Source organism: Solea solea, chromosome 14 (genome assembly GCF_958295425.1).
Source record: "Solea solea chromosome 14, fSolSol10.1, whole genome shotgun sequence".
Lineage (NCBI taxonomy): Eukaryota > Metazoa > Chordata > Actinopteri > Pleuronectiformes > Soleidae > Solea > Solea solea.
The window spans coordinates 4,398,008-4,470,096 of record NC_081147.1 but is presented as its reverse complement, the minus strand read 5'-3'; the positions used below and the strand labels follow the sequence as shown (position 1 = coordinate 4,470,096).

General features: G+C 41.2%; 3 protein-coding genes and 2 long non-coding RNA genes across 6 annotated transcripts in view; 3 read left to right on the top strand and 2 right to left on the bottom strand.

The window, feature by feature from the left end:
• Nucleotides 1–3,239, bottom strand: part of LOC131472126 (aquaporin-1-like) — a 4,435-nt gene extending 1,196 nt beyond the window's left edge. Inside the window, exons 1-3 of the mRNA XM_058649000.1 lie at nucleotides 3,010–3,239; nucleotides 930–1,315; nucleotides 37–198 (exon numbers count right to left, since the gene is read on the bottom strand). Coding sequence (XP_058504983.1) covers nucleotides 37–198; nucleotides 930–1,292 — 525 coding nt within the window. The 5' untranslated portion in view covers nucleotides 1,293–1,315; nucleotides 3,010–3,239. The remainder of the gene's footprint in view (nucleotides 1–36; nucleotides 199–929; nucleotides 1,316–3,009) is intronic.
• LOC131472125 (phosphatidylinositol transfer protein beta isoform-like) lies at nucleotides 3,214–5,848 on the top strand. The gene is made up of 2 exons (XM_058648999.1): nucleotides 3,214–4,307; nucleotides 4,957–5,848. Exon 1 carries the CDS (start codon nucleotides 3,477–3,479, stop codon nucleotides 4,293–4,295), a length of 819 nt encoding a protein of 272 aa, XP_058504982.1. The 5' UTR covers nucleotides 3,214–3,476; the 3' UTR covers nucleotides 4,296–4,307; nucleotides 4,957–5,848.
• A 21,665-nt stretch (nucleotides 5,849–27,513) lies between these two features.
• Nucleotides 27,514–29,468, bottom strand: LOC131472914 (uncharacterized). The gene is made up of 3 exons (XR_009242156.1): nucleotides 29,403–29,468; nucleotides 27,943–27,988; nucleotides 27,514–27,837 (listed from the first exon to the last, which is right to left on the bottom strand). It is a non-coding gene; the product is annotated as an uncharacterized LOC131472914 (long non-coding RNA).
• slitrk4 (SLIT and NTRK-like family, member 4) lies at nucleotides 28,597–35,045 on the top strand. The gene is made up of 2 exons (XM_058650403.1): nucleotides 28,597–29,967; nucleotides 30,765–35,045. The coding sequence occupies exon 2, from the start codon at nucleotides 30,807–30,809 to the stop codon at nucleotides 33,387–33,389; it is 2,583 nt and encodes an 860-aa protein (XP_058506386.1). The 5' UTR covers nucleotides 28,597–29,967; nucleotides 30,765–30,806; the 3' UTR covers nucleotides 33,390–35,045.
• Nucleotides 35,046–43,187: 8,142 nt separating this feature from the next.
• Nucleotides 43,188–47,277, top strand: LOC131472787 (uncharacterized). Of its 2 annotated transcripts, XR_009242126.1 has the most exons (3): nucleotides 43,188–44,659; nucleotides 46,482–46,529; nucleotides 46,619–47,277. It is a non-coding gene; the product is annotated as an uncharacterized LOC131472787 (long non-coding RNA). The 2 variants fall into 2 exon arrangements; XR_009242125.1 differs by lacking the exon at nucleotides 43,188–44,659 and having other exon boundaries at nucleotides 44,924–46,529.
• Nucleotides 47,278–72,089: the final 24,812 nt, after the last annotated feature.

Sequence of the window (72,089 nt, the reverse complement as noted above, 5' to 3'; positions counted from 1 at the left end):
TTTTCTGCTCCTCAAATGTACTGAGGTGCAACTTACAATCGCCAAATGTCCAAGGCAGACTGAGAGACCAATGGCCAAGGGTGCCGAACCAGTGATATCACACCGCTTTTTATCAGTGACTGCAAGGATACACAGCACCAGCTGGAACGTTGTTAGGAGCTCAATGCCCAAGGCTTGGCTGAGAGTGACACCATTGATCTGTGAAAGGAATCCAAAAACAAGTGTATTACTCTTTGTCACTTAGATGGATGGCTTCTTCTCATGACCACTTCCCACTTAGCAGCCAATAGCATTGCCCTGGATGTCTGACACCAATGTGGCATTACAACAGTTTCACTACAGTCAGATGTAATTTTTTTTAAGCTTTAGAGTAGGACTAGAAGTAAGAATTTAATCCTAGTCCTGGGGACCAACTGCTCTTCATGTTTTAGACCAAGCCTGAGATTGGCTCGGGACCCGCGACAACCCTCATGTGGAGGTCAAAGTGGTAGAAAATGAATGAACTCCCCAGCAGCACTTTAGTCTGGGTTGGCAAAAATGGAGAAAATGTAATTACACAAATACTCGCATGACTTTTCACCAGTGCTGTTTTTCATTAGTAGCACTTAATGAAACTATAACCACTGCAGAAGAGAGAATCAGCTTCCTGTTTGCAGTGGCACACGATTGCTCAGTGCACCTCAACAATCAGGTTATGCCAGAAAGCAGATCATCGTTCTCTTGAAACACTGTTTGCACATAAAAACCTAGTATGGATGTATCCTTAGTCTGAGGTTGACTCAAGACTCAGTTGGAACTTAACGTACCGCTGCACGATATTGCAGTGGATCATGTTTCTTGGCAAAGTGGGATATCTTGGAGCAACCACTCTCAAAGCACATAATATCACATGTTCTATCAACAGCAACAATATGAAAGGTTTTACTTACAGTGTTGAGCCCCAGTGCTTCGGTGGTATTGGGACGTGCTACATACAGAGAAAGACAGGCCAGGGTTGAACCCAGCATCTGTGCAATTACATACATAATGGCTTTGAATATACTGATCTGGCAGCTGGCAAGCATCCCAACGGTAACTGCAGGATTCAGGTGGGCTCCACTGATGTGGCCCAAACTCTGGACGACTGTGGCGATGCCCAAACCGAAGGCCAGAGACACCTTTATCTCCTGATCTGGACTGCTGTTGTTTGTGTTCCCAATGGCTGCGGCAATGCCACCGAAAACGATAACAATCGTGCCAATCAGTTCAGCCAGAACGGCTCTCCAGAACCTTTTGCTCGTTATCTCTGTCATAATGGTGGTGGGCTTTTAAGAACCTGAAAGAGAGGCCCACATTGTATTAATGAGAAATCAAAAAGAGTGGTCCGCAATAGAATTAAAGGGATAGTACGGATTTTTGGGCATGAAGTTATATGACATAGACACCAGTAGTAGGGTAGATGCAACACTGTCAAATCATTTAACAAGTCTCCAGTTCAGAGATCTCTCCCCGGGTTGCGAGCGGAGAAAAGTAGTACCGCAAGAGAGCCAGGGTCACAAAACTAACACATTTTGCACCACAAACAAGCATGCTTATGTAAACATCTGTATGTCAGAGCAAGCTACCAATTTGGCACTATTTTCAGGCCCTGTTTCACTAACCCTGGAAGCCGCGCAAGTCACAGGTCGTAGTGTATCACCTGCTTTAATTAGAGTGTGTGAAGGAAATTTAACAAGCAGACATGTCTGACTATGAGACCGATTAAGATGAAGCGTTTAGAGGAGATCCAACGGGAAATCTTTAGTACACAGACAAGGCACTTCATCAGAGATACAGAGAGAGGGGGGCAATGCAAGGAGATGGGGCCAAAGCTGTAGAGAGGAGAGACAGAATGAATGAAATATGATGGTGTACTTGTCAGAAGTGTAACCTCCTCTAAGAGGATGCCAAAAGACCGGGTCAAGACCAAGACCAGTGCACTATAACTCTACAGGGCTGTCAAAATAATAATAAAAAAAAAATATAGTGATGATGCAAATTCCCTTTCAACATCACATTTTTTATGTGTCAATTAATGCAGACACATTTTTTGGTAATTATTTTCTCCTGATGATTAAAAACTAAAACAACCGTTTATCAACACCATGAAATGACAGGAATTGTGCTTGACTGTGAAGTTAGGATCAAGTAGGTTATTCCACTGACAGACTCTTTCAGATCCATCAGCTTTCTACTACCTTTAAACAAACTTGTGTCAGTGCTCCAGCCAAACCCCCAAGGGAAGGGTCCCAAGGAATGGAACGGTTGGGGCCCATTATTTTGATACTATTCCAGCTGCTCGATGCATTCAAGGAACCTCATAAATTATGCAAACACACATGTTGCTGCCACTTTGCTGTAATAGATGCAATGCTAATTAGTAATTAATTTGGTTACTGCATGTGCTATTAACATTTATTCAATAGCACATTTCAATGGGCTATTGATCAGCCTGTAAATTTGCAATCATCTTTTTTCCTTCTTCAAACTTGTTATTCCATCATCCACTATTGGTCAAACCTCTAGTACATGCAGACTGATTAACAAAGAGTGCTTTGAAAAAGAGGGGATGTTAACCTTCACGAGTTGGACAATAAAGTAAATTATGTTACTAGGTCAATAGGCCAATCTGTTGCTGGAGAATATTCTGGACCATATTAGTCATTGTTTTGTAAGACAGCAATAATAATAAAAAAGTTAGAATATTTAATAAAATATATTAATAAAAGTATTATAATCATAGAAATAGCCCTTTAAGGTTAGATATTGAACAAATGAAGAAGTTAACTATGGAGAATTTTGCAACCAATTGCAATAATATTTAAATATTAAAAAATATATTTTAATCGAGTGAGAGTCGAGGACATATCAGGAGACGTTTCGAACATGCTTGCTATTTGTTGCCGATCATTTGTTCTGTACATGGGTTGCCAGGGCAACAGCATTTACATTGCCTTTAATCTGTGCTCTCCATGAATGTTTTTTTTTTACCTGAAGAGATGAGAAGACGAGTGGATTCTGTTAAAACACTTCTTAAAACCCTTCTCTACTTTGCAGTTGTTGTGATTGGTATTTCGCGGCAGGTGGGTTGGTTGAGCTTCGTCTTTTGAGAATTTCTGGCAGTCTGTACGCTATTCAGCATAAAACATTTAGCAGTACTTATTATTGTAGAACACAATTTGGTATAATTCCCTGCATAAATTATTTAATTCATGATGTATTGCAAATGCTACGCTCAAACACTGCATCCTTAATGTTGCATTACTACTCTTTCCTGAAATTAGGTGATGTCATCCTTTCATCTTTCAACCTTACAGCCTTTTATCATCATTTTTCATGCTCTTGCAGTTGAACACCAACATCGCGTGAATGTCTGAATTTATAGATACGTGTGTAATGCGACACACTTTTTTTTTCTTTGTTGTGACGTAAACCCCTCAGTGCTGGAGCCTGGAGTGATGAAGATGGTTCTCATCAAAGAATACCGCATAGTGTTGCCAGTCTCCGTGCAAGAGTATCAGGTAGGACAGTTGTACTCTGTGGCTATGGCCAGCAAGCATGAGACGGGAGGAGGAGAAGGCATAGAGATACTGAAGAATGAACCCTATGAGGAGGATGGAGAGAAGGGACAATACACACATAAAGTATACTATCTAAAGAGTAAAGTCCCAAGCTATGTGAAGCTTATTGCACCAGAGGGAGGATTAGTCTTTCATGAAAGGGCTTGGAATGCCTACCCATACTGTCGCACAATTGTGACGAATGAGTACATGAAGGACAACTTTATGATAAAAATTGAGACATGGCACAAACCTGAGATGGGAACAGTAAACAATGTACACAATCTGGAAGAGAACCTGTGGGATACTGTGCAGGTGGTGCCCATAGATATAGCAAACAAAGGAGAAGTAGCTCCTGGAGACTACAAGCCGGATGAAGATCCTGCTCTCTTCCACTCAGTCAAGACGGACAGAGGACCTCTCGGCCCTCAGTGGAAGAATGATCTGGCAAAGAGAAACTGTCCTCACATATGCTCATACAAACTGGTCACTGTCAAGTTCAAATGGTGGGGTCTGCAGACCAAAGTGGAAAATCTGATCCATAGGCAAGCGAAGCGCTTTTTCACCAACTTCCACCGGCAGCTGTTCTGCTGTATTGACAAATGGGTGGATTTGACCATGGAGGACATCAGACGGATGGAAGAGGAGACTTGCAGAGAGCTCGGGGAGATGCTTCAGACGGGAGATGTGCGAGGCACCTATGCAACAGACGATTAGAGGCCAATCACTGTAGGTCAAACACCAGAAGCAGGCTGGCTGAAAACATGATTTTGTAAATATATGAAAATAAAATGAAATGAATTACATTACAATGTAATTGTTAAATGATAATGACAATGGATTTTGTTTTTATTTGTGTGTAAACCACAAGTCAAAGAGTCCAGCCTTTTAAATTAACTATAATGTTTGTAGGTCAACAGATTTCAACAATAATTGGTATGAGATGACGTTTTAGAAGGTATTGGGACATTTGTCGCCCCCTTTCCACCCTCCTTTGTACTAAAGGGACCAGCACTAGGAGTCTTGCCCCATTTAGAGTGTCCCATTAACTCAATAAATGGGGAGCAATGGGGATTGGGTACCCCATGGATTCAAATCTGTAACCCTCCGGTTACAAGTCACGTTCCCTTTCCACTAGGCCATGGGCTGCCCTTTTATATTCTTGACATGTGAAAAACACAACTCTACTTCTTCTTCCCTGTGTTTGATTGTCCTCTGGCTGTTGGTTGGTTAATTGTGATAGTTAATCACATTTTTGTCACATCACGTTCTATTTTTTGTGATTAGTCTACTTTGACCATGTAGGTCTCAGTGTTTCCTTCAGAAATGATAATGCAACAGCATTTGCCTCAGTTTAGATGCCTTCTGTTTCATACAGGCTGTTGAGGTGCAGTACTGTTGGCCGAAAAGAACAAACAACAAGATGGCATCAGCAAAAGTGAAAGCTGGGAGGAAGACCCACTTTTGGACTCACCAACAGATGCAATGTATGCTTCTAAAGGTGAAAGAATAAAATGCAAGACACAGGGTGAGGACAGCGAAGCAGGTTCGGCGTACGGTGGAAACATGTTATTTTTAAAAATTCTATTGTGGTGTTTTTTTGGCGAGCTCTAGCAACCCTTTTTCCAAAGTCAAAATCTTAAGCGACTACGTTTTCCCCTGGTTACTTTTGCAGGAACAACAACAATAAACCCCGTAAGGAGGCAATGTAGTGCACACAATGTGGACACACTTTTCCAGAGGCTGGAGGCAGCAGTTCAGGGAGAAGGAGATCAAATGTTCTTAGTGTGCTTCCATATGAACTGAAGTGTGGTTCTGTACATTGGACACTTTGCAGTATTTGTTCCTTTGTCTGTGCTTATAAACTATATACACATACTTACTGACATTTGTCTTACTGAGATTGCACCGTACCTGTAATTACATTCTGTCATTGCTGCAGTATTTGGTGTTATTGTACAACAAATATATGGTTTTATCATTATACCCTGAACCTTCCCCTTAAATTCTGGTTCCCAACAGTGAATGGAGAAAGAAACGTACACATTGATATATCAACTATCTAACAATGGCGTGGAAAACAACTGTTACAATCCCAATTACATGTACAAATCTGGGTGCTACAGAGAGCCATGCTGGATCGAATTTGTGATATTACGATTAGCATGTACATGATCCATCTCACATCCGTGTCGCCGTTCCTGTTTGTTTTTCTGTGATGTAAAGGTCAACAAGAAAGTGATTCACTACGCACTAATTTATAGAGAGATACAGCGCCACTGATGGAGCTGAAGTCAGACTAGGCAAATAGTGCGATTGCCTGTCTTAGTCAGACTACGGCCTTAGCTTGATTAAACTGTGCATGTAAACATACTGAGTGACGGCTGATGCTCCACTGTGATGATACACCCACCTCCCTGCCTCACATATCAAATATCAAATAGTTTTTCACTGTCTATTGATCTCCTCTGCTCTTTTTGTCAAACAGGCTGCAGCATTTTTTTTTTTCCCAATATCGTGCAGCCCTACCTTCCACAAGAATGCTGATTGTGAGAGGATGTTCAGTCTTGTTGGCAAAAACAGGTCCCAATACAGAGCCAGCGTGAGCACTGCTCTTGGAAGTGCTTTGGTAATACCGACAACTCTATGGGTTTAAATCAAACTTTAATTCAGCCTTGCCTCTCTTACTTTATTTCTCAACCTGAGGTGCTCCTTGAATATTTCCATTTCTAATCCCGTCCATCTACCTCCAAGCCATACATCATAGCAGGTCTCACTACCTGTCACCCCTTGACACTTACTTAAAACTTGGACACTTGTTGTTGTTGTTCCGTCTTTTTTGGACACTTAACACAGATAAACCAGGAACTGCAGGAACATTGACATTGACATATGCACCAGCATGACATGACACCATTGTGTCATTGTACATGAGGACAAGTGGGTTTACTCCAACTAGATTTGATCTACATTTGCCAAACTTCAATCATCTTTACATTTTCCCTTTTTCTTTCAATTGTCCAGCCTTTGCTGCCTCAGAAGGTCTTCAACTGCAACACATGAAGGGAAGCCCATTGCCAGTGTGACACTCAAATTAAATGGGATTTAGCTTGAGTAGAAGCTGCAGTGTTGGAAAAGTTCAGGTCACAAAACAGGTGAGTTATGTGGTTAAAGGGCTTGTAACATTCCCCTGTTCCACTATCAACATGGAGGCACTAGAAAAACACTTGTGTAACAAAGACTGATGAGGGGAGCAGAGAAAAGCCTGATAAAGTGCTGGTTAAATTTAAGATGGAGGATATCCCAAAACCTCTTTATGATGGTGTAATAAAATACCACATGAGATCATTTGTTTCAAAAACCACGGGTCTGTTTTACTTTCCAGGGGTTTGTGTACATAAAGCTAAGATGTGGCAAAGGAAACAAGAAAGTGTGGAAGAATGGAAAGCGTGACTCAGGTATAAAACCAAAGTGCTGTAATTGTAGGAGTGAACACATACAGGGGCTATGAAGCAGTGAAGCAAGAAATGGCTATACCAGTTCAGCAGATAAGAGCTTAAGTAAAAGTCTCTCATGCAGATGCAGTTAGGAGGATTGGACAGGGAAATCCAACTGATAAGCAGGGATATGGGAAATAGCAAATGGTGGCAAGGAGAATGCAAGAAGTTGAAGAGAAGGCAGTAATATAGGAACAAAGGAAATGGTCAGGATATGTTCATTTGAATTTATATACAGTAGAAACAATTCATAACATACATTATCACCTTAGTTTCAAGCCAGAAAAAGGCTTTGGCTGAAATCTGATTTTCCTTGTGTTCCTGCTGGCGACCATGTTTCAGGTTGGTTCTCGGCACAGGGGGGGCGCGCTCACAGCTCACGGAGTGCCGACTACATATTATTACCTCATAAACGACACTTAACTGACTTTAAGGTTGCATTATAAGAATGTATGCCTATATAGGCAGGCGCTTGACACAGACGTAGATGTTTTATCATGCACTTTCACTTTACTAAAAGACAGACTGGCTTTTAATAAGTAATGAGTGATGCTATTCTGACTGGTTTATTACATGGTAAACATTTTTTTTTAAATCAAACTTCAATGCACTTAATTTCATTAGCTTTTTTTTAGTTGTTTTTTTTCTTACCCACTCAGTCAGCATAGCCGTGCGGGCTTCCTTAATAAATGTTTTCGGTGCATTGTTGAATCCTTGCCACTTAGAATTCTGACTGCTCCGAAGGCTATTAAGGTTTCATTAAAGCATTTAAAATAAGCATTAAATTCATTGTGGTCATTAGTTTTATCCCAGAGCAGCTGGATCTTTATGATGCTATTATTTAGCTGTCCATTGTTTGTTAAAGCTTTGGCTCACACAACGTGCCATTTGGAATCTCATACACCATTATGCCAAGTATCCTTCTGTATACCGTGTGTCTCTTTGTTTTCTCAAAGCATGGTGAGTGTTGTTTGGCTGCAGATTGTTCCCAAACTTGGTAAAGCATCCGAGTCAGACACCTGTAATCTACTCCTGAATATAAAGTGTGTAAAATATGCACACCCACCTGCTATTCCAAACCCCAAATCAAATCATACCCAATGGAAGTCATCAGCCACTTTTATAATTATGTCACCAACACAATTAAATGGAAATGTAATCACTCTGAATGAAAACGCATGAATTTTCCAATTCCTTTTTTCTCTTTCTCTCATGTGTAAGTAGTGCCATCAGGGTGTTGTGGGTTCCTCCTTTCACACGCCTGGACCAATGCAAATTCAGTGCTTAGTCTTTTCATAGAGATCAATTGAAGCTGAGCTTCCATTGGTTTTAATGCATCTTGCTGCTACAGGGATGTATGAGAAGAAAAACATTTCTTGAAATGAAAGTGTTTAAGTTCCATAAGCACAGTTCCATAAAGCTGTGTTTATGGAACCTTTTTTCGTAACATAAAGATCAGGAAGTGCCCTGTTCCTTGCCCATACGTTGACCAATCGGCTCCAAAATTCATATATGGTACCAAGGGCCCGCCCTTAACACATCTGCAAGACATGACCTGCACAGAGGAAGTAGGTCGACTGAAAAAGGAAGTTCCCTTTAAATTTGCCAAACATTGACAAATCGGGTTGACGTGTGGATGAAGACATTTCTTGAAATGAAGCTGTGTTTATGGAACAGTTTTTAGTAACATAACGATCGTATTGGGAAAGTAGGTCGCCCAAAACAGGAAGTGCCCTGTTCCTTGCCCATATGTTGACCAATCGACTCTAAAATTCATATATGGTACCGTTAACACATCTGCAAGACATGACCTGCACACAGGAAGTAGGTCAACTGAAACAGGAAGTGCCCTTTAACTTTGCCAAACATTGACCAATCGGGTTGATGTGTGGATGAAGACATTTCTTGAAATTAAGCTGTGTTTCTGGAACAGTTTTTAGTAACATGAAGATTGTATTGGGAAAGTAGGTCTCCCAAAACAGGAAGTGCCCTGTTCCTTGCCCATACGTTGACCAATCAGCTCCAACATGCATATATGGTACCAAGGGCCCGCCCTTAACACATCTGCAAGATATGACCTGCACACAGGAAGTAGGTCGACTGAAACAGGAAGTGCCCTGTTCCTTGCTCATATGTTGACCAAACGGCTCTAAAATTCATATATGGTACCAAGGGCCAGCCCTTAACACATCTGCAAGACATGACCTGCACACAGGAAGTAGGTCGACTGAAACAGGAAGTGCCCTTTAACTTCGCCAAACATTGACCAATCGGGTTGATGTGTGGATGAAGACATTTCTTGAAATGAAGCTGTGTTTCTGGAACAGTTTTTAGTAACATAAAGATCGTGTTGGGAAAGTTTTTTTTTACGAGTGTGTTTGGTGGCAGCCATCTTGGAATCGCATGTCAGGATTGGTGAGGTTTCTCCAAGTTTCCAAATTGGAACTCACAGTTCAGGGGGGATTTTCTACAAATGGAACGCGCCATGAGGAAATCTTCAGGGGCTGCGACCAAAGTTACACACTGGAGCTTCAAAGTTTAGCAAACCCACTGCTTCTGGCTGACATCCTTTCCTAATTTTCTCTGTGCATGAGTCATCTTCGATCCTTTATAAAAAATCAGACCAGTCTTCAATGTATTACTTGAATGTCAATATCGTGATGTAATCAAAATGCCAAAGCTCAACCCGACCGCCCAGCTTATTGTGATCGGTGATTCATCACTGGCTCATCTCACCCTAATAAACCCAGACACTGATTACAAGCGCCTCCCACTTAAAGAGAAAACCCCAGCTTGTGCAACTCGATTTCCTCACTTACACGGTCAAATTGCAAACTGACCCTGATATTGTTTTCCACTGCTAAAGAAACTCCACGTTTTTTCATATTATAAGTAAAGTGTAAGTACAGTAAGTATTTCCTAAAGTGTTAAGAAAGACAACATTTGTGAACGATATCAATCTGATTCACACATAATATGAGCTGTCAAGAGGAGACATGTGTCAGTACACTTAAATAAGACAGCTAAAGCACTGGATTTTCTTTCCCCGCACTAATGTAAATTTGAATTTAATACAGCAGGACTAGATAAGGAACTGACAGGAGGGAGAGACAGATAATGTAATTAACAGTGTCAGACATACAGTACTTGACTCTGAAATGTGGGCATCAGCATTTTGTTGAGGTAGTCAGGACATTGTTGGATGTTATGAGCAAGGACGAGCCAAGGATACTTAACTCAGACATTCAGAGCAATTTATTTTCAGAGTACATTTTATTCCAAGACTGAGAGGCATGAAACTGCTTCCAAGCTCAGCTCATATACTGAAGACCTTCGCCCAGTGGGGAATTTACCATGCAGCAAATTAATGATGAACCAAATCAAAGCCATAATCCAGAATGTTTTTTTTTTTTTTGACAAATTTAATGTTATATGCAGTTAAATACTGTAAATGGCAACTGCAAAGTGCTGTGTGATGCATTTTTAAGATCCAGTGTGTAACATTAGGATGGTTTGTTGGTATAAAATGACTATACGTCCCAAAAGTGCATTGCAAATCTGATCTGTATTGTATATTGTTCACACTGATGTTACAGGGTTGCACATTGAGCTGCTGGTCTAGAGCAGTTTCAAGTGTTTCAGGGGACTTAACATTTGAGGAAATTGTCAATTTGATGGTTGGGAAACACAGATCGACATTTTTGAAAGATTATTTTTTGCAGTTTATGGACCACATGACTAATCGATTAATCAATAAAATAATCAGTGCAAAACAAAAACAGCATACTGAACCAAAACAACTTGAAAGTAATGGCTGTTTATATCTGCTGTTTTGCACTCATACCTTAGTTCAGTGGTTCCCAAAGACTAGGTTGGGACTCACAGGTGGGTCACAGGAGATTTATTTTGGGTCACCAAAAGCCCTTTGTTTCATTTGTATTAAATAATGTGTATATAATGAAGATGTAATTAATTTATCAAACATATCTCTTGGAAGTGGCTGGATTATATTACTTGAGTCATCTTTAAAAAGTGGGTCCCCATAGTTTGGAAAAGTTTGGGAAACACTGCTTTAGATTATTAAACTAACACGTTTTTTTCTGTGCTGTCTAGTACTCGAAAAACATCAGTGTTTTATTTTATTTTGCTGCAGCTCTGGTCAGCATGCCTAGCCCAAATCTGTAACTCTGTCCCACACCAGCAGCAGATCAACTTTTCAGAGCATCAACCCCAGCCAAAGCCTCAGATCAGATCTCACTTCCAAATGTCATGATAGAAAATGGCCTTCTAATCTTATAGTATGTCTCCAGCCTGAGAAAAAAATAGATGAGGCGGCCTGTGGGTCAGATGGATGATCCTGTTAAAGAAAGAACAGGGTTGCTTATGCCCTGCTAAAATATGTGCATGTATTTAAGATGAGTATGAGAAGAGAAAGCTGCCTGTGATGTAATAAAAAAAAAAAACTGTGCCTGAAATGAGTTTCAAAGACCAGCAACCACTACTGCTTCGATTGTCTCACCATATCAGACTTTGAACTGATTGTTGTGAAAAAACAACATTGATCTGTCACTTGAGTCGAGCAAGAGTCAACATGAGGACATTGTTTGGTACTAAAGAAGAACTTCACATAAACCGTAAAATGGCCTTGAAATGAAAAATCCTCAGCAGTACACATGAGTTTGAAGTTGATCAGACAGAAAGAAGTTCACAAACAGAGATGTCTGCTTTTTCACAGGAATATCTTTCACCAAATGACCAAACCATATGGCAGGAAAAAAAAAATCCCTGCGTGTATTAAAGTCTGAGGGAGGGAGTTTTACTGCTTTTGAATTAAACATTTCATTTGTGGTGGGAGAATGTGTTATTTCTCTTTTTTATTAGCCTTGCTTTAAATACCCTTCTGGAGTAACAAAATCAAACTAACATCAGATGAAAGACATCGCTTTTATTTCTGAGTTTATTCACTTCTCCATTTGTCATCGCTCTAAGTATTTTATTAGCGTATAATCTTTACTTTGTCTCCGTCTTTGTTTCCCTTTTAGTACCTCACCCATCAGTTCAGGTTTCACTCACTTCAGTACATCTGTTTTTTTAATGTGTTTTTTCCTCTCTTTACTTTTTTATTATTCCTGTTTATTGTCTTCTATGTACTGTAATTCCTTCTGAATTTTTAAATCCTCCCCTACCTCTGGTGTTTCCTCACTGAACATTTTATGAGACTTTTGATAGTGTTTCCCGAGTCCCTGACTTTATTGAACTCTTTATTTAGATCGTACTTAGTGCTTGGATGGGGGAGTGGTAAGTGTTATTCATAGAGAGAATGAGTTGGATGGATGGATGGTTGGTTGGTGGGATGTATGGATGGGGGGTGGATGGATTGATTGATTTTAGCCAGTTAGCTGGTATTTGGATGGACGGTTGGTTTGGGGAGTTAGTTACATTACATGTCATTTAGCAGACACTTTTATCCAAAGCGACTTACAATAAGTGCATTTAAACATTTGGGTACAAACAAGAGCTAGAAGTAAGTAAGAGCTTCAAGTAAGCCAAACTATAAACGTGCTAGTCATAAGTGCGATGTATAAGTAAGTGATTATTTTTATTTATTTTTTATTTTTTGTTGTCGTCTTAGTCGAGGTGGAGTCGGAAGAAATGTGTTTTTAATCGCCGGCGGAAGATGTGGTGGCTTTCTGCTGTCCGGATGTCGATGGGGAGCTCGTTCCACCATTTGGGAGCTAGGACAGTGAATCTGTGAATGCCTCTGCGATCCACTCAGTGAGGGGGCAGCAAGCCGGTTTGCCGATGCAGAGCGGAGTGGGCGGTGTAGTGTGGGAGACTTTTGGTAAGTTGAAGACCAGTCGAGCTGCTGCATTCTGGATGAGTTGCAGAGGTCGTATGGCACACGCAGGGAGACCAGCCAGGAGGGAGTTGCAGTAGTCCAAGCGTGAGATGACAAGAGCCTGGACCAGAACCTGTGCCGCCTTCTGGGTTAGAAGAGGCCGTATCCTCCTGATGTTGTGCAACATGTATCTGCAAGATGGAGCTGTTGCAGCAATGTTGGCAGTGAGGGAGAGATGGTCATCAAGTGTCACACCCAGGTTCCTTGCGGTATGAGAAGGAGCAACCACAGAGTTGTCAAGGGTGATGGTCAGGTCTGTGGTCGGAGAGCCCTTTCCTGGGAGAAAAAGAAACTCGGTCTTGTCGAGATTGAGTTTCAGGTGATGGTCAGACATCCACTGAGAGATGTCGGTCAGACAAGCGGAGATCCGTTCTGCTACATGTGTTTCAGAGCTGGGAAAAGAGAGAATGAGAGGTCGGTTGGTTGATTGGCTGGCTAATTGGTTTGGGTTGTCTGTTGACAGGTTAGTTGGCTTGCTGGTTGGAATGGGTGGTTTGCTGACAGGTCGATTGGTTAATTGGTTGGATGGATGGTTGAAAATGGAGGCTGTTGTTCAGTGTTGTGAGTCAAACAATCAATCAGTCAGTCAATCGAACAACAAGTCAATATCTTTAATAATGAGAAGTAGATACGATCGGGTGCTGGTCACCATACTGGTTAGGGCGAGTGTGAATTTGAACAAATTGATAGTATATTTATGTCTATGTGTTTTAATTAAAAAAACAAAAAAAACAAAACATCTGTTTTAGTTTGAAGCTGTTATGTGCTGCCAAAACATTAAACGACAACATTAGACGTTTGGACATTAGTTACTAGTTTCCTAAATTCATGGTCGTCACTTTGTGTGAGAACCTCTGACAAAAATAGAAAGTTGCAATCACGATGTGATATTATTTGTTTTTTTGTTCATTTAACAAGAATGGCCTGTCAATGTCATGTGCTAACCACACAAAATGAAATAAAGAGCATCAAGCACATAAATAGAAATATGTCTTCTGTTTGCATCACTTGGCTTCTGTTGTCTACTGTATAGAAAATAATCTGACCTTTTCTTTATAGTGTGAGCGCCCACACAATAGCCTCCTCTCTCTTTTCCCCCACTATTCTCATTCTGCTTCATTTTACTGTATCCTCCAGGGCATTAGCCGCACTGTATGCCTTGCTTTTGCTTCAGTGAAATTGTTTTGTTATGACTACACTTCATTGACACATGTGCACAACTGCTGCATTAGACAATGAATTCACTGCCCCATGGCTCATGAGTCACCAGTGTTTGTCTCATTTATGACACAGAAAGCTTGTTCCTTTTTCTCCTCACCTCAGTACTTGGTCAGGAAACTTAAACATGGGTTGCTTAAAGCATTTGAACCAATGAAAAATGTGTATGGCATGTGTGTTTCTTATGGGTCATTCTGTGAAGTGATGTCAGAAAGGTGCATGCTGGGACATTATCCTTTTAGCATCCGTCTCCAGTGATCTGATCGCATGTGGATAGTGCTGAAAATGACCTTTCATACCTGGCAATTGAATGCGTCCTTGATGGGTTCCCACAGGTCCTTGAAATCCTTCAAAGTTTGTGAATTTCCCAAGGACAATCACTTGAACAGATGCAGAGTGTGCTGCAAACCAATGAAGGTGGATGTCATGGGTGAAGGCCCTGGCACACATGGGGAATGGCAGGGTGAGCAAAGGAGTCCTCTATGTGTTGCACTCCGCAGTCTCATCAGGAGATGTCACCAATTCTTACACACTGGACATTGAAGAGTAGATCTAGACAAAAGGCTTCAGCTACCAGGCTTGTCCCAGGTCAAACAAGCTCTCTGTGGATTTGGGGTCTTCTTTTACTGAACACATACTCTGCAATTGATGTTGTTATTATATTCTTACACTCCTATTTCACAAATAGAGAGGAACAAAACATTCAGTTGTCCAATTAACCTAATCTAGATGTCTTTGGACTGGGTAAGGAAGCTGGAGTACACGGAAAGAACCCACGTGTCCACGGTTGAGAAGATGCAAACTCCACAAAGGCACTCAGCTGAACCAGGACCCAAACCAGTGACATTCTTAGTGTGTGGCCGCACATTGACTGATTTATTTTTTAACAAGAACTGCATCTAATGTGTTTTTCCTGCCCCACTGCAGTACCAGTGAATGGCTGGCCTGTGCACACTACAGTGCAGATTCAGAGAACTGGCTCCTCGCCTACAAGCCACGCTTTTTGCCTCTCAACTTCACCGCACAATGGTGCCTTTCTTTTCCTCTCACGCTTATATCATTACTGCTGTGTACTCTGTAAAGATAATGATACGCACAGCTATTCAACCTGGGTGACGTGCCTCGCAGGGAGCCACCGATCAGACAAATCCTTCCCTCTCTTTGCGTCGACTCTCTCTCCTTTTCCTTTCTATCCCTCTCTCTTCCTCAGCAGACGCGGGGCATTTGTTATTTGTACAAATGTACAAATAACAAATGATTTCTCTCAGAATGATTTATAAATAGGGTGCTTAGCTTAACATATCAAAGGACACTGAGGCAGGGAGAGATGGGGGTGTTTGTGTAATATATGGGGAGAACAGACAAAGAGAAAACAGAATGAGAGGTCGGGTGGCACAGAATAAAGTTTATTTAATTATAGCCCATATTTACTGTGTATTTAACCAGATCATATTATGCATAAACGTATGGTGGATAAAAGCCAACATTCTTACTTACCCACATCTGTACAATGTGTCATTGCTGCTGGACAAATACAACTGTTCAAACTGTTGTTTTTCTTGGCACATTTTTGGCAGGAAACTGATTCTCTTGTTTCTTAGTTTCAGAAATGACGGCCAACAAGAAACAACACTGATGAAAAGTAAAAGCAAGGATTTCTTTTACAGTATGAGACTGATCATAACATGATAGTGTAACCAAGGTCTTTTTTGTACATGACTGATTGTTTATTTGGGACCAAATAGAAGCAAATGCAGGCAACTGCACTACTATTTATTGTTTCTCTGTTTATGCCGATCCAAACGAAATGCAACCTGTCCTCCAACTGAAACGTACATATAGGTCGTTTTCTCAAAACGTGACTGTGGGTCGTTTTTTTTAACCCCTGAATGCGGCGTAAAGGTATGTTTTTACTAGTATTTTCCAACTCGAATATGCACAGATGTTACTGAGGGTAGATTTGGGCAAAAAAGACAGGGTTAGGTAGTAAAAATAAAAAAAAAAATTAAAGCTACTAGATACCGCGTCTAAGGCGGAAGTGGTTGCTGTTATGTATACAACCGCTAGGGGCGCTGGTTTTGAAAACATAAACATAGGTCGTAATTCCTGCATACGACCTATATGTACGTTTCATTGGAGGACAGTCTGACTAAAAAACAGCCTTATGGTTGTCAAAGAAAAACAGAACTCTACACCAAGGTAGTTGATGCATAAATGAAAATGGAGCAATGTGGATGTGGCCTTGGTTGCAGAACAGTTCTGATCCGCACACTTACGCCAATTTAAACTGCTCACGTCTCCTGCTCCCGTACACATTTTTCCCGTGGTACTTCTCGCACGGAAATACACTGTTGTAAAAACGACAACCCGAGCAGTATTTGTACTGACTTAGGAAACAGGAGCATGCTGGGCTAGCAAGGATTCTTTCTGTGATGTATCTAATGGCGCATTTCCACCGGCTCTACTCGCCTCGCCTCGCCAGGTACTAAAAATGGTACCTGGTACCAGGTACTAGGCTAGTGGAAACGCTACTTAAACCATGCCGTGGCGAGGCGAGGCGAGTAGAGTAGAGCCGGTGGAAATGCGCCATAAGTGACATCCTATGTGGTGTCAACAAAGGATATTTTAGTTTCCTACTTCCTCTCCCGCTTGTGCTGCAGAATCCGCCAGAAATGAAAATGCTGCACATCCACTCAGACCTTGAAGGCCTTCATATGGAAATTGGGGCTTGGACTGCGTCATGGTTGAGCAGCAGGCCGAGTGCACTGGGATGCCAAGGTTCATCTGAGCCCAATTAACCTCTGTCTATGTCTTTGTGGGTCTCAGTGGCTGCAGGTGATGAACCATAGGCCAAGCTGCAGCAGTGAGTACAAGGCCATAAAAAGACACCCACAGATGAATAGAAACATCTAAGAACCCATATGTCTTTTAGTGCCTTAGGCATGAACACGGGAAAGAGTGAGATTTATCTTCAGGTTATTAAAATACTCACAGCTCTCCGTGCTGAGGTCGTCTCATTGGATAAGCACAGACACTTTTATTTGCAACTTTTTGAGTTGATCGCTGGAGCAGCAGCACTGGAAATGACTTGTTTGGATTGTAGGTCAAGTGGAACGGCCAGTACAAGCACCTACTCGCCAGTAATAAACATTGTTTCATTGACATTCAGGGTGTGGTCTCCATTCACATTGACAATGTGGTTGCTCCCCACCTGTTTCTTAGCTTCTTCCATCTGTTAATTCTAGTTTTGTTTCCTGCCTCATTTTCCCTTCTGTTGTTATCGTCCGTCCCCCCCCATGCATGGCTGAGAGAGTAATGGGGCTGCATGCTCGCCTCAGAGGAGAGTGTCACTATCAGGGTTGAAGCTGTCCTGCAGGGCTGATAATGTGCTGTAATTCTGCCTGGATTGTTGCACTTAAAATAAGTGTCACACTTTATTTGGCTTGTTTCAAAACAGATCCTCCGATTATTGTCAACAGATGATAATGTCCCAGAAGGATGTGGAAAGCATTTCAAACCGATTTAGAGTTCCTTGTACAGGCTGATATTATTTTTAGGATTTGAGTGACTGAGCCTCTGCACTACATGCAGCAAATAGATTGGTGTTATAAGTCTAATTTTAGACACCTTATACCTGATTAGAAAAAAGGCAAATTAATGCATGATCAGACCATCATCGGCCACAAAAATGTATAATTTTATAGCTTACTGTGTATGTCTAGTGAACAACAATTAACAGCATGCTCATTTTTTTCTTCTGCCTTCTATGATCTTTCACACCAGTGACAAGGTGCTAAAGTGATGACCTAAACAAACAAAGCAGCAAAGTGAAAGAGGATTGATGAAATTACCTCAAGTACTCTTTGACTTGATTGACTGATGGTGCAACCTGTCCTCTTCTGGCAACCCAATACACCCAGTATCATACACACCACTTCAGGCACCATCATTTGTTTACACTTTTCTTTCTGGGTGTCATCTATTCCTGCCTACCTGGGGTTAACCATCCAAAGCAAGAGAGGTGAAGAAGAGTCCAGGTAGGGTGGAGTGGGTGAATACGAGTGTCGGGAGTGATGTGTGATAGAAGGATAGCAGCGTAAGTGAAAGGGAAGGTCTACAAGACTGTAGTGAGACCTATCTGCTATCATGTATGGCTTGGAGACAAAAGACGGAGATGGAGTTGAAGATGCAGAGATTTTCATTGGGAGTGATGTGAAGGAGGACGTGAGGACAGATGGTGTAACAGAAGAGAACATAAGGGATAGGGTAAGATTGAGGCAGATGATCTGCTATGGCGACCCCTAAACGGAGAAGCTGAATGAAGAAGACAACGATCTGGCCTTTCTCCTCATCATGTTGGTCATTTTTTCTTTTTTTTTTGTAACCATTATTTATACAGGTTGTCTCATGTCTCATTCTGTATTATGATGAATGGTCAGGTCAGGTCCCATTGTGTGGTCTCCCACATGCATCAGTGACAGCTTGTCTCGGCTTAACAGTCTCTAGTATGTCTAGTCTAACCCGACAAACCTAGCTCTACAGCCAAAATAGGGCATTCAATTTATGTGAAAACAAGAAAAGAACCCGAATATACGAATTAACCTGACATTTCACATTCCTAAAGCCCCAATTCTGAGATTGATCCATGTGAGTGAGACCAAACTCTCAGACCACTGGTATGCATAGAAAATAATCTCCTAAAAACATCCTGCGTAGTCGTTTCCTGTTTTATTTTGAAAAAAAAATACCTTTGCCTCTCATTTCAGTGTCTGCTTCCTGTAAGGTTTCCCTCCTCTGTGATTACCTGCCCCACCCTGATGTGTTTCACCTGTTTTTCATTATCCCTCCACCTGTGTCTGTTGCCAGTTCATCTTGTCTGTCAACCAGTAACCACCATTGCCCGTATTTAAGATCAGTTGCTAGTTGCCTTTTGACCTCTTTTGTATTGTTTGTATCTTTTCTTACCTTGTGCTTTTTGGAAACCTGTTCAAACTGAGACTGCTGTTGAGTCGTGCTTTTGAGTCTGCTTCCAGGGTTTGTTAAGTCCGATACATCCCTTAATTCAATGCTGCATATGAATGAGTTGCAAAGTGTTGAGCCAAAGCATGATCTTCCAAAAGTGGTTAAACTACTGAACAAAAAAATAGAAAGTCTTAGCAAAGAAAAGCACTCTTTCCTTAATCACTTATTGTTTATGGTCTTTGTGATTTCTTCATGTGAATTTTTTTTTGTGAAATTTGGTGATCATTTCATGGCAAATGTTCACTCACAGCATACACGTTTAAAGATAGGGGCCATCGAAAAATGTCAAGACCTTGTGAGGTCACCGCTGTTACTAAGAATGCAAAACCCATCTTGACATTATATTAAATTGTGCTAAAATATGGGATCTCCTTTAAATAAATGTTACAGTTCCTTTCTGGGTGATTATATCTTAATCCCCATTTTTCTTCCTCCCTATAGTTAATACTTCATCACTGGTGGTACAGTTGTAATGGAGGTCGTCAGTGGAGGGATTTGGCATATTTCTGATTTCCTGTCAATGAGCTACTGAAGATCCGTGGCCACATCTATGCTATATATGTGGGCTGCAGTAGGATTGTAGGAGGAGGAACATGAACTATGTTCCCTACATGTGTAGAAGAGAGGATAACCATGTCTGAGATTTGTACCATTTTTGATCTTGTGTAGCACTGACTCTCATTTGGATGGGCAGTCAGTGATTATTATCGTGTTCTAGTTCAGATCAGAACCCTGACCTGTTCAGACTTGAACACAGAACATGCGGTGAATGACAATCGATATTAAGTCAGCAGTGTCTAGTGCTGACCCCAGACTCTGCATATCTTCAGCACAGCTCCTCCATGCTCATGACTCACAGGCCTGCCGCTTGTCTTTTCCTCTTCACCAAATAAGGGGCTGATTTACATTTCCTGGTACATCTGCTAAATGACTGTTATGACCCAGCTTAGGAGCGAGTGGGTGGTTTACAAACTTCAGTTTAAAGCAAAAAAGGGTGAGACAACAGTGAGCATATCTGAAGTTAGATATCCTGCTTTGATATTAAGTCTCGGTTTTATATTCTGTTTTATAAGCTTCAGTTTTCCAGCTGTCAAACATGCATGGGCGCAATTTGGTTTGGATTTAGACCTAAGAGATCTAATCACAATTGGACAGTACGACTGCTCACACCAGAACTTAACAAGAGTATTAGATGTATATTCTTTGATGTCTTGTAATTGGATTTCTCCTTAAGTTGTATGCTGAAATGTGTTTTTACTGAGTTTGACTCTACAGTGTTTGTTGCTCAGTATTAATACTGTAGCGGTGGCTACAAACTAATCAACACCTGGGCCCTGAGAAGAGTAAAAATACCTTCAGTACATTCAGCACATTGGGACACAACGGGTCCAGAACTGAAGTAACTTAATTGGATCAATTTAATTGGATCAATTGGATTAGTCAAGGTCTGAACTCTGAACAGGTTCACTTAAAATGGCAAAATGGGAACAGGCACACGGACATGCTAGTGGACGTGACCACACAAAAGGTTCAACCGATGTACAGTTTGTCCACTTATTTATATTTATTTGTATATTAAGAATATATTTGCTGCTTTTTCTCACCGTTAGACAGGCTTTTTTTGACTGAGGGATGCAGAAGAGAAGAGGGGAAGGAAAACAGATAAAAGAAGAAGGCTGTAATATAACATTACGGATGCTAACTGCCAAAAACCAAAGAAAAGCCAAAATCACATCTCCTCTTTGAAGACCCTTTGCAGCGCTGCCCTAGTCTGTTCAGGCTTTTCAAGTCAAATTGATACAGGAGGTGGAGGCACTCGAATAACTAATGATGTAGCTTCATTACTCATTCACAGACTTTCGTGTTTAGCAGCAGTGCTGTGAATTCTGGCTCTTTATTAATGAGCTCAGCTCAGCGATAAGTGTGTTCTAGCCCCAACAACCCATTCTGGCTTTTATGATTCAGCCCAATATGCCTGCATGTATATCACTTAAATTATTCAACGCAATTATGTTTTTGTGAATTATGTCATTTTACATTATGATACGTAAAGAAAACATGACACACTGTTGAGGTGCAGAGCGGCAGCAGAGTCCTCCCAGTCAGTCTACATTTGCTGCACCTAAACATCCCTGAGGTAGAATTTTAATTCCTTTTCAGTGACATCTTTTATTAACTGTTCAGACTCAAGCCATGACTTGCCCTATGTCAAGGCAGAGCTGCCTCTGAACATAAGAAGTATGTGTTGACCTTGTTGTGCTAATTATGGCGTCAAGGCCTTGCAGAGATGCCAACATGGAATCTGCAAAATGCAGTTATTTTCAAGTGTTGGTAGCTCTACATGATGAGAACCAGAAAATACCAATGTGAAACTGTATCGAGTTTTCTTTATTACTCTACAAAACACGAAGATATCCAATGTACAGAGTGGAACACTAATTACTGAGAAAGATGTTGACACCAATGATCACTTTTGTCTTAGCACTTCCTTTCCAAGCGTGTGGGGGAACCTATAGCTGTCAGTTAGCATGGTTGAGGATTTTTTGGAGGGCTGTGGTGCCGGAAGTGATGTACTGAGGGCCGGATGCAAATGAAAACCCGGCGCCGGGAGCTATTCCCCAAGGTAGAAGTTCTGAAGAGCTCAGAAAAGTGGAAGAAGAGACTGCTTCTAAGTATATCACGCACAAGAAACAACTAAATTTCGGGGAAAAGTGCACCCCGGGGTTTAGGGTTCGGCATGGAGAAGAAGTGAGGTTAGGGTTAGGGCCAAGATGACCTGGTAAGGCCATATATCAAGTAAAACAATGTCACGGTTAAGGCTATGTTTCGTAGGCGTCGAGGGCCCTCAGTACTTCTGGCTCCACAACCCTCTAAAAAATCCTCAACCAGTTAGAATCAAAACTCGAAGGATGTTTTGTTTCTCCATTGTAAGCTACCGTAAGGTCCTGATATAAAAATAAGGACTCATTCTGAAGTAATGAAAAACAACAATTCTTAAAATCAGGTTACTGGTATGTCTAAGTAAGTAAAGTATAACAATTCTATAATAAGTCTTCTGCTAAATAAAACATACAGTAATTACACCTAATTTAGCAAACTAGCCTTCAGGATCATCCACAACTCATCCCAGTAAGAAATGACAGATTTGATGAGCTTACATATAGAATCTTTAAATATTGTTTTTTTTTTATTCTCTTTAAATGGCTTAAGTGGCTTTCTTCGAACCACAAAAGTCATGCTTGATCGAATTTGCATCATGATTAACATGAACAGCAGATACAAAACATACAGAACCACTGCCCATCTCGTCGTTTGCCATTTGTTTGTCTGTGATATAAAGGCCAACAGGAAATTGATTCTATACGCACTAGCTTGAGATACAGTGCCACCTGCAGAGGCGGAATCAGACGTACCAATAAATGGATTTTCTCCGCATGCAAGCTACGGCTACAGCTCGATTAAACTGTGCATGCAAACGTAATGAGTGATCTGTTTTTACTGAGTGGCCACACGACCGTGATGTATGCAGTATACGACTGCTATATAGTGTGAATGTAGGATCACAAGTGTCACAGCATCAGTAATGAAATTTATTAATTTAGATGTGTTCATCTTTTACAGGGTTTAGTAAGAACATTAAAAGGGTAGTTATGAGGAAACATTACTCTCAATCATCATAAATAATAAATAATGCAAACTTAAATGATCATTTTGGGTTTTTTTTCTGCCCTCAGGGGCCCCGATTTCAGCAATTGCTTGCCTTGCCTGTTCAACTGTAATGCATCAGCCTGTCCTAATTGTCTAAATTTACAGTATACTGATAAGAATGTTGACATGATTGTATTTGCTATAGAAAACTTTATTACTTATCTTTGACACTTGAGCACCCTATGGCACAGTTATCTGAGCGGTCATAGCTACAGCATTTGTACGTAGGATGACGACGATGACTCATCTTGAGTTCAGAGGAGTTCAAGCGCTGTGCCACCTCAACCCAGGGATGAGCCTGCATTTTGCCCTGTCTCTCCCAAGCAACACAAATAGGTTGAAACAGATATGGCCTCACTTCAGAAATGGCCTCATCATCATCCTCTTCCTCAGAAACATCACTCTGAACTTCCTCTTAGGTTATATCGGTGACGGTGGGAACAAGTTCTCCGCAGCAGAGAATAAACATGCTACGCCACTACTCAAGACGTTTAAATTCACCTCTTAAAAAACTCTGCCACCACATGGACTGAACATGACTTAAAGCGGCCATAGCATGGTCCTATCTCTCTTATATGTGAGATATGGAGGTGTACTTACAAACATGAAGTCGTTTTTATTGTACAAAACCTCCTAGTCGCTACAAACGTAGCGTCTAGCTTAGCGTGTAGCCGGCTATCGCTAATGCTAAACGACAAAACAAGCACACAAAGACAGTTATATACGTATTGTTGGCACTGCTCCTTCCTTTAGGTGAAGTTTGGTGCTGTGTCCTGCTTCATATTGCTACTTGCAACCGTAGAAGAAGAAGAAGAACTACTCTCGTACAATCCGTACGGAGCTTAGCAGCTACAACGACAGTAGTTCTTCTTCTTCTACGGTTGAAAGTACGTCACTGGATGTGCCCGGACTAGGAGGCGCTGTGGTTTAGAGAAGTGGTGAAATTTGCCAGTTACGTAACAAGTCAGTGGAAGTGCCCTTCCGCTTCATAGAGCTCAGGAAAACATGGCTGAACTGATTGTTATGGACTTTTAGGGCTTCATAAATGAGGTAATGACGCGGATACACACAAAAATGCAGCGTTAATTGGCACTTCCGGGCTATGGCCCCTATTTTTTTTCTCCTTTGATGTACAGTTGTACAGTTAAAACGATAAAGTGGAGTGCTCATCAAGACTAGAAAAGTGCTATAAATACAGACCATTTGCCAACAGGTGGAGGTTAAGGTTGTGATTGCCAGCACGTGTCAAGTAGGACTGACCCTCATTATGAATTGAGTCATAATCTTTCTGACCTCATAGAAGGCCTGAAACATCATCACTGTCAGATAATAAAAAATGCATGAATGTGAAGCAAGAGCGTGCAAGATATTTTCCCATTGTTAATCTTGTTTCTCAGTCGTCAGCACTTCAGCAGCAGCATCTATGTGCAATACTTTTTCACTCTCTGTTTAGCGATGTCGTCACGCTGTGTCGTCGCTGCAGCGGCGCTACTGGCAAATCTTAACTCCAAAGTGGCAACAAGACCCTCCTCCCTCCCTCACAGCATGTTTTTTTCATACGTAAATAAAGGGGAAGGCCTGCAGCACTGTCATGGGGTTTTTAAGGCTGTGCTCCATTAACATCAAAACTTGGAAACAGAACTGGGAGTGATAATTCCCAGCTAATCATTGTTAGCAATGCCAGTCAATATCAATGATCTACATGGTATTTTGCCACACAAACAGTGTAGCAACATGTCAAAAATTCAAACTGTACGATGTTCAGGGTGTAAGGTATGCTCCATAACCTCAGAAGTTCCAAGTTTCGACTTCAACCAGAACGCCCCGTACATCTCAAAGCCGCTGTCAGTGATGTCATTTTCTTGGCGAACTTCCTGTCTGTTGCTGCAAGCATTCACCTCCCTGTACCACACCTGTAATGCAGCTTCTAGAAGTCTGTCACCACATAGTGTCTCGGCCTCAGCGGGTGCAGAATGCTGCTGCTCGCATGTAAAAACAGCACCGAGCATCGCGTCTATACTGCATCTCCCAGATTCTTGCCTCCCTTCCCTAACTGCCAGTTCAATTTACAATTCATTTTAAGACTCTTTTCAAGACCAGAGTATTCAGATTAATTATAGAGCTGCCCGTCCCCTAGGCCATAACCTAAAATCCCTCCAACATTTGGTGGTAGTTATTAAGTCAAGGCAGGTAAAACCAATGGTGACCTGACTTTGTTATCTTATGTTATTACATATTCGATGAGATGCCAGCATGTGACCTGTTTCTTATGAATGAGTGACATCAAATGGTGTGACGACAGATCATAACAAATTGGGGACTCCTGCACTAACCCTTTCCTTTCCAAAGTGCAGTGCACTCTTGTGGCCTATACTACAAAGGATGTTCTCCTTCTTCTTTTGTTTTGTGTACACATGCTCTGATATGACTGGTGGTTGTCGACTGTCAGGTTGCCGCATGTTACATGTGCATGATATTCAAAGAGGTTTTAAAGATTCCCAAGAAACAATCAAGATTTTGGAATTTTGGAAGAATGACTGAAACTCCTGGGATAATGATCATGATTTATGGCATTTTGAATCTTTTGGCAAACAGACAGACACCACCAAAAAAGACCTTATCTGATAATATTACTACTTGATTCTCATAATGTTATGACTTTATTCTCGAAACTTAAATTTTTTTTTTCTTTAGTATGGCCAAAATACACTGTTGTAAACAAAGGTATGAGTAGTGTATTAAAATTCTGCAAATAAACCCTCCTAAATGTTACACACTCAACCCTGAAATTGGTTGAGTGTGTTAAAAAAGCTGCTACTCAAAGGATGGTTATTCTATTTAACCATGGTTGGGGTAAAGTGCTATGGAAATGAGGTTTTGTGACTTTAAAAAATGCCAAAGTGTGCCGCTTTACCATTTAAATTGTGCATCAAAAAACAAAAACAATTCTCATTCACAACACCATGTGTTGTTGCCGTGAGTTTTCCCAGTAATTTAATACTTCTATTTCAGTGACAGAGAAATACATTGGCTTTCGGCTCATGTCGGATTTGAATCAATATTAGTTTTGCATCAGTGCTGCTGCTGGCAAGCACCTGCAAGCAGGACAACAGGTGTACGTGACAGAAACAGGCCAGAACCATTGATCAGTGAGCTTGATAATGTGCCAAGCTCAGATGAGGAGGACACAGTGAACAGGCCTCACCTGAGCCTCATTACCTGAAAGTCCTGTGAATGGAGTGCAGTTAGTTTTGTGTCCAGATGGGGGCAACACATCAAACACTTAACTCCCAGCAGGAGAGGCACATACTCAGCATTCTCAGTGGCTGTGAGGGACAAGAGAGAGAGAGAATGAGGGAAGTGACACATGCATGGATGCATTTAAACACAGATTACAATGCTTCATTTTAATCCGACAAACAGGATTAAGGACACGATATTCTTTTTTTTATTTTTCCATTGTCTGGACACAGGAAGCTGTGTCTCAGCCACATGGCCCGACTACCAACAACAGCTGAGACGGAAGCAGAGGCTTTGCCAACTGTCTGGCTCTTTCTCTCGTAGGCCTGCTTCCCTCAGGACACTCAGCCAGTTTAGGAACATGTCCAAGACTGTCAAATATCAGCACACGCACACACATATATGGCGGAATAGGTGGCATTAAAGGGACACTACAGGTTTTCTGACGTGCGATGAGACTTGGGCACTCACTGCCAGAAAATCAATCAGATTTTAGTCACATAAACAAAGATCTTAATCCTAATCCACTACTGCCTCCACCAGTGAGTTCACTTGTGTTATTTGGTGACTTCTGAGTGTGCAATCCTTCATTTGGATTTAACTAAGTGACACAAGCTAATAAAACAAGGCAGCATTGGACTGTGTCCAAATGAGCTAAACATTTTCTCTATGGATTTTGGTATATTTTCCAGTTGGTAAATGTCGTTTAATGGTGAGATCAAGTGATTCACATATTCTTAAAATATTGTAGACCAAAGCAGGAATATATTGTATTAGGCTTAATGCTTGAAAGTGAGCTAAAAGTACGACTCTGGGGTTGTCACACTGCTCCGGGGGTCAGAAAGAGGCATGCTCATCACAGTCAGCCCTGATTATGTATCAGACAAGCAATAAAAAAAAACTGAACTATCACTTTAAAAGGCTGCCTGTTTGAGCTCAGCGAGAGAACTGAGAGTGCATGTTCCATCAAAACATGAAGGGTCTTTAATTACCCGCTGGCTGTGTGGAGTGATGGCTCTTTATCTTTGTGAAAGCATAGACTAATAGATTATCGAGGCTTTACACTTGCCTTAACGTGCACACTCTTTTGTCTTAGCTTATTGTCCTTTAATGTGTCTCTCAGACAGGACACAAGAGCTGTTTCACTTAAAGCTGAAGTTAAATAATACCTTCATTAAATGAAGGATATTTCAGTTTTGTGTTTCTTTAAGGAATCAACACCAGCAGATGAATATAGGAGACATATAGGAGACAGAAAAAATTAATATATCTTACTTACATCATTGAAACTATGATGCAAACTGCCATTAATAACCAAATAATGACTGAAATCAACAGCCTATTGTAATTTTTAATCCACAATATCCAGGATAACCCCATTTCAACCTAAGTAGCCTTTTGTTTTTCCCTTGAAAACCTTAATGACTAAATATGTGACACTGCATGCTGCACTGCTTGCTCTGGCCTGCTGAAATCCATACTTCCCATCTTTCCTTTCTCTCCTGGGTTTTATCCCTGTGTGGGTCACTTGGCACCTGTTGCAAGAGGAAACCAGAGGTGAGGCTTCCGGTGAGGCTGAAACACTTGTCAGGTTTCAGGTCCGACTCCCTTGTCTCCCGTGGGTGTCAGCTGTAAGGAGGAGCGAAGCGAGCGCGGGCACGGTGCCATGCTGCCTCTACACAAAGACATGGGACTCCTCATGAATAAAGATAGATAGATAGATAGATTTATAGATGCTTAATCTTTATCAATCATTAGAAGCAGAGATGGCATCATATACCTTAAGGCTCCTGTCCTCCTCTCCTCATCTCTGATCCATTCTCTTCCTGTAAAAATGCACAGGCAGAGAAATATGTGAACCACATGAGCATCTGATTGACTGATTTCCCACCTCCTCCAATTTTCCCCCCCCCTGCCTTACTGCTGCACTGTTGAATAATAACTCCCTCTCCTCCTCCTGCATCCCCTATTTTCTCTATCCCTCCTATTTAAAATGCCGCTCACAGGCGCGGCCCTGTGGCCAGTTTGGAGCACATACACCCCTCTCTCTCCCTCTCTCTCACTCAGATAGGGACATTTGATCCGCTTTCATCTTAATTCATCCTTGAGCTTTTGGTTTTAACATGATGGATGTATAAATAAGTGAATAAACAGAAAGGACATTGACGTTATAATATAATAACTATTATAGTAGATCTATGTAAAATATTTGAATAAATAGCCTTTGATAATTACAAGATAATAATAATGATAAACAGCTACAGAATAAAAAATAAAGCCAATAAAGTGTATGCTTTAAACAGCAGATCTATTTCAAGGTCTGAAGTGTTTTTTTGTTTTTTTTTCTCAGCGTATGAAAGAACCTCCACCTCTCTCTCTCCCTCCCTCCCTCCCTCTCTCCATCGCTGCATTCTCCTGTGTTTCGTTAGTCGTGTGTGTTGCTCAGCTCAGTGAATGCGGCTGCAGAAGGAGCCAGCAGCACACACTCGTGCGCCTTCCACGGATACTGCTCTGTCTTTACAGGAGTGGAGGAAAGAGGGGAAAAAAAGACACACGCGCGTTCCTCTCTTCTAACTCAGAATTGGATCGTATGCGTTTTTTGGAACAAGGACTTAAAACAATCCCAGCTTTTTACCCCCCTTTACAAGTTCCATTCTGATCACCATTTATTTATGGACCGATGGGAGCGGGAGAGAACGCGCGGAGTTTCCAGCTCCTCACTTCCACCGCAGCGGATTAAAGGCTGAATAACTGCATTATTCATTTTTTTTACGCACCGGGCATCTGTTGTCCTGACTTGTTTCTCTGGTTTCTCTCGGTGCTTTTCTGCCTTTTTTTTGCGTCTCAAATCCACTCACATCTGATGGAGACTGATCATTTCATCTGCAGATAAACTGAACTGTAAAGAGAAATAACAGTTTTTGTTTTTCCATGGGCTTAAAATAAATGATTGGATTAATGCTTCTTGGATGGAAAAATGGCACACTGATGGGAGCGTTGTTGGTCGCTCCTTCCATCTGAGCCATTATCCCGGTGCGCAACTCCGCTTTGAAACAAACCAGTATTTATTCCTTGGATGGATGGAGGTTGCTGAGCGGAGCTGAAGCCCAGACGCACAGTGTTGATCATCCTCCCCAAGCAGTCTCACCCCTTTCTCACTCACCCAGTTTCTCCGTATTATTATTATTTTTAAAAAAAGAATAAACTATAATGATGGACTTAATTTCCCGCATCACCTACCGTCAAGCGCCTTCTTTTTTCACGCCTTGGAGTCACCGGACGCGCCGTCAAGATCTCTAAAAGCTGTCTGCCTCTCCCTCCCTCCCTCCCTTCCTCTCTCTCTCTCTCCCTCTCTCTTTTCAGTCCTTCTCTATCTCCCCTGCAACCAAATGAATGCTCTCCCATGGAGGTAGTACAACCACCTTGGGGACCAAACGACCAGAGGGGTGATTTTTCTAAGCAAGAGGAGCCTGTCAGCAAGAGACGCATCGGGTGAAATCGGAGCCCCAATCTCTCTCTCTCTCTCTCTCTCTCTCTCCCTCTATCTTCCTCTCTCGCTCTCTCCCCCTCCTCCTCACCCCCTCCACCACCGCATCCCTCCTTTTCAGTTTTCTTGGCCGGGGCTTCCTACACAGTTGCCTACACATGGAGATATAGGGGCCGCAGAATTCTTGTTGCGCCTCCCCGCGAACTGTCTGCGTTCCACTTCCACGGCTTTGGAAGGACCGTCCGTCTCCATCCATGTCTCACCAACCCTGCTCCGTGACTCCAGAGGGAGCCGCATTCACCACCACCTCAGCTTTGGGTAAGATTTCTTTTAAATATTATTAATATTATTATTTAGATTCCACCACTGATTTTTATTTTATTGTTTGTATTATTATTATTAGTTGTTGTTTTTTTACTTGATTTGATTTTTGTGAATTTGGTGTGAAATGTGGCAGCATCTGCTGTATGATAAATGGATGCCGCTCAAACCTCCTCTCAGCAGGAATGGGCATAGTCCCAATTCCCCTTTTTCCCCCCTCTTTGGTTTCACACTTGCTTTCCTAAATAACCTGCTTAGAGATGCTATACTGGGTTCAAATGAGAGCCCTATGTGAAAAGAAAGCTGCAGCCGTTTGACTTTGATTCTGTTGAATGTGCTTTGAGGGGGAGATTATAAGAGTCGTGCTGCTGCCTTAGACGTTCTCCGAGACGATGCTTCATGATTTGTCAGAATAAGATGCAGAGATGCAGCACTTGCTGGACATGAGTAATTTATACAGCATATGGTACTTTTTTTTTTTCCTGCAACACTGAATAATCTGCATCAAATGTTTGTCTTGTCCAGTGATTGAACCACTGAGTCAAAGTCAAAGCTTGCAATGATTCCAACACAAAAGTGCTATCATTGTACTTGTAGATTGCTGTGTTGTGCAAGATTTTAATTAAAACATTAAAGCAATATGTGTATTGATTAATATTGAAATGAAAGCCAAATCAATATCAGATATGCTTTTTGATGGTTTGCTTTCTCTCTGTGTGCGTGCATGTATGTGCTTCTCTGGGCTTGCTGTATGTATCTCAACGCTTGTGCCTGCACCCTTTTTTTCTTCAAAGGTTACTAAATGGTTTTCTGGGGGAGGATTTCTAACCGGCGAGATGCTGCTCGTACTCCTGCTGGCAGCCTTTTCCTCCTGTTTCTCCGGCTCCCTCTCCTCCTCCCTCTCCTCCCCCTCCATGTCGGACGGACCCCCGATGACAGACCCATCAGCCTCGGACTTGATGGCCGAGACCTGCAGCGCCTGCTCCTGCATGTCGGTTGAGAATGTGCTTTATGTCAACTGCGAGAAGATCACTGTCTACCGACCCACGCAGCTCATCCCACCGGCGTCGTCACTGTACCACCTCAACTTCCAGAACAACTTCTTAATCGTACTCTATCCGAACTCGTTCCTGAACTTCACCCACGCTGTGTCCCTGCAGCTGGGGAACAATAAACTGCAGAACATCGAAGGCGGAGCGTTCCTGGGAATGGCTGCATTGAAACAGCTGCACCTGAACAACAATGAGTTAAAGGTGCTACGTGCAGACACTTTCCAAGGGATAGAAAACTTGGAATACCTCCAGGCTGACTACAACCTGATAAAATACATAGAAAAGGGAGCTTTTAACAAACTGCACAGGCTAAAAGTGCTGATCCTGAATGACAATCTCGTACAGGCACTTCCTGACAACATATTTCGCTTCGCCTCTCTCACACATCTGGATATAAGGGGGAACAGGATCCAGAAGCTTCCCTATTTGGGGGTTCTGGAGCATATAGGGCGCATCGTAGAGCTGCAACTGGATGACAACCCCTGGAACTGTACCTGTGATTTAGCGCCCCTCAAGGCGTGGCTTGAAAACATGCCGTATAATATTTTTATTGGTGAGGCCATATGTGAAACACCAAGTGATTTGTACGGGAGGCTCCTGAAAGAAACCAACAAACAGGAGCTTTGTCCCATGGGAACAGGAAGTGACTTTGATGTAAGAATGCCACCACCAGATAATGGACAGTCACCTTCCAAAATGTCCCCAACTACGATGGTGCCCATGGCCACAAAATCGCCAAAAACCACAGACTCATCTAAGATTTACGGAAACGGCATTGTGGCTGGTTTGCCCCCCTTTGGAAGAAATAGTCAGATTGTTTCCTTTCAGACACGGACCCCTCCATTGTGTCCACAGCCCTGCAGTTGTAAAGCCCACCCGTCTGACTTTGGCATTAGTGTCAGCTGTCAAGAGAGGAACATTAAAACTCTGGCTGAACTCATTCCCAGACCCCCAAACGCCAAGAAACTTCATCTAAGTGGGAATTACATACGTGACATAAGTCCGATTGATTTCCAAGGGTTTGAGGGCTTAGATTTGTTACACCTTGGCAGCAACCAAATTGCCACGGTCCAGAAAGGTGTATTCGCTAACTTCACTAACTTACGGAGACTGTATTTGAATGGAAACCAGCTCGAACAGTTACATCCCGAGATGTTTTTGGGCCTCGCGAACCTACAGTACCTGTATTTGGAATACAATGCCATAAAAGAAATCTTAGCCGGCACATTTGACTCCATGCCGAATCTGCAACTCCTGTATCTCAACAACAATGTTTTGAGGAGTCTCCCCGCCTACGTATTTGCGGGTGTATCTTTAGCCCGACTGAATCTGAAAAACAATCACTTCATGACCCTACCAGTGAGCGGTGTCCTGGACCAGCTGCAATCATTGACCCAGATAGACCTGGAGGGGAACCCATGGGAGTGTTCGTGTGATCTGGTCGCCCTCAAACTCTGGCTAGAAAAGCTAAGTGATGGAGTGGCTGCTAAAGAGGTGAAATGTGCCTCCCCTGTGCAGTTCGCCAACATTGAGCTGCGTCTCTTGAAAAATGAGATCTTATGCCCGAAGCTCATTGCAAGGCCGCCATTAATTCTCACTAGCGCCACCCCTGTTTTGACCTCACTGTCGCCTGCTGGGGTTGGCAAAGCACCACCGGGAGGACCTGTGCCTCTCTCAATTATGATCCTGAGCATCCTTGTAGTGCTAATACTGACTGTGTTTGTGGCCTTCTGCCTTTTAGTCTTTGTTCTGAGACGGAATAAAAAACCAGTGGGCAGGCAGGAGGGGCTAGGGAATCAGGAATGTGGCTCGATGTCATTGCAACTCCGCAGACACAACCATAAATCTGGCAAAAAAGGTTCTATCCCAGGAGATGACCTGGGAGGGGAGACGTTCATCCCCCAGACTATTGAGCACATTGGCAAGAGCCACACCTGCGGAATGGGACGCTCCTCCGACATGGACGCCGGGTTCAAGTTTGCCGACTCACAGAGACAGAAGATCATCTTCCGGAACAGCAGCGACAAGGATAAAGAAGCTCTTTCCACCCTGGAGCGCAACAAACGCCTCAGCACCATCGACGAACTTGAGGAGTTCCTCCCCAACCGAGAATCTAGCATGTTCATTCAGAACTTCTTGGACAGCAAAAGGGATTTCAACAGTATAGGGATGGGCGGGTACGAAATCCGCTACCCCGAAAAAACACTGGATAAAAAGATGAAGAAGTCATCTCTGATTGGTGGGAACCACAGTAAGATTGTGGTGGAGCAGAGAAAAAGTGAGTATTATGAACTGAAAGCCAAGCTCCAAGGAACGCCTGATTACCTGCAGGTGCTTGAGGAGCAGACTGCACTCAGTAAAATGTAGGGTTCCTTGTGTTTGCTTTAGTGCATTGATTACACATACACAAAGAATTCAGACACGCAGACCTACAGGCAGACAGACAGCCATGCACACCTGCCTTTCTCTCGTTCTTTCTCTGTCTCAAGCCACACACGTATCTTTGAACCCCCCCCTCTCATCTCCCTCTCTCTCTCTGCACACACACACACACACACAGCAAAAAAGTGCCTTCTGGAAATCCTTAATGACCAATGCAGAGATGGACAAAATGGCTCCACACTACAAAGCTATTACTAGAATCAGCATGGATGTATTCCACTGTATAAGACCTTTCGGATTATCCATGCCACGACATGTATGAATCCCACATACATACCACAGGACACCATAAAAAAAGCTACCAGACAGTCATAAACATTTTTTTGCTGCTATGAAAAGGGTAATTACCTTCTTATGTATATTTTTTTTTGTTGTTCTTTTTCTCCTCCTTTTGTTTTTCCAACCAAATCAAAGGGTATTGAAAACAGTGCTTGAGAATATATACCGCACTGACTTCAACCCTCGTTTAAAAGTAAGAGAGAAAGAAAGAAAGAAAGAAAAGGAGGCAGCATTGTTTGTTGTTCTTTTGCTCTGGAACGTATCCAAAATCACCACTTCTGGGATAAGATTAACAATCAATGACTCAGTGGATGCTACTTTTGCTCTTTTGATTTGCGGGGATACATGTTTGTTCTTGGGGATGCTCTCTGGAGTCGGCTGCCTGGAATACACACCAGTAGCTGTACACCTGCTCATTGCCGAGAGGCTAAACGGCTCCCGTTCAACCATTCATGGGAATCGGAGGCACTGCAAAACTCCTTTTGGGAATGATTTTGTGACTTGTTTTCTTTGTGTAAAGAGCCATGTTAAATATAGTGTCTTCTGAATGGTGTTTCTCTTCAAAAATTGCTACTTACAGTTACTGTACATTTTTGGGTGACATCTAATGGCACATACACTGTCAGAGGACGTTGTTTCAGAAAAATGAAAAACCCAAGGATAAAAAAAAAAAAAAAAGAAGTACAAAGCTGCTTGCCATGTAAGCGTAACCTGGAATTTATTTTGTAAGTCTTACATTATTTGTATGTGTGGGACTGGTTTGTAAATTACGAGGACAAACATCTACACACGCGCACACACACACACACACACACACACACATACTGTATGATGGAGCATAATCATCAAGCGACTACAAGCCAGAATTGTCAAAGCAAACTACTAATGTAATTCAATAGGTGATCTGCCTCCCCTTGTCAGCTCTCAATTCGTAGTAAAGAAAAAGAAATTTAAAAACATAGTTCATTTATTTTTCTATGCAGGATTATTTAAAGAGTTATTGGTATTATTTGAAAAGGATAATACACAAAGAGTGGAATGGACTTGATACAAACGATGCATCAGAGCTAATTCAGGCCACCCGAAGTGACTGTCGAGGTTTTTGTTTTCTCTCAGCCCAGTGGACGAGGGTTGTAACATGTGATCTGTGGTGTTTCCTTTCTAAATGTGTCGCACTACAAACCAAGGCCTGATAGTCTGTGACGTTTCAAGCGGTTTCCTTATTCTTATATCTCCCCCAGTATCTTGTTAGAGGTTTCTTATTAACATTATGCAACCAAAATAAATGTGCATTAAACTTGATATGATTCTGAGGAATTGATGGGGGTGGGAAGGGGGGGGGGGGGCGGGACATTAAAGGCTCTAAATTGTCCGATTTGGAAAGAATCATGAATCCACCATGTGCAATATTAGTAAAAAAACAAAAAAAAAAATGCTCCGTCTTGATGGCTTCGAATTATTTTTGTTTTATTTATTTAGTTTGAGGTTCTATTGTACGGACAGGTTCTGTTCCCAAATTCTTTTATCAACTTAACTCTATCCGGTCATTATTTAAAAAGAAAAAAAAAAAACATTGTTAAGTTAAAATGATTAGTGTTTTACATTACAAATGAATAGAATGTATCTTGGAAAGTATAATAAATACATTTTTCTATCAGTCATAAATCTCCTGTATATTGGTTAATTTTCTCTTGTATAATCATGTTTAAACCAAGGTATTAAAATCAGCACCTATTTGCACAGTGTCCCCTTATTTTTTATTTTTATTTTCTTTGGTTGGAGCTGGTTCCAGTGACGCTTCTCTTGAAGGGGAAGTGACGACCCTTCGGCTGAAAGCGTCAAATCTACTTATAATTCCCACCTTTTCACAGATCGAGTCACATTGTCCGACCGTGCGAGTGACAGGGTGTGGTACTTGTTTTGTGCTTGTACAGAAACTGGCTGCCCTTCAAGCGTATTATGTGTTTGCCGAGTCTGTTTAGTTTTAAGGGAACTGGCTGTGGAAGCTAGGAAACTGCTGCTTGTTGTGCTTAATGCAATGAAACCATTTGGTGCTTGTCCCACTGTGGTAAAAACCACATCATTAGTGTTGCCGCTCGCTAAGTTGGTCTGTTTTTAAAGGTCCAGTGCGTAGGCTTCGGGCTGTTGGCAGATATTAGATATAACATTCCGGATTGTGTTTTTAATGATTGCATAATCATGTGAAATGAAAAATCATTGTGCTTTCATTACCTTATTAGCCCATTCTATCTAAATTGAGAGTGAGTGGGTTCTCAGTATGTTTCTACAGTGGCCTAGAGCGGACAAACAGTTGTGGTGCATTCACACCAGATGCAAAGGTTTGTTGTGTTGTTTTTTTCATGTTACCCATGGTTCATGTGGTAACTCACGTCACTCCCACAGACACACAAATTGTCCATTTATGACACAACAGCAGGGAATCTCAGTGGGGTTTTGCTTTCACAGCCTTGCGTCATTGAAACGTGTCAGTCACATTCAAATATTCAAATAAGAGCAACTGAAGCTTGCACATGTAACTATGTAAACTGTAAATGTGTGTCACATTTGGTGTGAATGCACCTTTACTTTACTAGAGTGAGGACTTTTTCTACAGTACTTGAGGGAGAGGTGAGGGATAATCACTTTATTGTGTTGCACAGCTTCACTGTTAGATGCCAAAAAAGCCTACACACTGAACCTTTAATTTATTTGAAATGTGAAGCAAACATTAGAAGCTTTGTTTAAACTGGGTTTTGTGCCGATTTGTTTTGTTCAATCACTGAAAGCTGTTCAAAATCGGAACGTCAAAGATGCAATGTATTGTTTTTACATACTAAACATCCTTTATTTCTATTTTTCCTTCCAGCTTTTTTCATTTGCGTGTGTTACGATTAGTTTTTAGGCCTCTTTCAAACATTCATGTCTGTTCCATTTAGGGGGGAAAAAATTCAGATTCCCTCCTCCCTGTGTTAATCCAACCTTTCGGGGCTTTTGGGAAACCAAGTAGCAGAAAGTATGACTCATCCACACGCCAGAGAATTGTCCTCATTAATTATGAATACTCGTGGCAGTTATGAACTAAAAAAGGACGCATGTGGGGGTTGGGGTGTTGTTGGGTGAATCTGATATGTCCACCCCCTTCAAACTCTCTCTCTTCCCTGCTCTCTTCCCCATCTTCACCCATCTCATACCCTCTTTAATAGAGCGGAAAGATAACTTGGATAGGTTTTTTAAAATCCCCCACTAAAATTGGCTGGAGAAGTGTCAGTTCATTCCAACATTTTACTGCATTGTCTTGGCTCCTGAGCAGGGCTCTGTTCCTGGAAGCTCCTGAGGGCCCTTCAGGAGGCCACTGGAGTGTCCCCCCAAAAACGGAGGAGCAGTTGACTTTCACTAGCTTAACACACCACACCAAGAGCTCTGTGGTTGGGGTTTGCACCCCTCAACTTCTCCCCTCCCCTTTCTGTGGTGGAGTTGCCTCATGAAATGTTTATCTAGTTTATTCGGGTGGTTGAGTTTTCGATTGGGACAGTTTTGGAAAGTACTGCTGGTGGCAGAGGATGGCATGCTTCAAAAATGAAAGTGGCCACAAGGGGCAGTGTGCGCTAAGAACACAGCACAGAGAGTGGACTGGTGACTGGAAAGCAGCAGGTCTCTTCTTTTTTCTTATTTTAGGCGTTTGTGTTCAAAAGGAGGGAAGAGACATCTATGTTTCAATAACTCAATGTTAGTTTTCTTTGATAATTTAGGCTAATTAGATATAAATTAGGACAGGCTTTGGATGGTAATGATAATGTTAATCATTATTTGCAAAAGTGAGTCATCAGAGCAAGGCAGGAACAGGCAGCGACTGAGAGTAAGAAAGAAGCAAATGTGGAAAGACTAATCACATGAAATGAAATATCAGTGATGATATATTTGCATGCATCATTAAAAACTATTATTTTGCATTGGAAGAAAACACTTGAAGAACATGTTTTTTTATGTCAGGTTCAAACCTTAAGTTTGCCATTAAACTCCAGGGTTTTTGTTTTTTTTATTGATGGGTGAATTGAAATGCAAATGCACTACGTTTTTATATTCTATGTGGAAGTTTTGAATATTCCAACAGCACTTGGGGGCAGCACAAAAGTTTCAACAGAGATGAAAAAATTGTTCAAATCGAGGAAAGAATTACAATAACTTAATAATAATAAGCTGTGAAAAGGTACTGTCTATTCCTATCCACATTATCTGTAACAGCTGCATTCACTCTCATTCACATTAGCTTTTTCACCCGTAAGTGTCTTTTTATTTTGTTTTATTGCACGTCATTTATTCCTGTATAAAATGCTTCATTCCGCTTCACTAAGAGAATAATGTATCCAATAATGCGTCACTTTAGAAGAAGTGATTTAACTTAATAAGCTGTATTTTTTTAAATATATGTAATATATACATTATTATTATATATGATATTTTTAAATGCTTTTTGATGTCATTTATTTCCATTGTGAAATACAGTCAGTGAGCACTTTATTAGGAACAGCACATGAGCAGGGATGCACCAATTCCGGTTTTTTTGTGACTGAGGACAAGTATGATTACTACAATTTCAGTACTTGCTGATACTGAGTAATTAAACAATTTCAGGGTAAAAACAAAATTAAAATTGGGCATGTTATTTGATCGCTGGTGTTATTTTAAAGATGCTGACAATTTCACCTCACTGCGATAAAAAAAACCACTTTGCCTGATAAAGTCTCCAAAGGTATTTGTGCTGTAAAACATTTGGGTTGTGTTTCAGCTTTTAATTACAGGTATTTACATTGAGCTATAACATCGTGGACTGGAACACCAAATATTTGTGTGAGCAAACATTTAGGAACAGATAGATTTGAATATCAATATACTGAATATTTAGTTGCTAATCCTGTTGTGTTGGTTCTTTTGATTATTTATAATTAACAACTTGTGTTTGAGCTACGTTTCTCCTCCCTGTCTCGACAGTCTAGCAGTCTGCTGCACTTTTGTCTCCATTGCTTATCTTGTGCAGCAGTATCAGAGTAGTTGTATGATACTGGCATCGATGCATGCCTACACATGAGTACTGGATAGGGTCTCGCTTTCATATAACCCATGAACAAAGAGGCTGAGGCTTTGTTGTATAACAAAGCAGGTGTTCCTAATAATGTGCAAATATAGAATATTCTGTCAGTGATGTCATCCATCGGCTAACATCTTTGCTCTCACATTTCCTCCTCTCTCCTTCCTACAACACCTCAAAAACACGTTTGGTGATCTAAAGTCGAGCACTGACAACAGCTTGATGAACTTCTCTGCTGCCTGTAGATAAAGCTCACTGACCTGAAAACAATCAGGTCTGCAGCCTATTCATGTCAGTGATGGCACCGGGGTTCATTTGCAAACTGGGGGCTAATTAAATGGACGTGGAGTCTTGTCATGCACGATGGTCCAACGCAGTAGTCCTGAAACCTTCTTCGGCTTGATCCCCCCCCCGCAGACTGAAGTTACAGCAGGACAGAAGACATCAGGAAGTGGTCTTTAATGCTTACTGGGGACAGATTTGAGTAAAGCCACCTCCAAAATTGCATCCTGGAAACATTTAGGTACCTTGACTTAGCACTGTGCACTTGTGATTGGATAGGACTGGCTGTTAATGCCACGACTTCACGGGTCTTAATCTATGATATGATTTATACTGGCTCATTTTGGACCCCATCTTCAAACTACAGTGCTAAAAAAGGCACGCTTGTTTCAAAATCCTACACATTACCTTGAAACTGTTGCATAACACAGGCTTCCCATGGGTCCTTTAAATCCTTGAGTTTTGTGAATTTGAAAAAAAAGTTCTCAAGGCCCTTGTACATGAAATACACATGGGTCATTGAAAGTTCTTGAATTTTGGGCTAGAGAGAAGTTTGTTACGATGCCACCAACTGTTTCCTGCGCCCTGCATTGCTAGACTAGGCGTACACAGAATAAACTTCCAGTTGTAATTACAAGCGGTGTTGTGGACACTGTACACCGTCTCTCCCTGCCATAGATGTGAGATTCCATGCAGAAGAATGAGCAAATAACGTGATGCAAGAGGGAGGAAATTACGTGATGCCCTGGAAATGCAAATTCCGAGACCTCTGGCTCACCAAAGAAAATTCCCAAGAACAATCACTTGGCCATATGTAGAGCTTAAAGGAATACTTCACCGCTTTGCATTTAGCTTTGTATTAATAGAAAAGGGGTTGTATTTTTGAAAAATTGTGCTTCCCAACCTCAGTTTCCCCTGAGTTGAGAAATATCTTCACTCTTTTCTTTGTTACGTGGCCACCAGTGACACTTGGTCCTGTTAGCGTAACTGTTAGCAAAGATGGCGGACACTGTTTTTCATTCTGGGAATGAGGTCCCGTCCCCCTACGAGTGGGTCTAAAAAGTGCGGAATTAGCATTGCAGTTCTAAGCCTCGGACCAAGTGACCAAGTGTCACTGGTGGGCACGTAACAAAAGAGGAATGAAGATATTCCTTGACTCGGGAATCTGGGGTTCGGAAGCACAATTTTTCAAAAATACTACCCCAATTCTAGTAATACATAGCTAAACGCAAATAGGTGAAGTATTCCTTTAGTGGCTTTTACAAGTTACCCTTCCAATCTTAAGCCGTGTCAGAAAATTCCATCCTTGAATTTGATTGAATTGGTCCTTGAAAAGTCAGTGAATTTGTTGTAAAGAATTAGAGGAAGAACATAGGCTATAATTCAATGTTCTCATCTACAATAACACAGTCGCTCAGTTATATAGATGGTTGGGTTTGGACAGAGAAAATGGTCCTTTAAAATATAAATGTGTTGGCCTTACCACAAGACTCACTGGTAGATCCAGCAGGAAGTAATGTAATATACTTCAATGCTCAAGTCCCATTAAAATAGGCCCTGAACGTCTCCTGACAAACCATTGATGTCTCTCCTCTTGTTTATTTTTATGTAGCGTTTGTTTTAAATACTGTGTCATTTTATTTTTTATTCTCACCCTTGATGACATTTTACTCCGCGGTGCCAGATTTGTAGCGGCGCTAATCCGTGCCTTCTGAATGCCAACAATGCGCGAAGGAATGGTGCTGGAGCAATTTTTGGCATCCGCCGCAGACGGCCATTTGGGGGGTATGAAAGAGGATGGCATCTCCCCAGTTACCACGAATTACTCGACGCATCCCCAATGAGGAGCAGACAAAGCCTCGCCTCCCCAACAGCTGCCTCATTAGACGTGGACAAATCCAGCTGAAGCCATAGCTCCTTGGCTGCCATTTTCACACATATCGTGACATCCGCGAGCGCTGGAACCCATTGTCACCTTTCTGTTCAAGGCTTTCGGAGCCTTGGGGAGTCAACAAGTGTTTAAGATGTTTGATTTGGATCATTTAATGCTCACATGTTTCATGAGCCCCTGCAGGCAAGAAACTTAATAAATGCTGTGCAAACCTGCACAGACACGGCATCTTTCCACAACACATCAGAAATGTATTTTTTTTTTTTTTTTTTTCTCTGGAATCAAATGAACTCTGTTCAGGAGGATCTCGTATACATCTCTCAACTTGTCATCACAGCACAATATACAGTACATCCACAGTGTGGATCAACAGTGGGTAGCATGATAAAAAAGTTTGATGAGGACTGTACCAATTTTATTCAAATCCCATCCTTTTTGGAAGTAAGGGAAGGTGAAAGTTTCACATCATCTCTTAAGTGTCAATTTGTTGCATAAATCCTGTTCTTCAGACTCTGTGTAATCTACGCTTGACTGACAACACCCTCACCTAATGCAACATTGAATTTTAATCAGACTTTTCCCAGCACAGGTTTGACTTTCGCTCGTAGAAACCTTTCGGTTTGGGTGAAGAACATGTGAAACAGTATGGACACAGTATTTGTTGCAACAGTGCCAAGAAATATAAAACCTAGTCAAATGCTGGGTTTGACAAGCCAAAATAAATGTTTTGAAACATGTTGCTTGAAAAATGTCCATTGTAAACATATTTTTGCATTCAATTTCATTTTATACCTTTTCTTTCAGTCAAATGCACGCTCATGTGCTCTCACTGAAAAAAAACTGACTACCACACAAGGGCAACAAGAAAAACCAGGATTGGACATTCATGTCTTGCATTGGTGCCTGAACCTGAATTATGCCTTTTGCTTAAAACAGCATCACCACGATGCAAACATTTTTCTTTTTCATTTATTTATTTATATTTTATATACACAGTGCAAATTGTGAATTTCTCTGTGAGATGAATAAAGTATCTATCTATCTATCTATCTGCAAAAGAGGTCACATGTTTAGAATCACATTTTCAGTTTTGGTATACACGGTGTCATTTCCTGTCAGGACAACAATTATTAATGGGTGTGAATGTAAATATATGTACATCTCTTTTGATTTAATTTCTCTTCTTTTCTCCTACTTCAATTGTTCTTGTTTGTGTTGACCTTCATGCACTGCAGAGCGTTGAAAATATTAGCTGTTTTGCGTCAGAATGTTGTGATGTAAGAAATTGGATCGTGTGATGAAACATTCATCATTTAAGTTTTTGGAGGAGCGGAAGGTAGCGGGAGTATTACATGAAGTGCAAGGTACTCTCACTAATTGTTCCACCAAGATAACGAGCTTTGACAATTTAGAAATGCACACGCACTCTGTGAAAACCTCCTCTGCAATGTGTTTCACAGCTGTTGCCTCCAATAACACTCAGCGGACCTCACTCGATGGAATTACTCAAGGAAAATGTGAGCTGCAAATTATCCTTGAGGTCTAACCACACCCGACTACTTTGCACCGTAAGAAGCTTTGAATTATTGTTCAAAACTGAGCGGCTGACCGGCTTGAAAAAGTCCTGAAAAATCTTTGTGAAACAATTCCATGTTTTGGAGTTGGAGGCAGCTGCATGTGTAACATATCCAAGCACAGGATGTGTGATGAATGCACTGCTGTTTCCTTGCAGTGCAAACCTACACCTGTTTCTATTTTATTACATTGATCTGCGAGGGATCAATGGAGGCAAGGGAACACTCGCAAACAAGCAGAGGAGACATGCTTAGAACCTTAGACCTGGGTCCTATAGAGGTTACATGCTTGGTGTATGGAGTGCCTGTATCTGTTACCTCTATAGGACCTTTTTCTAGGGTAAACACTGACCTTGTTAGGACCAGTCGTACTCATGGGGACAAAAAAAACCTGGTCCTAATGAGGCAGAACTTCATTTCTGAGCTGGTTAAGTTTAGGGCACAGATTGGAAATGTGGTTATGATAAGGTTAGGGTTAGGCATTAAATGGATATGGTTAAGGTTAGTTATAATGACTGCTTTAGGCTGTCCAAATGAATGGAAGTTAGTGGATGTCCTTAAAAGAATAGCAAACCTATGTGTGTGTGGTTAAGACCTGGTTAGGTTTAGATTAAGGGTGATGGTTAAGATTAGGGTATGAAGCTGAAGGAATGCTTTATGTCTGTGAGTGTCCTCAGTGCCAGAATGAGTGTGTCTGTGTGTTTCATCCGCTCCCAGGGGAACACAGCAGAGGCCTTCCTGTAGCTATTTTCACATCGCTAATCAATAGCTTACATTTCGCCATGGAACGTGAAACTCTTTGACTCTCTACCCCCGAAGAAATGTATTAGATCAGTGTCTAACTGTCTTATATCAAATAGAAAAATAAAAATGTATCAATGTGATATGTAATATGATCGCGTATGTAACCAGGTCATGAAAGAGTTTCCATTTGTTCTCACCCACTCAACGCCTCGTGGCTGCTCTCTGGAAGACGTCCTCCACTTATGTCCAGGAACCAATGATGTTCATTATATGTTTAAAATGAGGAAAATACAGTCTTCTCCAGAACTTTGTGACAGAGAGGTGATCCCTAATGACAAGAAGCCTCTCTTGGGATACCACCTTAAGCCGCCTGGGGTTTAGAGCAGCCATCATCCCTTTTTCCTTTCTCCCCACCTGCCAATCCATCTCGTCTGCCTTTCTTTCCATCCATTCATCGTCTCATTTGCCTGTCTTTTCCCTTTTTTCCCCGCACCTGAGCTGCATTATGATCCCGAGTCCTCCGTGATGCATTGTGATTGATTGGGCTTTCCAGCTAACTAATGAATTGGCCCCTGAAGGACATGCAGCAGGGCCAGCTTTAGTAATAATGTGGACTCGGCTGATGGCAGCTCAAAGACTCCTGACACTACAGATTTAGCGGACACACAGTGTTTATTTGGATTTGGCTTTAGCAGGAGGTTTAATGTTTCATTAGCCGACAGTTACACTCCTGATAGGCTTATAAATATTCTCTCCCAGAAAGAAACATATATGATTTCATACAGATCTAAATTTCATTTTTACTAGAAATATAAGGACCACAAATAATTACCAAACAACCTCATACCGTGTTTACTTAGACACAAACAACAAAAAAACACCTGAGGCTATAAGAACAAATATGTGATGTCTGTCTGACAAGCCCAATATGTGTCAAAACAACATTGCATTTCACAGACAGTTATTTGTTTAGATTTAAAAGATTTAAAATGATTTAAAAAACTACTAATAGGAGAATATAAAACAACTTTGTTAACCGTACTCTGCAGTGACCCATTTTAAATGTGTTGGAAATTGACCGTGTAATATCATTGTGGTGTGTTTCAAGAACAGGAAAACTGATGAAAAACTGCAGACACAATTAAAAAGAAGCTTCATGTTGAACGCCTGACTTCTTGCTCATGGGCAGGAGGGCAGGAATTGACTCCACAACCATCAGGCCACACCAGAACCAAGAAGAGGCCTGGATTTGAGGCCTAATCAGCCTCTTCCTTTTTCTGCTCAACCATGTGTATGTACTGACTGAAGCTATGAGAGAAAGTGACTGCGCAACAGACGAGTAAGTTGATGATATTTAAGTTGTTTTGATGTAGACCTGAAGAGAAATGTTTGTTCATTGTTGTTTCCATTTATCTAGAAAGTTTTTGTTCATGTTTGGTTCAGAGTACTATTTTCTAGGGCTATGTGGACAGAGAAATCTATGGAAGCGCATTAGGGCTAGAAAAAAATAAATAACACAGCATGTATTCTGAATTCTAAATTTTGACTTTAATCTCTTTAATACTTCATGCTGTTCTATTTTTTTTTTTTTTACTTCTTTCAAAAAATATTTTTACATATGGCACTAATACTCTTCCATACAATCCAATTATCAATTTTGTGTCACTTCAGTATGTGGTTCTATATACCGAATAGGCTACTGTATATAAACAATATGTGGCTGGAGTGAGAAAGGTCCAACTGTGTTCGCTGAGCATTGATGTCATTGACCTGAAGTGGCAGAACAGCAAAATCAAACAACAATGGAGAACAACGCTGTCCTAAAGGGCTAAATTTAACCCACACATGCTCTGCAAAAGCTCAATACAGGAACATCTTATCTTGCCGTACCCATCTCCCATGTTTTCTGGTGATGATCATGACGCGATGTGGCTGGAAATCTTAACGAACGCCTACATCGTTAAACGGTCAAAAGCATTGGTGGAAATCTTTGAAAGGCTATGGGAGAATTAAAGGTCTCTCCCCTGGACCTCACACTTTGCCAATTACAGAAGCACTTTAAAGTAAATCAAGGCACCAAGTAAAAGCTATTTTTATCCACTTAATGACACCTGACTGAAGAGCTGAAGCTGCGGTGTCCTGTTTCCTTCAAATACAGCATAACCTTATTTTATATTTTAAAGGTACCATTGTGATCATCAACCAGCTGTTTCTCTTGGAGGGTGCAGATACTCGTTGGTAGTTCTGGTCAATGTGTTTTAACAAACCAGTCTAAAAATGCAGTATAGACCTGTATAGACTGTTATATTGTTAGATTTCACAGTTCATATGTGAAGGTGTGTAGTGTATAGAGAGCAATGTAGGTCAGTGTGTCTGATTGGCTTGGGTGTTTGTGGGTCAGTTTATTAGAGAGAAAGGGTGAGGTGACAAAAACATCTGTGCATCGGCTTGTCATTGCATCCTGGTGTGAAGTCTTTGCTCCCCAGGAAAATGTAGCTTGTGTGGACCCCATGTGTCACAAAGGAAGAGGTCAGTTCGAACTTCAGCAGGTAATTTTGTCCAAGCTGAACAGGTTTATCCAATAAAGTGGTTGTTAGTGTGTGTGCATGTGTGTGTGTGCACTGTGAACCCACCTTCTTCAGTTCTACTTGGCTCTTTGGAGATGTTTTGCATCTTTCAACTCTTTAGTTTTGCGTGCGAGGCTTAGACCTATTTTAATTCTGCTTTGAATGTAATTACGGTTTGTTGATTTAGCATAATCTAAATTACAAATAGTAAAAGCCAAACCTTGACGAGACGTTCAAAACAAACGTTCATGGCTCAGCTCCAGTTGTGGCGTCAGCTGCGTGTCTTTAGGCTGTGATGTTGCTCCCAAAGGCTTTAATCCTCTGTGTAAATACAGTCTGCATGCAAGCACATGATCAATGCCATTTGCATCACGTAGTCCTTCAGGGTTTGACGCGACATGATATTATATATTTATTTTATTAGAATATTTATTTTCCTCTATATACATCACATTCTGACATTCACTAGACTATCCATCCTTACATTCATCCTATTCTGCTTATCCTTGATCCTGGATCTTCATCCTCTTAATCAGTTATTTGCTTAGTTATTTCTAATGATGATTTTTCTTTATTTTTCACTTCCAACAACAGCATTGACATGGTTAAGTAATCCACCTTGGCATCCAGGAATAATGCAGTGTAAGTGTAAATGCATTAAAGATGAAGTCAGAAAACAATTATCAACACCCTCACAAGATATTGATCACATTTCTTTTCTTCCAAAGCAGCGAGGTGTAATATGGATCCGTGCTGTTTTGTTATCGAGCAGACGGAGACAGGACGGAGATCAATGTCAACATGCATCCTGATACAAAGTAAAGGTCAAGCTGACATTGCATGTGTGTTGCCTAATTGCTGTGATGACAGATCGCGAGGAGTGGGTTACACCGAGTCTGCAGCACCGTGTGTGTTTGTGGGTTCCATCCCTGTTGAGTTTTCATACAGTTAAAATGTCACATTACTGGTGCCGTGGGTGAAGCATCGATTTGTGCAGTGGAAGTGAGGCAGGCAGACCATTAAGTTTAACCATTAATCAGAGGTGGGAAGTAATGAATTACATTTACTCCCATTACTGTAATTGGGAAAAGGTATTTTGCGAATTTAAAACATTTGTAATTTTACTTAAGTATGTTTTTTTGGAAGTACTGTACTTCACTACATTTGAAATCACATCAGTTACTGAGTTACTATAAAGATTAAAACATTTCTTAGGTAAACTGGCACAAATTAAGGTGAGAAGGTTGAAGCATTTGTGACCTTTGAGCCATTTTGACGGATACATTATGTGTTTACATATTTTATTTTGTCAGCACTTTTATTTGTAAAAGTTTGCCTTTAATTAATTAAAAACAATTCACGTCAGATTTGTGTCCCCTTCTCCTTTTCGGCACGACACAAGAAAGAACCTTGTTAAAAAAGAAACTAAGTAACTTTTACTAAATTTTAAACAAGCTACTTTTTTACTTTAGACCAATACTTTTACTTGTACTTAAGTAAAAATTTATCAAAATAGTGGTACTTTTACTTTTCTTAGAATTTTCTAAACAGGCATCACCGGGGGTTGAATGAAGTTAGCAGGACATTTTTGTCACAAAGCGTCAAGTTTGTTAGTGTTTTTGTTCTGCTTAGTTTAGTTATCGTGTTAGTTTAGGTTTAAAGTCACGTTAAGTTCTCGTCACTTTTGGTGTGGGTTTGATTTTCACTTCCCCTTTTATTTTGGTAGATGTCATGTCTTCCTGTCTCGTAGTTTCCTCAGTTGTTTTGACACATCTCCCCTAATTCCCTCATGCACTTCACCTGGTGAAGTAATCACTCGCACCTGCCCTTGATTCCCTCTCCCCTATATAGTGTCCCCAGTTCCTTTACCTTTTGCCAGTGTGTCGTTTATGCTCCTAGAGTTCACGTCAGGTCCCAATTTTGTTTTGCCAAGTCTTGTTTGTTCTCCTTGTCTTAAAAAAGTGATGTTTGTTTTTTCCTAGTATAGTCTAGTCTAGTTTAGTTTTTTCCTCCTGTTAAGAAGTGATTTTGTTTTTGCCTGCCATCTCAAGAGATAAATAAAGACTCTTGAATCATTTGTCGTGTCTCCTGTCTCGTGCGTTTGGGTCCAAGCAGTGTAGTTGGCTTCCTAACAATTTTCCAAACAAGTTGGACACAGGGAAACGTTACTTTACAGGTTTAATGTAAGACTGGGGATCATTGTCACACTATTTATTTTAATATGAATTACTCAAAATCAAAACACATTTAGTCCTTACCTTTCAGTTTTACAAGGTACTGTAAGACACTTTGTCCCTACAGATTTGAATGGGGTTTCAGTGAAAACCTGTATTTTAAAAACATGTCTAATTTTTTTTTTGTTTTTTTCTTTAAGATAAATTTGATATGAATACCACTTCTATAATATTTCTCATCAATGCCCCATGTGTCAACTGTGTTGTATATACATTTCAATACTAAACATGTGCTAGAACACAATTAGAAAGTGTCACTAGTTCGCTCAGAATCAGCTGTTTATTTCTGTAAAAAAAAAAACACATTAAGCTCAACCGTTCTGTACGAGAGGGCAATGAATATGATTTTTTCACTGCTGTGAAATTTACACTGATTGGACAAATGCGTCAAAATCGCCACTTCCAGGGAAGCTCAGCTTCCATGACAGTGGATCAAGGGGTGGATAATGTTTGGAGGAAGTGTCTGAAAGGCGGAACCAGTTTTTGATTGACAGCGTTGCAGAAACATACACGACAGCGGAGCCTTTTCTGCCTCGATCCTGTGTGGATTTTGCGAGGGAAGTCTGTCGACGATTAGCTGGTTGCTGTGTGTTATTTGCTCGGTGCTATAGCCCATTTATATGTGTACATATAAACTGTAAATTAAAAACACTATTATAGCATTTCAGTTTTTAAATAACTGGGCCCTAGATGAGCTTCCCCTGTTTCAAAGACCAACAACTGACACTGTATTCAGACCCATGAAAATGACAAAATCTTCTCACCTTCTCACTTTTCTGTATTGCAGCAAATTGTTGGTGCAAAATCAGCAGGATGCCAGGCCAGTTGCTTGATATCAACATAATTGCACCCACTAGTGTGGCTGTAATATGGAATGTGACAACCAGTCACAGTTCGGGAGTGTTTATTGGCAGTAGCTCAAAATAAGTATCTTAAGTATGTTTGGTTAATTGTACTGTGTGTTTGTTTTGCAACCATTAGAATGTAAGAAACGGGTTTGTCTTTCTCGGCAGAATTTTGCATGTTGGATTTTGACATGACCCTGATAAAATACTTATTTGAAGACATTAAGAGGATTGAGTGGGACGGAAAGAAATCAAGCTCACTTTGTGAAGGTTAAACGTGTCCCTATGTGTGTATTACGTCGCAGATTAGACCGCAGCGACGCAGGTTTCTCTTTGTGCGACATCTTCTCAATGAAGCCGAGTGTGGCTTTCAGTCACAAGATGCAACTGTAGTGTCAGGAGTTAAACCAGTCCCAGGATTACATGATCAATATGTAGGTTTTGTCTTATGGCGCTGTCTGTTTATTCAGTCCTCCTTACATTCAGAAGAGTCACCCTGAGGAGGCGACACTGAAACATGGTACATGCATGTTATTTGAGATGCAGTAGGTTTTCATCTGCTCAGCTAATGGCCTTTTGCTCTGTACATGTACGAGCGGAGGCCTTTGCGCTTTTCCCATAATTAGAACTGATGTTTGTAGCATCCAACCCCTCCACACCGGAAAACATCAAGTGAGCCAAATGTTTGTGTGTGTGTATGTGAGAGAGAGATCAGTGTTTCCTTACCTGCAGAGCTCTCATGCTCTCATATTACCTGTTCTTTATTTCTCTCTCTGTTATCTCTCACCCCCTCCCTCTCTCTCTCTCTCTCTTATCCTCTCTCTGGCCTGCTTGCCAAGTCAGCTGGTGTTGACAATGCACTAGCTGTTGAAAGATCAAGTTTGTGTGTATGTGTGTGCTGTTGACAGAGCCGAGAGATTTAATTGACACCCACAGAGAGAATTAAACAAGTTCCCAAATGCTCTCTTTTTCTACTCCCTGTCTCTCTCTCTCTCTCTGTCTCTCCTTTCTCTTGCTTGCCAAGTCAGCCAGTGTTGACAGTGCAGTAGCTGTTGAAAGAGTGGGAATAGGTACTGAACTTGGTGCTTTTAGTAGCACCGACTGGCTTTCATTCACAGCGGCGAGTGCCGATTGGCGTTAAATCAAACTGTGCCAAATTTGGCAACGCAAAAACGATCAGAGTGTGGGGAGAGTCATGTTTACTCACAGCTAGAGCTAGAGTAAAGTGTGATTGCGTCACAGATGTCCCGTGTTAAATGTCCTCGGGCCAGAAGACAATGGCAAATCCACAGCGGCCGCTGCTAAGCTCAGTACAAAACAGAGACAAACTGGACAGGGCGACGACTTCAACCTGGCGAAATACCAAATATATCTGAACACTGAAGAGTGCAGAAAATAGATTGTACCATCTATTTTTTTGCGATAAACCCGGTGTCAACATTACAATGGATTAACAGCTCTTTTCAACAAAGGCAAGATGCAGCTTCATCCAATGTCGATACAAAATACATGGTGAATGGTGTGCCATACCTGGGAAGAGCAAAGACGCGAAGGCCAGGTCAGAGGCCCGGAGACAGTGTGGTGTTAAAATTGGTGGAGCCTTACACAGGAAAGGGCAGGAACTTATCACTACAGATAACCTGTTTTACTTCACTTGAGTTTGCAAAAACCTTACAAGCCAAGAAAACAAGCCTGCTTGGCACAGTCAAAAAAATCAGAAGAAAGCTGAAAGGTGACAATGCATCATTGTGACCATCACAAGTGGGGAAAGGGCTAAACCAGACACGGTAACGTACTACAACAGCACCAGGTTCAATGTGTATGTGCTGGATCAAATGGCGAGAAAGTATTCGGTCAAAGCACTCACACGCAGATGGCCAGTGGCAGTGTTTTATAATATCCTCGACCTGGCTGCAATAAATGCCTCAGCACTGTACAAAAAATGTGTTGATGACAGGATGACATGGAGAAACTTCATCGTGAGCCTTGTAACTGACTGTGATCACATGAGCGCAAAAGCCCGACACGTTATCGTGCGCGAGCCCCGACAGGAGCGGCAAGAGATGGGGAAGAGAAGGCACTGCCAAGTCCACAAAAACTGCGAACAAAATAAAACAACATAGACACTTGCGATAAATGTCACAGGGTAGTGTTGTGGAAGTTGCACAGACTGTGAGTAAGTGCTGCACAAGCGCCAGTGTCATAAAGAGTTCCTGACAGTCAGGGTGACCGAGTATGGACAACCATTATAAATGTTCATGAAATGCTTTGATATACATATGGTAATGAATTAATGAAATGAACAGTTTTTAATTTTTATTGAGTTATGATTGAACAAAAAAGCTGTAGGCCTACCATTTATCTGTTATTGATTGATTACCTTGATTATTAGTACCCTGATTATTGAACTACTACTATAGAACACCAAGTCCAACTCCAGTCCGACTAAGCATATACATACAGGAGTAATCAGACTATGAACGCATTATCTATGTATGTTAGTCCGACTAAGGCTAGCTTGTGTTTACCTGACATTAAGAAAACCAAATTATTGTCCTAGTCTGACTAAAATCAGACTTTTACCATGCATGTAAACACACTTTTTTTTTTTTTTTTTTTTTAAATCCCCCTCTGTTAAACCATAATGTAACCCCAGCTGCCTTTAAATTGATTTCACCGGCAGGTCCAACTGTCCCACTGTGAACTGCCAGAGCCAGCAAGAGGCTCTTTTTGCTGCTTCTCCAAACCTGCACACGGCTGTCTTCTGCTCCTTCCCTGATATTCCCAGTGCAATGAGCGTTGTCCACACAGACTGTGCTGGGAACCTCTCCACCCAGTCGGTTTCACAAGGATGACCTTCTTCACCTGCTCTGACCAGGCATCAGGCATCAAGGTTGACTGGATGATAGGGTGTTTTTAATTTGTTATAAATACATGTTCTAAATGCTGTAATGTTCTTATTTTTTCACAACTTCACAACTTTATCTACGGTGGCAATAAGTACAGAAGAAAATCAAATTCAGGGTACCAATACTGGTTCAGATGTGGTACCCAACCCAATGAAAGAGATTGTGTGCATCCATCCATCTATCAGTCTCTCTCTTTCTGTCTCTAATGTTTTTTCTCTTGTTCCCTTTTTACTCATAGCTCATCCTCTGATGTGCCGTGTAATGAACATCTTTAATCTGATGTCTCCTTACAACATGCTACAGGACAAACCCAGGGAATTACAACATATCCTGCAAGCTGCCATCTTTCTGCTATCCAGATCAGTGCTTTGATATGCACTGTATCTGTGTTGTCAAGTGCATATTGCTGAATTCGATAGCGCCTTGTGGTTCTTGTCAGGGGCAACTGTGCATTAGAGAACCATTCTTGGGAACAAAAGGTACTTCAAATCCCTGGATGGTGAGGGAAAGGAAATACACTCCCTGGAGGTCCAATAGGTGACATGCCTGTGAGCAAGCAACCTAAGCCCCTAACAGCTCCCCCTGTGCTTTACTATGTACTCACCGCTGCTGTGTGTTTGTGTGCTCTTTGTTTACAGCTCTGAGTGTGGGTGCTCATTATTCATGGATGGGTTCAGATGTTGAGGTCAAATTTCCAGACTAAAACACAACTGTACACTTCTATACATCTTAAAAAGAGGTACAGCATATTAGTCAGTAAAATGTGAAATGAATGAGTCTTACATCATTTATGTTGCCACAAAATTGTAGGTGGGTGACAAGCTGAGGCATAGACCACCTGCTCTATTGGGGGATAGTTTCTCTACTTTAAACTTAATGGCCTCTTTTACTCCTTTTTCATGTCACATATTCTTATCCTGCCTTCTTCCCTTTGTTCAGCACATTGTGTTTGGATTTCCCAGTGAGGAACAAAGGAGCCAAATCTACTTTAATACAAAACAATGAACAGTGAAGGTGGCACAAACTTGGGCCTGCAAACCAAAATGGACCTTGGGAACTCTTTTACTTTACTGTTATCACTGTGCTCTGTGAGACGTTTGTGTACTTTACCCTACCACACTCCACTCCTCTTTGGTCTACACAACCTTTCCAGATTCCGGTAGTCGATGCCAATGTGTCCTTGGCCAAGACATTTAACCCTGTGTTGCTGTAAAACATACAGTGACGATGTGACAAGACGCCTCGGTAAAGATTTGAAGCTTAAACCATACAATTTCACCACTGAGTGTCCATAAGTATAATCCACGGTTTAAAATCCCCCACTCTATTCTCTATTGGTCTAGTCTTTCAATGATGGACTCCACCCCCTTTTATAAATGCCAGTGCTGTAGTGGTCACCTCTCTTTCTCCACTGTGCACAGTGTGATTGAGAGGCTGGACTCTCTGAACACCTCATTAGCAGTAGGGATTTTCCAATCAACTTGCATTTTTCAAAACCAGACATAGAGCAGAGTTAGCCCCAGAATAGGTATTTAGTTAGCTTATAAATACCCAAGCTGGACATTTATGTAAACATGATCCAGGTAGAACACCAACACTGTGGATGTCATCGTCCTGAATGACTCTGACTTTTGACAGATCTTCAACAAGCATTGCATTCCTTTGCTTTTAAATCAAACCGCTCACTAAAAACCAGTCCATGCAAAAAAGAAACCAACGTCAAAAAACTGCACACTCTGTGTGCGTGCATGCATGTGTATGCACTCTACCATAAGCAAACAACAGACCTATAATAGATCAGTGACGCTAAACAACCATTGCTCAGGCATGTGGATCGACACAGGAGAGCAAACACCCTATGTCGTAACAGCAGTTTACCGACATCTGAAAGATAACAGTGTACATATTTTCGAAAGGGAGTCGGGTTGTTTGAAAGAGGACTGATAAAGGCCATCATTGTCAAAGAAGATACACCATTCCAAAACAGAGCAGGAAGTCAAAAACACAGCTTATGTCCTTCTGCTGTGTCCCAGTAGATTAAACCAATAATGGTTTAAATATTTACAACGATTCATGTTGTTTTCCCTGGTTTATGGGTTATTAAAGCTGTGCAACGTGACAATATTATTGCCATATCATGATGACAAACGTAACCTCCCCTAAGGAGGTTTTCATTGGTGTGAGTTTATTTGTAAGTTTGTCCTTTTGTTAGCAACTTCCTGTCCAGTAGTTTTTGACTTAAAATCTGACTTTTTTTTTATGATGGGTAGATGATGACCCAACTATGTTCCTATTTAATAGTAAGAATCTTACCCACTGATATATGCAGAATCAGGATACTCTACAATCCTACCCATCCTACTAAGTTTAATCGACAGATTTGGCGGCAATTTAAATGCAACATGGTTAAGTTCCATTTAACATGTTCATATGTGAATACCTCAGCGACATCTTAACATATCAGGATGAATTTTTTCATGCTCACGTAAGATGTAAGTTGGAGCTATAGGCAGGTAAAGTTCCATACAGATCCTGCATACATCATCTGGGTCATTGGTCTGGTTGTTCAATTGTTCAAGCCTCTTGAAAATGACAGGTTACTACAGCCTTTCCAGACTCACTTAATCTCAAATGAGATTGAGATGCAGTCTGACTAGGTATGAGACGTTTGACATAGCTTATATTGCAACATGTGAAGACATGCCCCTAAATTACATTGTCAAGTAAATGCAATGATATACTGTATATGTAGCTATTTGGAAATAAAGTTATTTTTATCAACTTTTCTGGCATCCATTTTGGATGCATTATGTGTCCTGTTGTCTGCATAATATATACTTGACAGTGGTTGGAGCTCACTGCAGGCAAATTGGTAAATTGATTGATGTATTGTGAACTGCTGGCCGATAAATTTAGACGAACAAAAACACATTTCCCCGTGAAATGTAGTGAAATAAACATGGAAAGAATAAGAAGCGACTGAACACAGAACAGACATATTCAAATAAAGCGTGGTAAAAAACAAAACATAAATACCTTGATTGAAAGACGTGCCGCTACTTGTTTGCTGATTTTCTTTTGTAGCATACGTCTTTAACGGTAGCGGTCTGTGCATTAATTGGCACCGGGCGCACAGAAAGAATACATAACTCACATTATTTCCGTTTTATTTATTATCTGATTCTGAACGATGTTTTATTTTGGAAAATTACCGGATTTTCTCCGCCAAATCTGTCTATGACTCACTCTTGTCACATGTCAAGATGCTTGCCTCGGTCACATGTCACGGTCGCAAGAAGAAGATCAACTGCTGAAGATCGCAAATGACGGCTGATCGAAAGAGCTGTGGTTTTTTTTTTGCAGCGGGAACGGGTGCTGCGTCTCCTGGCTCGCGTCATCTGGGTCCTCCGTTACCTGCTGTTTGAAATTTTGGCCACAGGAATGTTGCGGCTTTGTGAAGATCAGTGATGGACTTAGCCACTTTTCCCCCAACCGGTGCGCATGCCGTTGACGCATGGCTGCGATCTGTGCAGTATTGTTGGCGATACAAGGACGCTGCTAATAAAGTTGCATAAACAGTGTATTCACGTTTATTATTGTAGTTAATGGTGTATTTGTAAAATATTGTCTGACATTAAACTGGTCCGTGGCGCAAAAAAAGTTGGGGAGCGCTGGTACACAGTGAAATAACATGTTAAATCCCATCCTGTTTTATCTATATGTTACTGCCCTGTTACCTTTTACAGCCATGGGAATGCAGTTTCATGCATCATTAATTTTACAACATAGATATAATGTATGTTGTTTTTATTCATTCTCACATATACAGATGATATGGCAAAATCAATGAGCATGGGACATTAGCTTATCCTGTAGATGTGTGTCTGATTTACAAAGTACAGTACACCACGTGTGTTTATCTGCTCACGTTTTTGTTTTCCATGCAAAGTGTGTGTCCCATTCTCCTCAGTGGTATTTACGTTCTCTGTTTGTGTGTGTGTGCTCGCGCCTGTATTTGTCAAGGTGTTTCCATAAGGATGTTGTGTGAGTGTGTGTTTAAAGGTTTAAAAAACAGTATCAGTTTAACCTATATACAGAGACGAATATTAATCACGTCTATGGAAAAAAGTTTGTGTGTGTGTGTGTGAGATGAGAAGGAAAGAAGGTAAATATGGAATTACCGATAGCAGCACTGATATATATCACAAAATAATGTTGAGCACTCAGGAGTGTGATACGCTATGGACAGCAATCTAAATAACACATTTCCATATAGATTAATGTTCAGCACTCAGCATGAAAGTCAAACCACAGTGATTCATAGTGATACAAGTAGACTCCAGAGCAACCTCTACCTTGGCTTATCTGTTGCAGTGTGCACTAAAGGAGTTTAAAGAGACATGAGAGAGGATAAGAGCAGATCATGAAGTTGATAGTTCACAATTTTTTTATTCATGATTGTATGGGCTACTGACGCATGGTCAGGAAATCATGGCTCACCTCATAAAATATGTGCACCAAAGTCTATAGAGGAAATTAGCTTTTGTTTAGCTCACAGGAGCTATCGGTCTAATACCTTTGTAAAAGTGTGTCAAAAATAAATCCAAGCAAATTATTTTCACACAGTAGCACATATTGATTGTGGCAACAGTGGATCAAGAGTACCTGTGTGCTGTGATGTTAAAAATCGCTTATTTTCTCTATGGACTTCACTGCAAGGAATGAGTGGTCTTTGGAAAGGCTACATAACCTCCATCTCCAAAAGAACCTGAACTTTCCCTTTAAACAGAAACAGTATTACAATGTACAGTAAAACAAGGAAAAGGGCTACTAATGGTCAGCATCATGACAGAGAAACTGTATCAACACAGCCCAAATGATGCTATCAGTTTGATTATACGTCACGTTTAACCAAATGTAACTCCTATTCCAAGCTAATTTTTGTTTTCTGCTCGATCTGACTCTTTCATCTGCCTCTCACTGGCACTTGAAGAGGCCTTTGGCTTTAGCACCTCGCAGCAGTGCTGCATCTAAAATTATAACTCTTCAAGTGGGCCAAAGAGATTTAGATTTCACCGCACTAATGTGTAGGTGCCCTGATGCTGCGCTAGAGAGCTCAACTCATATTAGGCTTGCCATATTGTGAGACTGCTGCATTTGAATCTTTGACATAAAGTGTACATGACACCAAATCTGGCTACAGTATAAAATCGCTGGCAGTTTCATCTACAGTGATGCTGTTGGTGTCTTCAGTATCCTCAGTTGAGTTCATCAATTTAATAAGTCTTCACTGTCCAAGGTCAGAGTAGTACTTGATGGACTGTGTTGCTGTGCAGTGCTGCATTCAAGTGTTCCTCCGCTGACTCCCACTCACCAGGCACCAAGAGGATAAAATGGAGTTTGTTTTTAAATGGGATATATTAGCAGGATTAGATTTGAATATAATAATGATGTATTCGTTATTGTGCACTCACCTGAAACTAAGACTCGTTGGCCCACAGAGGAGATTCATGTTTGATTTCTGATGTGGAATCAAGGGAGGTGAAACAAATGCTCTGTGGAATGAAATCACTGGTAACAAATGAAATCATTATATATGTGTGCAGTTAATGTAACCTTCTCACAACTATTCATCCGGGGCAACTGCTAGAGCGATCAACCGCTTGACTCAAGTGACACAAACAAATTCTACTAATATATCTGGCAGTCCTTTTTTGGACGAACAATATGCATTGCATCAATGCTCAAAGGTGGACGGGATGTAAGCAGAGCAGTGTCTGTCATGGTTGACTGCATAGCAATTGTTTTTAATGTTGCTAAAGTAATGGTTGCCATTGTTGGGTGCATATTGTCCCCCTTGTCAGTGGGCTCCCTTTGGGCAGTGTAGTGTTTGAATATAACACCTGTTGTTATATTTGCATAACACATTTTAATGGGTGATGTTTGTCCTGTCACTTGGAAAGTTGAACATTTCGTGACTTCTGACTCAAGCTGTGTCTCAATCCAATGGCTGGATCCTCACAAGTGTGGATTTGTTGTCTGGGTGTTGTCAAAATGCATCACAGCACTCACAGCATGTGGGCTGTCCCAATTGTCACATGAACCGCTGGCTCCTTCGAATGCAGGGGGCATTTGCCCAACGACAATATACCAGAAAATCTTTGCGCACCAGACTTTGTCAGCTTTATACTCGTAAGGATCCAGTCGTTGGACCGCGACAGACAATGTAAGCAAAGTGGGATTTAAACAGACCCCCGACGGCAATGGCCAAGATAGAGTCACGGTTTACTACCACAACATAATTGGCCTGTTGGTCTATGCTACCTTTAACCTGCTGTCCCAGCACACAACAGCGAAAAAGCACTGGCTACAGCAGATTCACAGAACGTCCTCTTCATCGTCCAGCAGATGTCAATGGACAGCAGCCTCCTCAGGAAATAGTGGTGGCTATGGACCTTCTTGTAGGCAGCTTCAGTGTTCTTTGTCCAGTCGAGTTTATGCTCTATAAATACTCCCAGGTATTTATAGTTGTCCAATGTCCCCTGGGACTCTTTGGATGGTGAGATAGGTCAGAGGGGCCTTAGTCCTGTTCAGATAGATGACCTGCTCCTTTGTCTTGGTCACTTTGAGTTGCAGATGGTTCTGATCACGCCATGTGACACATTTATCCACTGTGGCCCTACACGGCCTCCTCACCTCCACTGATAAACATCCAACTATTGCAGAGTAATCAAAAACCATCTGAAGATAGCACTGCAATAGTTGAAGTCTGTTGTGTACAGGCTGAAGAGGAAAGGGGCCAGGACAGTCCCCTGTGGAGTTATTGTTGCGAACCACTCTGCCTGACTAAGCATACATACTGTGGTCTGCCAGTCAAGTAATCAACACTCCCAGCCTGTTCTCATTCCAAGAGCGTCATATACTTGGCGTCACCTTACAGACACACAGGGTATCCTTCCGAGTCTGAAAGAGACTCACCAGGTGACCGTTCACACTTTAACTGACAAGGGAATATATATATACTCTATTATTTATTATTGGTCATGGAAAAAGTGATGATTTTAATAAAAGTGATGCAGCCCATAGACAAGTGGAAAGGGAACTTGGCTAGTGACTGAAAGGTCAAGGGCTGGGGTACCCCAGGGGAAGTTACCCAATCGCCATTGCTCATTTACTTTCTTAATTGACCTCAGCCACAGGGGGCGAGATTCAGTGGTTGGTCCTAACTGGTCAATTGGGTCAATTGAAAGCCTGGTGTGTTCTTTTCAGACCTGGTATAGGGTACATTGTGAGTCTGTCAGGCATTGACAAGGGACATGACAGAATGGTATATGGCATTCTTGGGATGAGAACTGGTTAAAAAATCCAGGATATATACTGGATGGCTGTCAACTTCTCAGCCAGAAAAGAGGTCCATTTGAAGCCTCCGCCACGTAAGTGTAAGTCGGCTGTTAGGTCCACATCAGGCACAGGCGGGAGTCCCCCCAACAGATTCATTTTATGAATCTCACCCACAACTTCACACCCACAGCTTTAACATCTATAAGTGTCATTACAACTGAAACAGATACTCCACATGCAGAGAGGACAATGAGTTATAATTGTCAAGTGAGCTCCTAGCAACACACTTAATAAGTATAATTAGGACTGCTGCTAAAAAGGCAGTGATGTGATTATTGGCCACCGATGGTACTATACCACCACTCACACACACACACACACAGTCATTAAAATAGCATTGCTGGGAGTTAGGGTTGCAGTCCCATAGAGCCGAAGGACAAACGTAGTCCTAAGAACAGTCTTAAGAACTTTCAGTTGGAAAGTTGATTTGTACTTTTTGGATTCATCTTTTAAATATTTTGATAATGGTTTGAAATGTGACTTTGTCTTTTTCTTTCGTGTCTTGCATTGTGTCACTTCTTATTGTATTGTGGAGGTTTCTCCTCCATTTTTTACATTTGTTTTTTGATTTTTTTGCCTCTACCTTGTCAGTTTTTGTTGACTTCTGGGGACAGACGTCTTGTTTGTGTAAGTAAGTGAAGATTACTGTTCCTTCTGCATTTTTTAACCTGGTTTTATTTTAGCTTTTACTGTTTTTAGGCCATGTTCAGCTGTTTTGCTTGGAGATAAAACATGCAGGCTCATTGGCTCCACTTTTGTTGTGACACGATGCAATGCACTTGCAAGGACGCCTTTGGCCTTTTAAACTTTAGTTTTCCTTGTGGTTGTCATGACAAGTGAGTTATGAAATGCCTTTGTTGTTTAAAGCCTGTATTCTAAACATTTGGGCACAAAGCAAATGTTTGCCTCAAGTTTTTTGCTTGTATAATTGTCCTGTTTATTCCAAACCACAAGTACACGGTATCAGCTGTGCAAACATGCATCAAGTACCTGAGGGGTGAGCGACAAAGCATGTTCAACAGAGCCAGGTTTTTGGTGGTTTGAGCTGGCTCAAGAAGTTATTTATATAGCTCACAGAGAATATTATGAGTCAGTGGATTAGAAGTTACACCTGATATTTAAACTTTTTAATCGTAGGCCACGTTGTGTCCCTCAGGGCTAACTAACAAAACAGGAACTAAAAGATAAATGAAAGTCCAAGTTTCCCCTTATCCACAACTGGCCGGAATTTGCTAAGCTGGGTTATATTTAAGCAGAGGTTGTAAGTGACACTGTGTGCATTATGGTCAATTATCAGTTGTTTTTCAGGTTGAATATTGTATACAGTGCCAATCAAAACTTTGGATGCACCTTCTTTGGATGCATTTTGTTTTTTTGATTCCATATATTTATTATTTTCTACATTGTTAATGTAAACCAAACCTCACCCAAATTATGCTGAATAGTTAACAGTCTACCCAGAGGTGCTGAGCACTTGTTTGGTTGCTTTGCCTTCACTCTGTGGTCCAGCTCGTCCCAAACCATCGTAATAGGGTTTAGGTTGAGATATTGTGGAAGACAGGTCATCTGATGCAGCGCTCAATTCCCGTCCGTCTTGGTCAAATAGCCCTTACATATCCTGTAAAAACAAAAGATGGTCCCACTGGGTTAAGGGCAAACAAGATGGGATTGCGTGCCCAAACACCCTCACACCTCCTCCTCCATGCCTCATTGTGGAAACCACACATGTACAAACCATCCACAGAATTTCTGTGCCCCACAAAGACAAAGTACAGATTTCCACTGGTCTAATGTCCATTCATTGCATTTCTTGACCCAAAACAATGCTCCTCTTCTTGTTGTTCTTCCTCACTCGTGGCTTTTTTGCAGCAATTCAACCATGAAAGCTGGGTTCATGCAGCTTCTTGTGAACAGTTGATGTTGATGTGTGTGCTACTTAAACTCTGTGAAGCATTTATGTGAGCTCTAATCTGAGGTGGCGTTAATTGTCTGTTTTTAAGGCAGGTAACTCTAATGAACCTATCCTCTGCAGCAGAGGTAACTCTTGGTCTTCCTTTTCCTTGGACAGTTATAATGCGAGCCAGTTTCATCACAGGGTTTAATGGTTTATTCACAGCTACACTTGAGGATAAGTTGAAAATTCTAAAACCTTTCCGGAGTGACTTCATGTATGATGGACTGTTGTTTCTCTTAACTTAGTTGAGTGGTTCTTGCTAAAATGTGGATTCGAGAAGTTTACTGTGCAGAACTGTACCAACCCAACCTCTGTATAAAAAAACTTGACTGAGAAGTTAACCTTTTAGTTGTTTGTTCTGCACATAGCTCCCGTTAAATAAACTAATAAACTAAACTACAACATTCCTAATGTCAATTTCATGAACTAGAATGTTGAAACCAAGCACTGAAATGGGAATTAGTTAGAGTGAGCTTTCAAGCTGAAACTCTCATCTATTTGCATCCTGTCTGCATTTGTGTTGCATCTTCCTTACCTTTGGTTATTCAAATTGAATTGAAAATAGTTTTTGAATTGTGTTTGTATTGACTACACTGTGCATGCACCCAGTTTGCCCCCTACACTGGAAACCAGCTTGAACATGCACACCCACTCCAAGTGAAACCATGGCGACCATTGGGGACTCAAGGAAAATAGATTTCTTTATTTACCACTTAACAAAAAACCTACATCAGCTTAAGTCTACATACAAATGGCAGCTCAAAGCCTGAGCGTGTCTTATCGCCTGCGTTGGCACTATGAAACATGAAAATACCGTTTCCCAACTGTAGGTGGGACCCTGAGAGCAAATCCTACATTGTGTTACTTTAATTTTCCAGTCAGAAAAATCAGTGATATAAATTCATGACCATGTTCTTGAGATATCCTAGACTCAAGGAAGCATAGCTTTTATTTGGCAAGACTTTTGTAAAGCCAGCAAAATCAGTTTATCCTTTTGTTCCCGCTAGCTGCTTTGTTTTCATTGAAGGCAAGATCAGGGTCTCGGGTTTGTTCCTGGGATGCACACTGTGCTGATTATGAAAGTACCTCATACAACCACTCTCCAAAAAAACAAACAAAAACACAACTTGAGTTCTACAAAACAAAAGTTGGGGTTTTTCCTTTGAGTCCTCCAGCGTGACCTGAGGCGAAGAAGAGTGAAGGGCGGCATCTTTCTCTCCCTTGTCAGTGTCAACAACCTCGAGCATGAGCGGGAAAAGATAAATGCCAGTCATGCTCTCTAACCCGAGCGGTGGAGAAATCAAATGGTCTGTTGTTTTAGTGACATGACAGTGACAGCAAAACACCTGAGCTCAGCAAATGGGTTCACGGCCCCTTCCCTTGCCCTCTCACGTCTTTTACTTCCCACCCCCTACTCATCTCTCCATCATCTCCCACACTGACCTCTCCGTTCACTGCAGCCTCTATTTAACTGTTGTCCTCTAACTTGCCTCCTCCTCCTCCCCCACCACCTTCATTTATCTGCTCTCTCTCTGTCAGTCCCTCCTTTCCTTTTCATCGTCTTTTTATGCTCTTGTCCTCCTCAGCCTCCACTACCTTTTTTAAAAGTGCCTTCATTATTCCCTCTGTCTGTCCATTAAACCATCCCCTTGTAGCCACACACACTCGCACACAAACTCCCTGTCCTCTTGTTTCCCGTCAGCCTGAGCCCCATTTGACCTTAGTAAATTCAGCCATAGAAGGCCTATTGATTTATGCATACAGATGTAGTTGGTGTGTGTGTGTGTGTGTGTGTGGGGTGCCTTGTTGTTCACCCTTCTCAATGTCACATGCTTGTTAGCTTCCCAAGTCCCTCACAGAGTGTGTGCATTAGTCAAGAAAAGCAAGAGTGAGTGTTATGTGTGTGTGTGTGTTTCCACTTGCCAAGCCTGTGTGATTGAAATGGAGAGGGTGTCGCAGGCGTGCTCGTCTGCATGCAGAATCATCCCCACCCCAGCACAGCTTGACAGACAGCTCCATTTGTCCAATCAGGTCACAGATTAGGAAAGAGGGAGGTGCTGCGATTGAAAGATAAAGGAGATGGATTAACCCCCAGGCCCCGGTGCTCTTCTTGGATTGTCTCAATTCCCACGTTAAAAAGGCGTTTGATTAAAAGCAAGTGAGGCGATGAGACGGGCGGGGTGTCGAGGTGAGACAGTCGCTGAGATAAAAAGTATGAAACAATCTGCGGAACAAGAGGAAATCATAATCAATGAGGAGGGGAGAACAGGAAATCCAATCTGTGGGCAGGAAATGGGGAAGAGGAAGCAAAAATAAGAATGAAAGGAGTATGAATTCATCACAGTCCGCCCCTGCATTGGCTTCCATGTAGCCTGTGTGAATGTGGCTGTTATTTAGCATCGGAAAGCGAGTGAAATTAATTTGTCTTTGAGAGTGAAAACTGATTTTTTTTTCTGCAGATTGTTCATAACAATGTAATCAGTGCTCTGCCCTCGGAGCCAGCTGTCCTATCAGTGAGGTCAGCAGCTGCTGAATAACTCATCTCAGCAATGGGGACAGATGGAATTTATCAGTGCACTCCCCATTGGTGGCCTAGCCTGTATTAGGCTACATACTCTGACCAAATAAAATAGTTTCCTTGTTGTTTTTGTTTTTTTATAGAGCTCCACTGCTGCAGAGGTCACACAGCCCCCATCATGCAACACTCAGCAATTTTGCATCATTCAAATGCATGTGTATGTCAGAAAACCTGTCCCTTTACTGGCTGTTTTCATAAAAAAAGTGAAGATTGTGGATAGTGTTTGTGCCCCTGGGATGCCATAACAGTTGAGAACAAGCAAATGGGAGAACATTTTACCGGATCACTGAAAATCCAGCAGGGTTGGGTGACGTATTTGGATTTGGAGTGATGGGAACCCACAGGCTACAGATTCCACTTGTGTCGTAAGAGACCACATCACACCTGTGTTGCGCTCCCTCCACTGGCTTCCTGTTAATTTTAGGATTGGTTTTTAATGTGTAATTGTTGGTTTTTAAACCTTTAAAACAGGGGTCTCAAAATCAAATGACCTGTGGGCCACTGACTATCTCGTCTGGTCAGTCGGGAGCCAGTCAAGTAAAAAAAAAAACCCAGCAGTGGACGATATGAGCTCAAAATTACATTTCAATATGCCGCATTGATTCCTTTTTTTATATGTACTCGATTGCCTCGTGTCGTCTGTACAACACATTTGTCCCCTGTTTTTGTTTTAAAGTGATTTACAAATAATGCTTGTTTTAATTTGGAACCATTTTCACAATAAAAAAAAATATATATTTATGATGCAAAATTAATCTATTAATTAAAAAAAAAAAAAAATGGACATACAGAAAGGACTTGTTACAACTTGATATAGTTTGGAGGGCCACATGAAATCGATTGGAGGGCCATATGTGGCCCCCGGGCCGCAACTTTGAGACCACTGCTTTAAATGGACTGGCACTATGGTGACAAACCTGGCTACTTTTTCATGCTATAGAAATAAAGTTGATTTGACTACTGATGACTTCGTATCAGGTACAGAATCCAACACTTGCTAACTTTAGTAAATTTATGTTATATAGGAATGTTGTACTTTAGTTTATTAGTTTATTTAACAGGGGCTATGTACAGAACAAATCATATACCAGAGTTATATATAAAGTTATAGAGTTATAATAAATAATAATTGCTTACCATTTGTCTCCTTATCATCCTACTGCAAAAACACATGGAAACCTATTTATATGATTATTAGTAAGGTGATTATTTTATCCTATTTTCCATTCAATTTCTTTTCTGTTCTTGTCCTTTTTTTACTGTGAATTATTCTCAGCATGTAAGTGATTCTGTTCATGTGATGTTCAGTATTGAAATGTCACCAGTGATTAGAGCCTGTCAAAGCAAATCACTGACGGGTTGTAATCACTGATGTAAAAAAAAAAAGGACAAGGACATGGACATGGACACGTTTGCAGACCTACTCCATGTAAATCACAAACCCCTAAATAAAATGAAAGACAGGGTTCCCACACCAAAATCAAGGATTTTTCAATGACTTTCTGGTTTCAAGGACCAAATGCTTAAGATGGGAGGGCAACCTGTAAGAGCTGCCAGTCTTTGTAATATTCTTTGGTGAGCCAGAGATCTTGAAATTTGCATTTCACAGGCATCGCGTCATTTGCTCTCTCTTGCTTAACATTACTTGTCATTGTTCTACATGGACTCTCATCATCAGCAGAGAGTGAGAGAGCACAGTGCCCACAACACTGCTAGTAATTAGGATTCGATGTTTGTTCTGCGTAGGCCTAATCTGAGTGCAACATCAAACAATGCAGGGTGCATGACGCAGTCGGTGGTGTTGTAACAAGCAAGGGCACATCTCTTATGACCATCATGATAATCAGGCTGCCTGGATTTATTTTTAGGCTTTTTATTTTTTTAAGCTGACGTCACAAATGTGTGACGCGCTGAAGAATCTTCCGTGGAAGTCCTGAGGGCTATACTGTAATGCAACGCTCTATTTCTCCGCTCTCTGGTATCCATCCATCCGTCTTCTACCGCTTTATCATCCACATGAGGGTCACACTGGGTGCTGTGCCAATCTCAGCTGACATAGGGCGAAAAGGCGGAGTCTCATCCTGAACAGATCGCCAGTTGATTGAATTGTATAGATATCATAAATGGTCTAGGAGTCAGGGAATAAGAATAAGGCAATTCTCAAATTCAAAGGACCTGTCAGAACTCAGGGAGGATTAATTGAAGTCATTTTAGTAATGTGACCATTATCATCCTTTTCTTTTTCCAGGAGATTGACCATTTCCTTCTTTTTCTTTCTATTCTGTACTTGCTAAGTCTAATATGGCGGAGACGTTGGCGTGTGGGTCAGGGGTGGATGTGACGTCTTACTTACCACATTCCCCTTGCCCTTGGTTCTTCTCATACTTCTACTCTAAATTAAAAGAGTTAAAACTTGTTTTCAACTCTGACAAAACAAAAAAAACTCAGAACTTAAATTCTCAAAATTCATATTCAAAACCAAAGACAAGGAACCGGCAAACAATCACCAATTTTATGAATACTTGATGAGCCTCTTTCCTTTACACCTCATATACAGCTGATGGGGAAAAGGCTGAAACTTTAGAATTAAGATCTGTCTGTATTTTGCCTGTTGCTGCAACATTTGTCTGTCATTGACTATGGTGATGTGTTATGCATATTCTCAAAGCTTGCATGCCCTGGATACAGTTTATCATGGAGCTTTGAGGTTCATCACTAATTTAATTTAAAAGCACTGACGCATCACTGCTAATTATATGCTAGTGGTGGATGGTCTGACTTGTCCACCTGCAGATCCAAACACTGGCATATCTTACTTTAAAGGTCTGCTTCCTGCATATCTTCAGGCCTACATTCATCAGAGTATAGGCAGTTGCTGTCTTCAATCGCAGGATTTATTAGACGTTCCAAGAGTCTGCACTGATTTAGGCAAAAAGGCTTTTAAATACGTGGCTCCTTCTTCCTGGAACAGCATCCTTCTTCCTAGGTAGATCTGGTCTCATTGGACCCTCTGCATATTCTAAGTAGATTTTATTTTATGTATTTTGTTTGTCTACTGTATGCTTGGCCAGGACACTCTTACAAAAGAGATGTTTGTGCAAAAATAATTACTTAAATTCTACAGTTGTGTAATATTCAAGGATTAAAATGACCATGTCATCATTTATCATCATTTTGATTAATACAAAGCATAATTTTCTTTTAAAGCTCAATTAATTCTAGTGGTAAGGCTGCAGATTGCAACAAAGCCCCATCAGGTAATTATCCAAGAAATGGCGTAAACACGCTTCCACAACTCCCTGCACCTTTCCACCGTTTTCCACTCTCCGCCGCTTCCTCCTCCGTCTGTGTTGGTCGATGCTTCAGGTGATGTAAGGTGATGCTGTGACATGTCCGGTCAGGTGATGTTGTGTATCCAGTTTTGTCTACAAAAGTGCCACCGCATCACCTTTTTTCTCAATGGAGCGTACTGGAGCACACTGTGAACTTCAGCTAGTCTCAATGCAACTGTGATTATCTGTCTGAGCTAAAAGTATGGTGAAGCCCAAAGCTGAGGCAACCACCGTCTGAAAAACCAGTGGGAAGAAAGAGGACAAAAGTCTGTTCCTGTTTGTTTAGTGTTTGCTGCTATGTGGCCTCTGAAAAGCCACAATTTGCTCTGTGTTAGCGCACTGCAAGTGTTTCATGCCTTAAAGCCGATTTCCTATGGGCAAAAATCAGGATTAAGGCCAAACGTTCACACGATATCTGAAATTGTAATCTGCTTACGTAGTCATTCAGCTGTGCTGCTACATGACAACTTTTAGTAGTGAGTACGGGCAGCTGTGGATCATTGAGTATAGAGTGGGTTGTCTTCCAACTGGAAAGTCAGGGGTTTTGATCCCTGGATCTTCAAGTAAATGCCAATGCATCTCTTGGCATGACTCTTTCATGCTCGCCACAGCACATCCAGCATGAGATTGCATACAGAAGAAATGGAGTCATCTTTGCTGGCGACAGACAATAGTCGTGCACCTCAGACTTTTTGTAATGACATGGCACAATGGATGTGTCTGAGGTAAAACTGGATTAGCAGATGTGTGGTTTTTAAGCAGCTCTATACACCAAATAGATGATCATTTGTTTTCTTGGAAAGGAATTTTTATTCAGGGAATTTAACACCGAGCGTATCGCAGGCGGCACGTTTGCGCGAGCACACTTTGTTTGTTTCTGAAAGCTAAGAAATTGCAAGTCAAAACCAACATGGTTATTACGGTAATTTCACTTGTGCTGTTGCACTGTTGCAGGAAGATGGAGAATCGGTGTCTTTGTCGCCAGAGAGGAGCAATTTGGAAATTTTATTTTAAATGTTATACTGTTCAAATTTCAAATGTGTTCGTGTACAATTACAGTGTTTTTTTTCTTTTTGTTTTTAATTGTTAATACACTATTTTAACATACAGTTAATTGTAAATAACTGCCAGATATTAAAAGTTATTCTGGAAAAATGGGGAAAAGAACAGGATAATTTCTTTGCGCGCTGCACCACCATAGCATAAGAAAACTTTAACCACAAATTGCTTCTGATGGCTGTACCGGGGAGTGTATTAATGGATGTGAATGAGGTGTGCAAGAAAAAGTTGTACATATTTAGCACTAAAGACCATTTAAAAAAGTGTGTGTGTGTGTGTGTGTGGGGGGGGGGGTTGTGTTGTTTTAGTGTTTCCCTACAAACAGTCCTGGTAGAATTGTTGTCGATTCTGGATTTTAAAGGTCACTGAATCCCATGCTCATACAGGCATCTGTTAATAGCCTTAGCCAAATCTGGCTTTGTAGGAAAAGTGCCTGAACCATCACCAGCTCAGCTAGCTCGACACAAACGCTGGCGAGAGTGTCATTAAACCAGCCGGGCCACAGTGAGTACAGGCTAAATAGGCCACAGGCCGAGCACGGGTGGGTCCCCGTGAGAAAAGGGCAGTGCTGTATTTTGATGAGTCACATGCTGATACACACACTTAGTCAAGGGGGATGAAAATGCAGAACGGTTAAGACCTCAAGTGTATAAGCCCCAAAGTGGGAAAACACAGTGTATGCATGTGTGTTTCATTTTGTTTGCGTGGTTTGCTTATCAGCTGTCGTTCGAAAATGTTGACCATATTGGCGACTTTCTGATTCAGGGACACCCTCTGTAACCAATCTGCCTTTCTAAGCCGCGGTAAGCTGCGCTAAGCCAGTTTGAAAGTTACTGCCGGCCTGCTGTCTGCCTCAAGCATCGATTGACATGTGTGTATCTGTACAACATATGTGTGTGTGTGTGTGCGTGCGTGTGTGCCACAATGCCCAGAGGAGGTTGTTGGGCTGTAGATAGGCCACATACAATGTTCCCATTTGAGATGGAGGGAGATGAGGAGGAGGAGGAGGGGATGAAGGCAAACAGACAGAGCGAGAGAGAAGTGAGCATTTTTGGGTCATGTGGGGTTGCCCTATTTAGCGATTTTTGCCGACGTCTCAAAGGCATTGTTCATATACACACACACACACACACTCAGGCAGCCATGCTCATACAGCAACAATCCATTTTTGCTGAGCAACGTCAAAATGGTCTGTTTCCTTGAGCAGCTTTTCAAAATCACCCAATCAATAAATCATGCTGTTTTTGTTTCTGCAGTTTATTCAATTATTCCGCAGCAGCTCACTATGCAGCAACACACTGACATGCAGCTTTTATCTTTTAGCCCTTTAATATGATTTGAACTAATTAGAGCTCTTTACACCCTGACAGTCCATCGCAGGGCAAACATATAGAGACACATAACCATTCACTGGCATATTCACACCGATTCACCTTTGCTTTATTACTTTGGGGTTAGATCAGCCATCTCTTCACTGTTTTCAGCTGGTTCAGTCCTCTCACCTAGAGGATCCAGTTCGAAACGGTATTGCTTGATTTTAAATACCTGCAATAATAAGAACATAAATTAAATAATAATGCACCACCTTATCTGACTGAGTTGTTGCACCTCCATGCAAGAGTCAGGTCCTGGATCTAGCTCCAAGCCATAAACCCGAGGCCTTTTCTGTGGTAGGTCCAAAATTGTGTAAAAGTCTGCCTTACGATATTTGGGCTGCCCAGACCGTAGAGAGTTTAAAGTATCTGCTAAAGACCTTTTTTTATTTGCTTTGGCTTTTAATACCAGTTGAGCTTGTCTTCTATTTATTCTTATTGTTTTTTTTATTCTTATTCTTTACGGGTTAAGGTCTTATTGTCTACCATTTATTTTTCCATCATGTGTGGTTTTCATTGCTGAGTTTTTACTCCTTTTATTTGGTGACTTATTATATTTTTTATTGTTATTGTATTTATTTATTGTTTCGGAAAGCACTTTGAGACAACGGGGGGGTGTTTTTATATGTGGTATAAAAATCGATTTGACCTTGAGCATGACCTATGACCAGCTGCCTCTGCAGATGTCTGACACCTGGTTATGGTGTGAGTGGCATCTTTTTCCTTTGTCTCTCCAGATACCAGAAGTCTGTTAAATTTAGACCAAAACTAGTCACAACAGAAACAGCCTGGCCTCGATATGATTTAGCAAGTCGTCAAATTAGCTGTGCGTCATGCTAAAGTAGCGCTGGAAGCAGATCTGAACTCCAGAATCGTAATTTGGCATAATATGTTGACGTTTGGAAACTGAAAGTTTAGACGTATTGCAAGCAAACAGGCTCCTATTGGACAATACCAGTTGTCAATCACACTGGTGGTCACGGATATACTTTTTTTTGTCTGATTTCCTCTAAATGGGAACATGGGAAGCACTTCTCAACTCTTGAAAAATTAATCAAGTTGCTAATCAAGTGAGAAGGAGAAGCTCATTTTTTATTCAAACTGAGCACTTGCTAAAACCACCTAACTCTGTTAAAAGAGTAGTAATTTAGGCTTTGTTAATTTAGGGAATTCAATCGAATTGAGTTAATGATTTGTTGAAACAGTGAGGGATAATTTGGGCCCTTTATTGTTTATGCTGGCCTCAAATTATATTGTTATTCGAGATGATTGAATTACTGCTTTTTTACGGAGTTTGGTGGCTCTTTCTGGTTAAAACTGGGGGAGAAAATTAATTTCCTAATTTACAATTTACATTTTTTACCTGTTTACACTCACTGTAGATGAGAGTGTTTTCTGTTGAGAGTAATTATACATGTCAGTTGTACAGCAACTTCTTTGCTTTTTCTAATGTAATACTTTATAATGCTCTTGTTGTTATCTTCTTTTGAAAGGCATGGTCAAAGGTTTGGCTCCTAGAATAAGAGACTTGATCCAAGGAACCCGTCAGCCAATATCTAGGGTTCCAAGACGGAGTTCTCTCACTGAGGAAGCTCCAGCTCACATGCAGGATGTTAATGACTGAACTGCAGAGGAAAAGAGGCTGGTGTACTTCATTGTATAGTGACAAGAACTTAAATAGGATGTGTTGGTACTAGAATGTTTATATTTTATCACCAATACAGACAAGTTAAATGTCTAGTTGAGATCTAGTAAAAATTCGATATGATTCCGGCTACATTTTAAATGATTCTAATCACACAGATTGCCCCATGTGCAACTCTTATATTTATTATTAGTATTTGGCTGGAATTAACCATTAGAACTAAGTAGTAGCTAAAGGTGTTAATTAGGCGTTATAACCCTTTACTTGTTAATGCATTTCCAGAAATGGTGTAAGAAACTGCAAACCCTTTTGATTTGATTTATCCATCCATCATCTACCGCCAATTTATAGTGAAAAATGTACCTAATCCCCTGATTTGATATAATTTTATATACAAATTATAGAGTGATTTTAGTTCATCTAAAACATTTCTCACTTACATATGTTGTACTGTAAGTAAGAAATGTTAAATAAAAAAAAAAACGTAGAAACTTCAGTCTCTGGTCATCCAAGTCGTTAGGGGGCGCTGTTAAGGTAACGTGTGGCTGTCTCCGCTACTGGTTCTATTTGCCACCAGCCTAGTCGCCATTAAATAATGGACAGAATGTCCATTATGTATTTTGCGCTGTATGAAAGTGTGACTGAATGGGTGTGGATGGGTGAATGGCAAAACTGTAGAGTAAAGCAAAAGCCTGTCAGTACTGAGCGTTTGAGAAATGGAGCAACTGCCTCGGGTCATCTGTCCCGTATGGAGCGTGTCATATAAGTAATGACAGTATGTTTCATTGAAGTATGGAGAGAAAGTATCAAGCAGCACAAAAAGGAAATCTTACCAAAGTAAATGTTCTGCATCATGGCCAAAGACTCCACTC

What these genes read in the sequence shown, in the direction of transcription:
- LOC131472125 (XM_058648999.1), top strand. Translation starts at nt 3,477, where the DNA reads ATGAAGATGGTTCTCATCAAAGAATACCGCATAGTGTTGCCAGTCTCC.
- slitrk4 (XM_058650403.1), top strand. Translation starts at nt 30,807, where the DNA reads ATGCTGCTCGTACTCCTGCTGGCAGCCTTTTCCTCCTGTTTCTCCGGC.